General features: G+C 38.2%; 5 protein-coding genes across 5 annotated transcripts; 4 read left to right on the top strand and 1 right to left on the bottom strand.

The window, feature by feature from the left end:
• Positions 1–2,774: 2,774 nt before the first annotated feature.
• LOC141595319 (serpin-Z10-like) lies at positions 2,775–5,493 on the top strand. Its single transcript, XM_074415283.1, has 2 exons — positions 2,775–3,215; positions 4,705–5,493. The coding sequence occupies exons 1-2, from the start codon at positions 2,775–2,777 to the stop codon at positions 5,491–5,493; spliced, it is 1,230 nt and encodes a 409-aa protein (XP_074271384.1).
• A 24,267-nt stretch (positions 5,494–29,760) lies between these two features.
• Positions 29,761–31,577, top strand: LOC141594401 (serpin-ZX-like). The gene is made up of 2 exons (XM_074414455.1): positions 29,761–30,204; positions 30,646–31,577. Exons 1-2 carry the CDS (start codon positions 29,767–29,769, stop codon positions 31,432–31,434), a joined length of 1,227 nt encoding a protein of 408 aa, XP_074270556.1. The 5' UTR covers positions 29,761–29,766; the 3' UTR covers positions 31,435–31,577.
• Positions 31,578–57,997: 26,420 nt separating this feature from the next.
• Positions 57,998–60,212, top strand: LOC141595318 (serpin-Z10-like). The gene is made up of 3 exons (XM_074415282.1): positions 57,998–58,108; positions 58,630–58,983; positions 59,271–60,212. Exons 1-3 carry the CDS (start codon positions 57,998–58,000, stop codon positions 60,057–60,059), a joined length of 1,254 nt encoding a protein of 417 aa, XP_074271383.1. The 3' UTR covers positions 60,060–60,212.
• Positions 60,213–60,948: 736 nt separating this feature from the next.
• LOC141596926 (uncharacterized) lies at positions 60,949–64,568 on the top strand. The gene is made up of 2 exons (XM_074417202.1): positions 60,949–63,741; positions 64,107–64,568. Exons 1-2 carry the CDS (start codon positions 61,197–61,199, stop codon positions 64,412–64,414), a joined length of 2,853 nt encoding a protein of 950 aa, XP_074273303.1. The 5' UTR covers positions 60,949–61,196; the 3' UTR covers positions 64,415–64,568.
• A 330-nt stretch (positions 64,569–64,898) lies between these two features.
• LOC141596927 (uncharacterized) lies at positions 64,899–68,381 on the bottom strand. The gene is made up of 4 exons (XM_074417203.1): positions 68,023–68,381; positions 65,999–66,104; positions 65,435–65,583; positions 64,899–65,336 (listed from the first exon to the last, which is right to left on the bottom strand). The coding sequence occupies exons 1-4, from the start codon at positions 68,161–68,163 to the stop codon at positions 65,241–65,243; spliced, it is 492 nt and encodes a 163-aa protein (XP_074273304.1). The 5' UTR covers positions 68,164–68,381; the 3' UTR covers positions 64,899–65,240.
• Between the last annotated feature and the right edge of the window lie 3,708 nt (positions 68,382–72,089).

Genomic DNA, 72,089 nt, shown 5'->3' with positions numbered 1-72,089 from the left:
TCTTCTAGCGTATCGGTCGTTGTGTCCCCGTCGCTCTCGGCATTTAGCCGAGGTAATCGGGGTTACGAATCGATAGCATTTCTTCTCTTTGGGTGGCAATTATGGAGGGGACAAGCACTTTGATGGAAAACTTGGGTGATTCTTCATTTATGATCACGCGTTGGGGTGTCCACATTGGGTTTGGACACCTCCGCTGCTATACAAAGTACTTTCTTAAGTTGTCGGTGTTCCAATGGCTCATCAAAGGCACACCCTCCATGTCTGTCAGCCGGTATGTACCCGGCCTCATTTCTTCGACCACTTTGTAGGGACCCTCCCAGTTGGCCGTTAGTTTACCATGAATATTTCCTTTGTTGGTGGCGGCCGACTTTCTTAGGACTAGATCTCCTACTTTTAAGTCCCTTTTGTGGACTCTTCGGTTGTAGGCTCTTCTCATCCGGTTTTTGGTATACTTGCCAAGTTGAGGCGTCTTTGTATCTCGGCTTTCTTCGACCAGGTCCGGGAGGCTTTCGGGCCTTCCTCATTTTCGAGCTGGTTAAAGGTAGCCGTTCGAATGTTGGCACGAGCGATCTGCGAGTACCACGCCACACCGCCCACTTAACGAACGATCGGCAATCATCGAAAAATGCCATTGAGGAACTGATCCAGAAGGGGAGCCTAGGCAAATACGTTGCCGGAGGCCAAAAAACAGTATACCGAGCCGTCGGAAAGCCCCTTGTACCAATTTTGAGCCATCCCATGCAAAGTTGTTGGGTAGACTCGGCACCAGACCTCGTAGGGCTGCTCCCATACCGACATGTAAGACTCGAAAGCCTCGGCGTGGTCGGTTGGATCACTATCTCCTTTGTATGTGAACGCCGGCAACTTCAGCTTAGTTGGCACGGCGGTGTCTAGGACATAAGCACTGAGGGGCTGTCTGACCACATGTCGAATGACACGCGGCGATCGGCTCCTCGCATTCCTGGTCCGGCTCCTCTCCTCGTAGCGGGAAGGACTCCTTCTCCGACTCGGGCTTCTTCTCCGACTCTGCTGAGTCGGACTTCTCTGGCTTCTGCGAGGCGGGCCTCGTCGGTCTTTGCGGCGACGCTGTCCTCTCGTGAGTACGGGGAGGGCTCAGGTCCACCACTAGCACTCTGGGCTCCTTCGGCGTCTTGGCAGGGTCGGCTTCTCCTAGTGCTCCGTTCAAATTTCTCGGAGTCACGTTCTTGGCCCTGGTCTCCTGGACGGTTTCCGCCGCTCTTGTCGGCGTGACAGTGTGAGCTGATGTACTCCCAATTAGGTCCAGGAGCATCTTCAGTTTTGCTGTGTCAACCACATGTCCCATGATGGTGACCTGGTTGGCGGGCAGCGGCGTGTCTGGTATATTCGGCATCCCGAATTCCGGTTGGATTACTCCGCCGGTGGAGGGCTGCACAACTCCAGAATGGTGGAAGGTATCATCTTGGTGTAGCTCGGTTTCGTCATTTACGAATACCTCTTGTTGTTTTGACATCTTCTTAGCTCTTGGGGTGGGTTTTTGTGTTTATTTATTTTTGTTTGGGAATGAATGTGACTAGCTTCTAGTGTCTCTTCCCCACAGACGGCGCCAATTGTTCCGGGTGTAATTCCAGAGCAGATATTTGTTACCACTCGTAGCTTGTAGAATGACGTCCTTGCTTGAATCCTCCTTGCGGTCTCCTGAAACGATGAACAAACGAGGCTCGGCTTTGGCCGGCGTACTCACTCCGACGCTCAAGTCGATGGCTCGAGAGGGTAAGTTATTGTTACTTGGCTAAATGCGTATTGTAGAGAGATGAGGAAGATATTACCAGATGAATAGTGGTTATTAGGTTAAATTCTGGATCCTTTCCTCAATGAAGGTTGAGGAGTATTTATAGACTTTCACCTTTTGTCACGTAGTGGCCAAGTGGCCAAGTGGCTAGCAGGTGGAAAGACCGTTCTACCCTCGGCCGATGGACCTATGGCGGGGCGTAGGGTCCATGGATGTGAGTACGCGGATATGTGCCCCCATTTAGCCGGTTGCCATCACCGAGACCAGTGTAATGACAGCCGATGGGTCGCATCGGCTAGATCTTGTCTAACTCGTTGACTTTCTTTGTGGATATCTTTGACCTTGCTCAATATGTTGACTTGGTCGGTGATGTGCGAATATATATGCCCATCAATAATAATAATAATAATAATAATAATAATAATAATAATAATAATAATAATAATAATAATAATAATAATAATAATAATAATAATAATAATAATAATAATAATAATAATAATAATAATAATAATAATAATAATAATAATAATAATAATAATAATAATAATAATAATAATAATAATAATAATAATAATAATAATAATAATAATAATAATAATAATAATAATAATAATAATAATAATAATAATAATAATAATAATAATATTTAATTTAAGTTAAATTAAATTAATTTAAGTTTAATTTAAGTTAAGTTAAGTTAAGTTAAGTTAAGTTGAATTTGGATGCTCTAAGTTCAGTTCAGATCCTATAAGTTCAGTTTAGATCCAATAAATTCAGTTTAGTTCAGTTCAGTTCAATTCTTATAAGTTCAGAAAAGTTCAGATACTATAAGTTCGGTTCAATTCAGTTCAGATCCTATAAATTTAGTTCAGTTTAGATCAGACCCGTCTAAGTCCAAAAGAAAATGGCCTAATTAAAGCCTAAGTATCAAATTTATACGCTGTATCTACAATTCTACATATATAAATATCGTTTCCATCATCAAACCCTATTGTTGACAATGAAGAATCCCAACATTACTAAGGAATCGACGGACAAGAAAACCAACAGTAATGAAACCGTGCGTGAAAAATTAATCAACATGAAATTTTCAGTAGATGTTGTCAAACATGTTATTAAAGAAAACCTAGACAACAACAAGAGCTTGGTTTGTTCTCCAGCGTCAATCGATGCCGTTCTTAGAATCCTCGCAGTCGGAACGGAAAACTCGACGCAAAAGCAGTTGCTTAAGCTGCTAGGACACGGTGATGTGGGAGAGTTAAACGCGGCTGCTCGCAAATTACGTGACGTTTTAAAAGCGTCGTATAGTAAAGATGCGCCTGAAATATCTTATGTGAATGCGTTGTGGCTGGATCAACGGTTTTCGTTGAAGGATGAGTTCGACAAGGTTTTGAGAGAAGTTCATAATGCTTATCCTAGGGTTGTTGATTTCGTTAATCAGGTATACTCTTTTTATCCATTGTTAAATCACCCAAAAAAGTTCTGATTCATGTTAACGGAAAAATAATTACTCTCTCTCCCGGCCAATTATTATCTATTTTTTTTTCTCTATTTTTTTTGTCTTTTTTTTTGTCATTGTACTAAAATGAATAGATAAAAAATGATCGAAATGGAGGGAGTATCAATTATCAAACTAATTTGTTTGATTATGTATTAGGCGGCCGTATTATACAGTTGAGAAGAGTTTGAGTGTTTGACTAACTTAGCTAAATTTTGTACTCTTCATTTGTTTACTTTAATTTATCTTTGTACTTAAAGAACAAAATAAAAAGACCGAGTCTAAAAGTAAAGGTAAATAAATGAACGGGACGAAATAAGTATTAATTTAGTATGATCGCATTGTTCGAATTTTCCTCTCTTTGTAGCCATGTTGTGATTTGAAGTGATAAATTGCCGCGTTGTTGAGAATTTCCCTTTCGTAATCCATAATAATGACATGCGATCTATTGTCCACAATACCTAAATCTTAATCACTGGACTAAGACATCTTCGATTCAAATTGATTGAAAATTAAAGTCGTGATGTTTTTTTTCCTTTACTTTTATTGATCATATAAGGTTTTGTCTGACTTTAGTCATTTTTGTCCATTATTTATAGTCATATTTATACTTGTTTCAAAGTCTCAAAATTTAATTTATATTCCTTGTTGCATGTATACTCCTCCATGGCTCCCTATGCGTGCACATATTACCGCTGCTTTAGCACATTCTTCATGTGTTGTTATTTTTTAGGAAAATTAGTGTTATCTCTAAATTTTGCCATTTTGTATATGGTACACAATATTTTAAGTTTGTGTACATGTTATCTTTCACATTTGATTTTTATGAACAATATGTCCTTTTTGTCGCTCTAACAAACTTCAATTCAGCATAACTCATGCACCAGAATTCAGAATCGGCCAATTTTTTGTTCTACGCCCATTTTCTTTTCATAATCTACAATTTGAGGGGAAAAAAATTGTCCATTGAGATTTTCTAGGGTTTTTCTCACGAAAACGTAAAATCCACCATAAACTCGATTACCAGATTTTGTTTTATCAAGTTATAGATCTCTGGCCAATTTCGATTTCTGGTTTACAACTTATGCTCAATTAAAGATTTGTAGAACAATAAAAAGGGCATGTCGTACTTGAAAATCAAACCCCAAGGTTATCATGTGCACAAACTTAAAAAGTTGGGTACCACCTACAAAATGACATAGTAGGGGTACCATGTGAATTTTCTATATCTTTTTTGAAACGTTTTAGCATTACCCTTTCGATAAATATTAGGATCGAGTAAAGCTGTAAAGTAACTCAATAATTTTCATAATGATAACGGCAAGTGATGGCGCTTGTTTAGGCTTAAGGCCGAAAGGGATATAGCAAACTGATTAATGAATTACTTCCTGTTATAATGTATACTGACAAATTTTATTTGCCATGATTAAAGAGTGATAAAGTTGTGACGGAAGCAAACTCATGGGCCAAACAACAAACGAAGGGATTGATTAAACAACTTCTTACAAGAAATAGTATCACTCGCGACACTGCATTACTGTTGGCTAACGCTTTGTATTTCAAAGGAACTTGGCTACATTCATTTGAATCAATAAACACAAAAGATGATGGCTTTAATCTTCTGGACGGACACAAAGTTCGAGTTCCCTTCATGAACCAGTGGCACACGAACTTTGATTACGGAGCCTTTGAGAAGTGCAAGGTTATAAGGATGATGTACAAAACAGGGAAATCCACAAAGCACTTTTCAATGTATGTATTCCTTCCACATGAGAAGGATGGATTGCCAAATCTCATGGATGAAATCAAGATTGATGAAAATATGTTCAATGAACAATTCAAGCTTAACAATACTAAAGTGAAGAACCTCCGCATCCCGAAATTTAAATTTAAATCCCATGTTTCCTTTAAGGAATCTATGAAAGAATTGGGATTGATATCAGCCTTTGATAACGACTGTGAAGATTTTACAGGAGTGATCGATGACCCAAAACCACTCTACGTAACAGATATAATGCAGAAGTGTTGTGTCGAGACTAATGAACGAGGAACCGTGGCCACAGCTATCACTCCGAAGATTAAAAAGGCTAAACGTGCGCCAGCTAGCAGACAGCAGCCTCCTACGGTAGAATTCATAGCAGATCACCCATTTATGTTTATGATTAGAGAAGATAGTTGTGGTGCTATACTTTTTGTTGGTACAATGCTTAATCCAAAATAGAACTCTTGTATTTGAATTGGTATTTGTAGTAGATGTAGGTTCAAAGTATTTTGTGTCCTATTACAATTTACAATTCACCTTGATTCTGTCAAGAATATTTCCTAATCCTAGTCTTTTCATATCTTGTTAATTGTTTATTTGGTTAATTTCTTGTATTTCCATTTACTTGTAATTTCCTAATTTTCGTCTACCTCCGTTTAGACTATGACATCGTACCTACCTCACTTGCTTTGGGGTAATAGTCTATTCATTGGCTCATTGCCAAATGTTATTTGTTAGAACACATTGTGTTGATAATGTCAAGTCCCTTTGTTATTTGATTGTTTGCTCTTAGTTGAATGATTAGTGATTGAAGCAATCAAATGGACTTTCAACAATGATTCAAGATGATCAAGATAGTCAAGAAAGTCAAGACAATGATATTTTCCAAAGCCTTAGTCGAAAAATGTAAGAGTAAGTGTAACATTCTCATTTAAGTCAAGTAATGGCAAAACCATGCAACAGTACGCTGTACTGTGGTTTCTGGTAATACTATCATACGGAGGAGGAATTTCGACCAAAATGTTTTAAGAGTCAAAACTTTGCAAACTTTAAACCTTAAACATTTGAATTTTCAAACGCTTGAAAATAATCTGAAATTTTGGAGTCACAAGCCCACTTGACTAAGCCTCTAGATTTGTGCAAACACCTTTTACTAAAATGGCAAAGAAGACTTGTCAAACTTCTAAAGTAAGAAAAGTTTTTTGCCATTTTGGTAAAATGTCACATGTTGAGTGTAGAAGCTTAAGTTTTCTGATTTCTTAAGCCTCAAGCATATAGTCTAACACTTACCATCACTCAAAGCTATCATTTTAATATTGGATTTAATCTTTCTAAGTTGTACTTACCTAAGACTAAATCCACTATAAATAGAGTGTCTTAGTCACATTTATTTCTCAAGACTTCCAAAGCATTTATTGTAAAACTTTGCAAATCATTTGTGTATTTAAAGCTTTGTTCTTCAAGTGTTTGCAAAACGTTTTTCTGATTTTAAGTCTTCAAATTGTTTTTCGAAAAAGCTGTAAAACCTCCAAGTATCAGTTCGCTGTACTGTGACATAATGAGTTTGTTCCATAATTCCCGTGTTAGATCTTCATTGTGATCTCCATGTTCATTTAGTGAACTCTTGAGATTCAAGATTCTGTAACACCTTGAGATAGAACCCATAAACTCTTGAAGCGGAGTAGCTTTAAGTTTAAGTGCAACCGGAGTAGGTTGGCGAGTTATTTTCATTATAAGAGGTTTAGTAAGTTTGAGTAAATTTCTAAACAAGCAATAAAATAACGGTTGGACGTAGGCCTCGGAGTAGAGGCTGAACCAATTTTTAAAATGTCGTTTGTTTGTTCATTTACTTTTACGTTCTTCCACTTTGTCATTTCTCGCATGTACCTAATCAAGTTCTGTGTCACAGTCACCTATACTGTGACATAGAACTGTTGTACCTTATTGTGAACTTACATTCAATTAAGTTTCTCAAGTCGTGTATGATACGGTCGTTTCTGTACCAAAAATAAATACCTAAATATAACTAACAGAAGCTAGTGATAAGTAGGGTCGATCTCCACAGGGAGGCGGTCACTATTCACTTGTCTACTCGGTCTGTCTGATGTCACTATTGGGGGTTTTGAAATATTTTAACTAAACTAATAAGATTAAAAAGGAATAAGAGAAATTAAAATGAGAGGGAGAAAACTAGGATTTCGGGTCATCAATGAACGTAATCAATTGAAGCTAAGGTCACAGATTAGTCGATGTGTCGGTCTAAGGGGCAATGAATATCTCCTTTCGATCTCAATTCGCCCTAAAATGCTATTAGCCCGTCCCCAATGCTGGAACTCGTAGACCGCGTCATTTTCTGCCATGCAAAAGGCTGCATTGTGCTCAGCAGCACCACATCTCCCGCAGTAAATCACCTGCTGTGCCATATAATGGGACATAGGTGACGGGTCAAAGGTACTCAAGCCTTCCCTTTGACAATCTTTCACCTAGAACTGTCTAGGTAGGACCTGTAGGGCCTATCAAAACAACACTAAAGAGAAAATTTAGAACGGCCTCAAGGGAAAAATCCCCTGAGGCTAAAAACAGACAAAATTAAACAAGTAAATAAATAGTTGCCTCTCTCCGAAGAATCGGCGCCAAAATTTGATATCACGTTATGTATGTACAAAAATAAATACCTAAGTACTACTAACAGAAGTCAGCGGTAAGTAGGGTCGATCTCCACAGGGAGGCGGTTTACTATCTACTTGTCTATTCGGTCTGCCTAATGTCACTATTGGGGGTTTGAAATGTTTTGACTAAACTACAAGATTAAGGCAAGAGGAAAGGGAGTAAGAGAATTTAACAGGGAAAAGAGGGAACTAGGATTTCGGGTCATCAATGAACGTCAGTTAATTGCAGTCAAGGTCACAGATTAGTCGATATGTCGGTCTAAGGGGCAACGAATATCTCCTTTCGGTCTCAATTCGCCCTAAAATGCTATTAGCATAACTTTCGCCCTCACTAAAGCATCATATTGATCACTGCGGGTCTCACCCCTTCCAACCTTTCGGTCTAGGTCAAGGCTTACCTAAATTAAAAGGCTAATTGCTTCGAATCAACTACCAGGATACAGTTAAGGGCAGTGATTAACAACTTAGACATAGCTACAACGACAGATCTATAAACCTAGTCAGCAATTAACAACAGTCCATTGAATCACCTAATCCTAGCAAAGAAATTTAGCTAGACATAATTAAATAAAGAACAAGAATAAAGAGAGAAAGAACAATAAACATTAAATTAAAGAGAGAAAAGGGAAAGAAAGAATTACTGAAATAAATCCGGAAATAAAGTTGAACAAGTAACAGAGGAAGAGTAGCATCGAACAAGAGAGTAACGTCCGATCCCTCCGAGAGAGTTACAAATGACGTCCTACCTTCCTATTTATAAGAAAATAGGATTTATTTGACCTAAAGACGGAATAAAACTAAAAAGTCCAAGCCCATAAGCGAATCTACTCGATCGAGTGGTTTAAAACTACTCGATCGAGCAAATCAGAGCTCAAACCGTTCGATCGAGTGAAATAACCACTCGATCGACTAAACACTAAATATGCACTGTTCGATCGACCATATAATCTACTCGATCGAACCCTTATTTGATCTAAAACCACTCGATCGACCAGTAAATTACTCGATCGAGTGAAAACTAACTTCAGCAGCTACTTATTCTCGTTAGTTCAGCTTTGACTTGTCCTTTAGCTCTCGAAATAGCATCACGCATCCCAAGACAGCTATATGTCCGCTCCAAATTCACTCTTCCTCCAAATGCATGCAAAACGGACTGTAAATGGCTTGATTTCACTACTTTTTTATCCATTCCTGCAATTAAGACAAAATAAACCAAAGTAGCATATTCGGGGCATTTCGTAGCAATAAACTACGATATTAGCATAGAAATACGTGCAAAAATTGGCTAAAAAGACTATATAAAAAGCACGTATCAGTGTACTTCAATATTCTTAGCTTAAGTTAATTAATTAACCAAGTTAAGGATAAAATTTTTAAAAGGTACACCTAATTCACCCCCTCTCCCTCTTAGGTGTTAATCGTTCTTAACTCTTCAATTGGTATCAGAGCCTCGTGCTCTTGATATTGGTTAAATCCAAAGAGTTGATCCTATAGTTATGGACGATTCAAAACACACTAAGTATCCCATTTTCAAGGGAGAAAACTATGCCTGGTGGAAACATCGCATGGAGCACTATGTCAAAAGTGCGGACTATGAATGTTGGTTAATCATTCAAAAGGGTCCTCTCAAAATCGAAGTGACTAATGCTGATGGCACTAGCTCCTTGAAAAGTGAGGATAAGTATGTTGAGGCCGACTATAAGAAAATCGAGAAAAACTCTAAGGCCATGTCCATTCTTCAATATGGGATCGGTGACCAAGAGATTAATCGTATATCCGGATGTGCTTCGGCCAAAGAGATTTGGGACACCCTAAGCCTTGCTTATGAGGGAACGTCACAAGTCAAGAAATACCGTATTGATCTTCTCATGCAACAATATGAGATGTTCAATATGGAACGAGATGAGTCAATCAATAATTTGTCTTCACGTTTTTCTAGTATTGTCAATGACCTTAAGAGTTTAGGTAGGAGTTTTCAATCCGAGGATTTAGTCCGTAAAATCCTTCGTAGCCTAACTGAAAAGTGGCAACCGAAGGTTACAGCTATTGAGGAAGTTAAGGATCTTTCTTTGCTCACCCTTGATGAACTTATGGGCTCACTTATGGCTCATGAGTTAACTCTCATGAAGCGTTCTAGTGAAAGCTCTAAAGGGAAAGGACTCGCTGTTAATGCTCTCTCAAGTGATGAGGAGGATGAAGATGATGAGTTTGCAATGTTCACTAAAAACATTGTTGGCATGATAAATGGTCGAAACTCTCAAAGGTATAGCAACAACTCTAGTAAACGACGTTTTCCTAAGAGAAGATCTAACTCCACTGTTGGTTGCTTTAAATGTGGTGACAAAGGTCACCAAATCAAAGAATGCCCAAAGTGGAACGATATCAAATCTAAGGAAAAACGTGACTTTGCAAAACGTGATTACAAAAACAAAGTAATGACTTCTATTTGGGGCATGTCTTATTCTGAAGAGGACGATGTCCTTGAGGATGAATTAGACGCCAAACTTAGCATCTCGTCTAGTTCCTCAAAAAGTGCTTCCAAATCATCAAAGAAAGAAGACATCAAGTGTCTTATGGCTCACTCCGCGGACTCATCAGAATCTGATTCAGACCATGAGGTAATTAAGCTCAAGAAAAAGGTTCGATCTTTCTCTAAAGACAAAGTTTGTCTCCTCCTAGATCAATTTATTGATAAATGTCATGTCCAAACTAACAAGTTGGAAGCTATGCAAATCGAAATTGAGGACATAGCTGAGGAAAATGTAGTCTTAAAAGAAAGTCTAAATGAGAATGATCAACCTAGTTCCATATTGAGTCTTGAGAAAGAAATCAAAAAACTTCGAAAGCAAAATCTGTTTTTAGCCAACAAAGTCGATGAAACCGGTGCAACAGATCCCTGCACTGTTGCATCCAGTTCTAACAAAGGAAATGTGTCGTCACTAACTCAAGAACGTGACCAACTTTTGATTGACTTAGCAACTCGTAACAACGAAAAGGAGGATCTTGTTAAGATCGCTGAAATGTTAAATGACGAGTCTAGTCATGTCAAAAGTGTCTTAGAACGAGCTCAAAAATCAAATGATGACCTTCTTGCTCAAATTGAGATGTTAAAAAGGGCTGAACAGACTCTTGCCACAGAGGTCTCTACTGTGGCATCTGAGTCGAAAAAAGAAATAGATACTCTCACGAAATTAGTGTCTTCTTTGACTAAGGAACGTGACACTCTTCTAGCTGACCTCAAATTGTGTCAAAGGGATAATAAACAATTGGAACAAATTGGGATGTTACTTAGTGATGAAGCAAGACTTGGAAAACAAGCTTTCGACAATTTAGGTAAACTGAATATTAATCATCTTGCTAAAATCGAAATATTGACTAAAGAGCTAGATGAGGCTAAGATGTTCTACTTAAAATGGGAAGGAAGTCGGAATGTTTTAGAGTTTCTCTTGAAACAATCACAAGATTATGAAAAATTTGCAAAGAAAGCTGGACTTGGTTTCAATCGCAACAGTGACACACCTTGTTTGCACTCGAAACCAGGATCCAAGTCAAACTGACTTCCGAAGAAGAAAGTATGCTGGTCTTCCTGAGTACATCATTTGTAACTATTGTGGCAAAACAGGTCATGAGTTTAATGGTTGTGAAAAAAGGGTCCGTGACTTAGAAAGAAACATTAAAAATGCTAAACAAGTGTGGATCAAGAAAGAGGAAGTCAAAAAGGTCGTTGTCAAGAAGGAGCCCAAACTTGTTTGGGTTCCTAAACTAAATGTTTGATTTCTTATAGGCATTAGTGAGGGGCAGCAGCAATTGGTACTTAGACAGTGGATGCTCTCGTCACATGCTGGGAGATGAAAACCAATTTCTCTCGCTAGAAGCCTACGATGGTGGCATGGTGACTTTTGGCGACAACAAGAAAGGTGAAATCATTGGTATTGGAAAAGTTGGTAAGTCAAAATCATTATGCGTGGACAAAGTGTTGCTTGTCAAAGGTTTGAAACACAATCTCTTGAGCATTTCACAACTATGTGATCGAGGTAATATTGTTGAATTTCTTGCTAGTGAATGTAGAATCATCAATGGAAAAACTAGAGAACTTATACTTGAAGGTAAACGTGTCAAAGATGTTTATATGACTAACTTATATTCATTATCGGGTCAATCACTATCATGTATGAGTGTTCAAAAGAACGACCCTTGGCTTTGGCACAAACGACTTGGTCATGTAAATGCTAAGACACTTAACACCCTCAAGAGACTTGATCTAGTTGACGGCATTCCTAACATTAAGTTTGAATTTAAGTCACTTTGTGATGATTGTGTGAAAGGAAAACAAGTTAAATGCTCGTTTAAATCCAAAAAGGTTGTTAGCACTTCCTTACCTCTTGAACTCATTCATATTGATTTATGTGGTCCCATTCGCATTGTGAGTAGAGGTGGAAGTCGCTATATTTGTGTCATTGTAGATGACTTCACAAGATTTGTTTGGCTTCTCTTCTTAAGTTCTAAGGATCAAACATTTGATGAGTTCTTAATTTGGGTCAAAAAAGTTCAAAACAAATTTGGTTATAAACTTGTCTCATTGAGATCCGACCATGGAACCGAGTTTGAGAATTTATCATTTGAGTCCTATTGTAATGAGTATGGTGTTAGTCATAACTTTTCGGCCGCAAGAACCCCACAACAAAATGGGGTTGTAGAACGAATGAATCGAACTCTTGAAAATATGGCTAGGACCATGCTCATTAGCTCTAAAGTTCCTAAGAATTTTTGGGCCGAAGTCGTAAACACTTCTTGTTACATTTACAACCGTGTTATGATTAGAAAAATAATTGAGAAAACTCCTTATGAACTACTACGAGGAAGAAAACCTAATCTTTCACATTTAAAATGCTTTGGTAGTAAATCCTTCGTGCACAATAATGGAAAATACAACCTTGGCAAATTTGATGCTCGTAGTGATGAAGGAGTCTTTGTTGGTTATTCCGATCATAGTAAAGCTTATAAAGTTTATAACAAAAGGACTATGAAAATGGAAGAAAGCGTTCATGTAATATTTGACGAATCTAGTCTTTTTGCCTCAAACACACAGGTTGATGATGAGGATGATGAATATGATGACGACTTTGAGATTGGTATGACACGACATGATATGGATCAAGTGGTGGAAGAGGCTGAGCAACAGTTGGAGCCACTGTTGCATGAGGAGGATGTCCAAAATTCAGGGGGAACTAATCGTCCTCCTACACAAGATGATGCTACCTCATCCAGGGGAAACAAGGATGGTGAAGAACAGCCCAATCTAAACATAAACGAACCACAACCACCTCCTTCAAACAATCCTCATGTAACAGTCCCCTCTACTGTTACAGATGAACAAACCGAATCCTCTAACCCACTTGTTCCCAAAAAATGGAAACATCAAAGCTCACATCCTTTATCAAATCTAACCAGTGACCTAACCTCTGGAATAAAAACCAGATCATCGCTCCAAAATTTCTGTGCACAAAATGCTTTCATCTCACAAATTGAACCAAACCATGTCACAGTAGCCTTGACTGATGAATGCTGGATGATAGCAATGCAAGAGGAATTGGAGCAATTCGAAAGGAACAAGGTATGGCATCTTGTCCCTAGGCCCTCCCAACGTACTGTAATTGGTACACGGTGGGTCTTTCGTAATAAGCTAGATGATGTTGGAGAAATCGTAAGGAATAAAGCTAGACTAGTGGTGCAAGGTTTTAACCAACAAGAAGGAATTGATTATGATGAAACCTTTGCACCGGTAGCTAGGCATGAAGCCATACGAATGCTTGTAGCTTTTGCATCTTTTCAAGGTATAAAGCTTTTTCAAATGGATGTCAAAACCGCATTTTTAAATGGATACCTTGATGAAGAAGTGTTTGTTGAACAACCTCCGGGCTTTTTAAACAACGAGTTTCCCAACCACGTTTTTAAACTTGATAAAGCACTCTATGGATTAAAACAGGCTCCTAGGGCTTGGTATGATAGGCTTTCAAAGTTTCTATTGGAAAATGGTTTCTTACGTGGATCCGTGGATAAAACGTTGTTTATCAAGTCACAAGGAGATGAACTGTTGCTTGTGCAAGTATACGTCGATGACATTATTTTTGGAGCAACTAACAATGTTCTTTATAAGTACTTTTCTGATTTAATGACTTCCGAATTTGAAATGAGTATGATGGGAGAACTTGGATTTTTTCTTGGTCTTCAAATCAAACAATGTGAAAATGGAACAATGATTCATCAACAAAAGTACTTAAAAGAAATGCTAAGTAAGTTTGGGTTGACTAATTCTAATCCTATGCCTACACCAATGGTGCCTAAAATCAAGCTTGACAAGGACGAAAATGGTAAGAGCATTAGTGAAAAGGTGTATCGAGGTATGATCGGTTCCTACTCTACTTAACCGCTAGTCGACCCGACATACAATTTAGTGTGTGTGTTTGTGCCCGTTTCCAAGCAAATCCTAAGGAATCACATTTCAAAGCCGTCAAACGGATTTTTAGGTATTTGATTGGAACACAAGGGCTATATCTTTGGTACCCAACTCACTACGAACTTGATCTTGTAGGTTTTTCGGATGCGGACTATGCCGGTGATACATTGGATAGGAAAAGCATTTCGGGCATTGCTACTTTCCTAGGACCGTGTCTCATTTCATGGGCTTCTAAGAAGCAAAACACCGTTGCATTGTCCACGGCCGAAACTGAATATGTGAGTGCCGCTCTATGTTGTGCACAAATTCTTTGGGTACGTCAACAATTGCATGATTATGGCCTTATTTTCGAGACTACCCCTATATTTTGTGACAATACTAGTGCGATTAATATATCAAAGAATCCTATACAACACTCACGAACTAAACACATCGACATACGACATCATTTTTTACGTGATCAAGTTGAAAAAGGTAATATATGTCTAAACTATTGTAAAACGGAAAATCAAATTGCGGACATTTTTACAAAACCGTTAGAAAGAGAACAATTCGAAAGACTTCGGTCGGAAATTGGTTTACTAGGTGACATATTGCTAAATTAAATCACTTTTTCAATGATTGATTAGAGGAAGGATTTACATGTTAATAATGTTAGCTAATATGGTTGAATGCATGCAAATGTCGAACGACATAAAATCAATAAATGTCCTTGTGCACTTAAGCTATCTTTTGCATTAAGCCTACAAAAATCACTTTATGTCCCATCATACCCAAAGTCTACACCCTAGCCTCACTCTCTCAACACTCAACCGTCCACTCACCTTGTTAACTACACCAACCCCTCATTTATTTCCATGTTCCCACACTAAAACTCTCTATTACCCACTAAACAATAACCAACTCTCACCTTTTTCGAATTCCCAAACCGTCAACACCCTTTCCCTTTCTACTCTCTTAAAATGCCCCCAAAACAAAGATTCTCAAAAGAGGTACACCAACTCAGAAATACCTTTAACCCAAAATACATTGCCAAAAAGACAATGCCTCGCAAAGCCGCTGCCAAAACAGATGAGGCCATCCCTGCCACTACCAAACCAACCGTTGCACGAAAAAAGACAACCGCCAAAAGAGGCGGTGGTCGTGGCAGAGGAGGTCGAAGTAGGAATCCTCCTATTTCTCTACAGTTAGATGCTGAGGTGGACTTTGACACCGATAAAGAAGACTCTGGTTCTAAGGGAACCAAAAAGGATGAAGACATTCAAAATTAAGTGATGTTGCCGAAACAAATGAAAAAGAAAATCAACCAAGTGAGATGAAAAAGGGGGAACTTGAAGGTGAGAAATCAAAAGAGGGTAAAGAAAGTGAAGAAAAATCAGAGGGAGATGAAGAAAAATCAAAAGAAAGTGAGGAAAAATTAAATAAAGAAAAAGAAAATGAGGGAGATTCAAAAGAAAAGGAAAAGAAGAGTGGTGATGAAAATGATGCAGTTGATAAGGAAAAGAATGATGATAATGATGTGCTCTTAAAAGATTTAGTGAGTGAAAGTTTGAAGAAGGATGAGATGAGTAAGATAGATGCAACTGTGGCTTCCACTGTTGAAAGAGAAATCGGTCCTAATGCTGAAAAAATTGATGAAGATCCAAAAACTGATTCAACAAAGACGGCGCATGTTGAAGAAGTAGTTGATGTTGAGGATCATGGTTATGCCAAGGAGGTGTTTGAGGATGGGCTTGACCCATTATTTTCAAAACCCGCATCAAGAACCTGGTCCAGGCGAAGGATGATTGAGATCTTCGGTGATGATGATGATGATGTGACACCGGAGGCATCCCCTCCAAAACCCAAAATCACTCAAAGGAAAAGGGGATCCAGTTCAAAGACCAAAGCACCCAAACGGCCTCGTTATCATCAGGATTTGCCAAGTATAGATGAGAATGAGATTATTGAGGAGAAGGTTCCACTCAACACATGCATTGACCTTGTCATTGCTCCTTTTGGCGAATCATTCAAAAATGACGTTGATGGGGCATATTCTGCACCCGCTGACCAAGTCAACATATTGACCAAGGTCAAAACTAAAAGACAACAAGTCAAAAGAAAAACGGCCTAACCGACAAAGCCTGTCGGCCTGTCACTTGGGTCTCGGCTCGGCAACTAGCCGGCCGAGAGGCATATCCGTATACTCGCATCCAGTCCCTTCGGCATGGAGTCAACCAGGCCTGTCGGCCTGTCATGGGTCCCTCGGCCGAGGGTAAGACAGTCTTTCCACCTGCTACGCCACTTGGCCACTACGTGACAAAAGGTGAAAGTCTATAAATACTCTGCATCTCTCATTGAGAAATACACTGGAAAATCTGGTATAAAACTCCTTTATCTCTCTACAATATACTTTGCCAAGTTAAACATACAACTTATCTCTCTAAGTTTACTGACTTGAGCGTCGGAGTGAGTACGCTCGGCCCCAAGCCGAGCCCTCAGTTTGTTCATCTTTACAGGAAAGAGTGAAAAGAAGAGACGAGCAACGACATCATTCTACAAGCTCAAGTGGTCACAATCCTGCTCCGGAATTACACCCGGAACCAGTGCCGTGTGCTTTTGATTGCCCCCGGCCGGTGCTGCCAAGCTTGGTTGATCAGCTGGCCGTTGGCAAGATTTTGACAAACTTCTGGATGAGAAGGCGGCTGCTGAGGAGGCCAAGGCCGCGGCTGAGGCGAAGGCGGCGAAGGCTGCTCAGGAAGCTGCGGCCAAGGCGGCCCATGATGCTAAGGTGAAGGAGGCTAGAGAGGAGGCTGAGAAGGCAAAGGCACGTGAAGCTGCCAAGTCGTCCTCTGGGCCGTCCACCGACGGTGATGCTGCTGCTGCTGCCGGTGCCGAGCGGCGACAAGCATAGGAAGACGGGCGGTCGTCACCAGACTCACCTGGCCCTTTGGACAGCTTCAGCTGTTCGGGGGCCAACTTTTGAGCCTTTCCTCCCTGCCATCCTTTTGGCGCTTCATGTCTTAATGTTGTAATTTTTGTTGTTCCGGGTGTAATTCCGGAGCAGGATTGTGACCACTTGAGTTTGTAGAATGATGTCGTTGCTCGTCTCTTCCTTTCACTCTTTCCTATAAAGATGAACAAACTGAGGGCTCGGCTTGGGGCCGAGCGTACTCACTCCGACGCTCAAGTCAGTAAACTTAGAGAGATAAGTTGTATGTTTAATTTGGCAAAGTATATTGTAGAGAGATAAGGGAGTTTTATGCCAGATTTTCCAGTGGTTTTCTCAATGAGAGATGCAGAGTATTTATAGACTTTCACCTTTTGTCACGTAGTGGCCAAGTGGCGTAGCAGGTGGAAAGACTGTCTTACCCTCGGCCGAGGGACCCATGACAGGCCGGCAGGCCTGGTTGACTCCATGCCGAGGGGACTGGATGCGAGTATACGGATATGCCTCTCGGCCGCTAGTTCCGAGCCGAGACCCAAGTGACAGCCGACAAAGCTTTGTCGGTTAGGGCCGTTTTTCTTTTGACTTGTTGTCTTTTAGCTTTGACCTTGGTCAATATGTTGACTTGGTCAGTGCGAATATGCCCCATCAATTTGCCCCCAGCGTAGTCTATGCCGTGGTATGGACCTTCGATGCGTGTTGAGCGTATTCTGCGCATGTCGAACTTCTTCCTCGGCTTGGTCCTGTTCAGGCCGTACCATATCCCCCCTCCACATTGTTGTGTAATGGACATCGAATGTGGAAAAGAAAATGGCGCTGGCCGAGACCAAGGTTAAGAGTGCCGTGTGCTTTTGATTGCCCCCGGCCGGTGCTGCCAAGCTTGGTTGATCAGCTGGTCGTTGGCAAGTAGATACCAAGGAGCGTGTCGAAGAAGATGGGTCACTGTATGTCGATTGACAATCTGCGGCTGCATGCTTGACACGTGGCCTGGTATTGGTTGGTGGACGCTTCATGGGCTTTGCTCTGATTGGTCCACTGAATGGGCTTTGCTCTATAAATAGAGCAGTATGCCCCTCATTCTGCTGCGCAAACTTCTTTTTCAAGAAAAATTTCCTCTTTCTAGTTTTCGAAGAGTTTTCTCTCTCTAATTTCCGAAGCGTTACTCGGCGTAACACTTTCTTTCAAGGTAAAAAAAACAAATTCTTCCCCAACTTTTATTTGTTAAGTATTCGTTGCCACCATGTCTGCTGATGACGCTCCGCCTAGTATATCAAAACCGAATGAGAAGAGCCTACAACCGTAGGGTCCACAAAAGGGACTTGAGAGTAGGAGATCTAGTCCTGAGAAAGTCGGCCGCAACCAACAAAGGAAACATCCATGGTAAGATGACGGCCAACTGGGAGGGACCCTACAGGGTGGTTGAAGAAATGGGGCCGGGGACATACCGGCTGACAGACATGGAGGGTGTGCCTCTAATGAGCCATTGGAACAAAGACAACCTTAGAAAATATTTCGTATAGCGGCGGAGGTGTCCGAGACTGTTTTGGGCACCCCAACGCGTGATTATATCTTATGAAGAGTGATCCAAGTTTTCCATCGAAATGCTTGTCCCCTCCGTAGTCGTACCAAAGTAGACGCCACGCCAAAGCCGGCGATCACTACAAATGCAATTGATACTCGCGAAAGCGACCAACATGCTTAAGAACGTATAAGTACAGTTGAGAAACGCAAATCTGACTGCCTCGGCCAATCCGGGAGTGGCAGAGGAAGCGATCAATATGTCTATAGATACGAATGCAGTCGAGCCGTAACCTCGATTGCCTCGGCCAAAGCCGGGAGTGACGGGGGAAACGACCGATATGCTAACATGTTTACAACAGCAGTTGGGAAGCGCAAATCTGACCGCCTCGGCTAGACCAAGAGCGGAGGAGGAAGCGACCGACATGCCAACATGTTGCTGAGCAAATTGGGAAACGTGAATCTTGCTACCTCGGCCTGTTCAGGTGCAGCAGAGGGCACGACCAATATGCTAAAAACGTTTAAGTACAGTTGGGATACGCAATCTAATTGCCTCGGCCAAGCCGAAGGTAAAACAAAAAAAGCGCCCAATATGTTTAAAAACGTAAGAAGACAACTGAATGGAGGATGAGATCAAAGCCTCGGCCAAGCCGAAGGCAAATAAACAAACTTCATTGAAAATGTTTACAAGTGAGACAAAATAAAGTCGACGGCCGTCCCCATAGGGATAGCCTAAGCTCAACCTACCAAAGTTTAACAAAAAAGAAGGAACAACAAAAATTACAACATTAAGACATGAAGCGCCAAAAGGATGGCAGGGAGGAAAGGCTCAAAATTTGGCCCCCGAACAGCTGAAGCTGTCCGAAGGGCCAGGTGAGTCTGGTGACAAACCGCCCGTCTCCCTATGCTTGTCGCCGCTCGCCACCGGCAGCAGCAGCAGCATCACCGTCGGTGGACGGCCCAGAGGACGACTTGGCAGCTTCACGTGCCTTTGCCTTCTCAGCCTATTCTCTAGCCTCCTTCACCTTAGCATCACGGGCCGCCTTGGCCGCAGCTTCCTGATCAGCCTTCACCGCCTTCGCCTCGGCCGCGGCCTTGGCCTCCTCAGCAACCGCCTTCGCATCAAGAAGTTTGTCAAAATCTTGCCAACGGCCAGCTGATCAACCAAGCTTGGCAGCATCGGCCGAGGGCAATCAAAAGCACACGGCACTCCCAACCTTGGTCTCGGCCAGTGCCATTTTCTTTTCCACATTCGATGTCCATTACACAACAATGTGGAGGGGGGATATGGTACGGCCTGAACAGGACCAAGCCGAGGAAGAAGTTCGACATGCGCAGAATACGCTCAACACGCATCGAAGGTCCATACCACGGCATAGACTACGCTGGGGGCAAATTGATGGGGCATATTCTGCACCCGCTGACCAAGTCAACATATTGACCAAGGTCAAAACTAAAAGACAACAAGTCAAAGGAAAAACGGCATAACCGACAAAGCTTGTCGGCCTGTCACTTGGGTCTCGGCTCGGCAACTAGCCGGCCGAGAGGCATATCCGTATACTCGCATCCAGTCCCCTCGGCATGGAGTCAACCAGGCCTGCCGGCCTGTCATGAGTCCCTCGGCCGAGGGTAAGACAGTCTTTCCACCTGCTATGCCACTTGGCCACTACGTGACAAAAGGTGAAAGTCTATAAATATTCCGCATCTTTCATTGAGAAATACACTGGAAAATCTGGTATAAAACTCCTTTATCTCTCTACAATATACTTTGCCAAGTTAAACATACAACTTATCTCTCTAAGTTTACTGACTTGAGCGTCGGAGTGAGTACGCTCGGCCCCAAGCCGAGCCCTCAGTTTGTTCATCTTTACAGGAAAGAGTGAAAGGAAGAGACGAGCAACGACATCATTCTACAAGCTCAAGTGGTCACAATCCTGCTCCGGAATTACACCCGGAACAGATGTCCTCAACCATCTTAGTTCTCTCGATCTTCCGGATGAGATTCTCAAGCTATGCCACGGTATGCTGATCTGTTGCTTCCACAGTGGAAGGCGTTATAAGAAATCTTGGTATGACACCTCTCTTGCTTTCAAATTCTTCAAAGACGCTATGTATGCACAGAGTTGGGTGAATTTGTTGGACAAATATAGTCCCATGTACTTGTCTGAAGTCATCCAATTCTATGCAACAGTTAAGGTAGATGTAGCCTCTGGAACTCTTTCTGCCTACATAAATCAGAAACCCTTTGTCCTTACAATCGACCAACTTGCTGCCCATCTGGATATATGTGATGTCGGGATTACCTCCTTTCCCAAACGTGATTGGGGTGAAGTTGACGAGGTCACCTCTACCCAAGTCATGAAGGTTCTTCGACCTCATGATGACAATGGCCCAACCAACATCTATGCCCTCGAACTAACCGCACCCATTAGGTTCATCTTCAACCTTATTTTCCGCAACCTAGTCCCTAGCAACAATAGCCGTGGGAGATGCTCTCTTCTTGATATGCTCCTTATTCATCACATTGTCAAACACAAACCCATAAACCTTCCTCGCCTTATGTTTCACCGAATTCTTGAGATATCCACTGAATTTCAAAGCGGCAACTTTGACAAAAATGTCGTAGTCCCTTATGGTATGTGGCTCTCTATTATCTTTATGAGGGAGGGGTTAGTGTTGAAGGGAAGCCCCGCAATTGAAAAATTGAGTGATGAAATGAAACCGGGCCTTCTTTCTCGGATGAACTTGGAGATTAAGAATGGGAAATTGGAAAGGAAAAATCATTCGGGTTCTACAGTGGGGTCTACTGTTGAATTGGGTGTGGCGCTAGCAAAGTTGGATGAACTTCTTGGAATTGTCAATCGGTTGGTCAAGGAACATGGCAAGTTACGGGATGAGGTGGGTGATCTTCGCACTATGATTGAAGATCTACTTGAACGTCTTGAGGCTAACAAGCCGAATTCCTCCTCCTAAGCTCATGCCTTCCTAACCCGTCTATCTCTTATTAAACTTCGGCTCTTTGTTGTTTTCAAGACTCTTTTGCACTTTCGGATGTTTGTTTTTTATCTTGCCTGAACTATTTGCGTGTGTTTAAATCGTGTTTCTCAACTTTTGGACATGTTTTATCCTCCCTTGATGATGTCAAGAGGGGGAAGTAATTAACCATGCTTATGTGTTATCTTCTAACTCTTAGGCTAACGTCCACCTTAATTATGTCTTAGCTACCATGATTAGATGTTTTACCTTAGCCAAGCATGTTGCACCTTTCGACTACCTTGATCATGTTTATAAATTATGTTTATGTTGAAATGACCAAAGACCGACAAACCATGGGCTAAGGGGGAATATCACACATGTTTGAACTTGTCATCATCAAAGGGGGAATTTGTTAGAACACATTGTGTTGATGATGCCAAGTCCCTTTGTTATTTGATTGTTTGCTCTTAGTTCAATGATTAGTGATTGAAGCAATCAAATGGACTTTCAACAATGATTCAAGATGATCAAGATAGTCAAGAAAGTCAAGACAATGATATTTTCCAAAGCCTTAGTTGAAAAATGTAAGAGTAAGTGTAACATTCTCATTTAAGTCAAGTAATGGCAAAACCATGCAACAGTACGCTGTACTGTGGTTTCTGGTAATACTATCATACGGAGGAGGAATTTCGACCAAAATGTTTTAAGTGTCAAAACTTTGCAAACTTTAAACCTTAAACATTTGAATTTTCAAAAGCTTGAAAATAATTTGAAATTTTGGAGTCACAAGCCCACTTGACTAAGCCTCTAGATTTGTGCAAACACCTTTTACTAAAATGGCAAAGAAAACTTGTCAAACTTCTAAAGTAAGAAAAGTTTTTTGCCATTTTGGTAAAATGTCACATGTTGAGTGTAGAAGCTTAAGTTTTCTGATTTCTTAAGCCCCGAGCCTATAGTCTAACACTTACCATCACTCAAAGCTATCATTTTAATATTGGATTTAATCTTTCTAAGTTGTACTTACCTAAGACTAAATCCACTATAAATAGAGTGTCTTAGTCACATTTATTTCTCAAGACTTCCAAAGCATTTATTGTAAAACTTTGCAAATCATTTGTGCATTTAAAGCTTTGTTCTCCAAGTGTTTGCAAAACGTTTTTCTGATTTTAAGTCTTCAAATTGTTTTTCGAAAAAGCTGTAAAACCTCCAAGTATCAGTTCGCTGTACTGTGACATAATGAGTTTGTTCCATGATTCTCGTGTTAGATCTTCATTGTGATCTCCATGTTCATTTAGTGAACTCTTGAGATTCAAGATTATGTAACACCTTGAGATAGAACCCATAAACTCTTGAAGCGGAGTAGCTTTAAGTTTAAGTGCAACCGGAGTAGGTTGGCGAGTTATTTTAATTGTAAGGGGTTTAGTAAGTTTGAGTAAATTTCTAAACAAGCAATAAAATAACGGTTGGACGTAGGCCTCAGAGTAGAGGCTGAACCAATTTTTAAAATGTCGTTTGTTTGTTCATTTACTTTTACGTTCTTCCACTTTGCCATTTCTCGCATGTACCTAATCAAGTTCTGTGTCACAGTCACTTATACTGTGACATAGAACTGTTGTACCTTATTGTGAACTTACATTCAATTAAGTTTCTCAAGTCGTGTACTTCAATATTCTTAGCTTAAGTTAATTAATTAACCAACTTAAGGATAAAAATTTTAAAAGGTACACCTAATTCACCCCCTCCCCCTCTTAGGTGTTAATCGTTCTTAACTCTTCATTATTCTACTACCTTAGTTGTTTTGACCTCTCCTTAATAATATTTATGCAAAAAGTAAACGTAAATAAATCAATGGAACAGAGAAAGTATCACGTATTCACGTGTATGTGTTATTTATTTCTCCAAGAGAGGACTTGGCTTAGAGAGTTAGAGGTTGAGGTAGCGGAGATACATAGACCTCATTGTATCTAATGATACCATGAATGGGGCGGGTACCGGTGGATACCACATCACACCCGTTCAAATGAAGTGAGAATTAGATTAAATTATGTCTAAAATTATACTTCCTCATCTATATATATTTATAAAAGAGGCTTTTTTCGAGCGATTCTAAAGCGTCCACATCATAAAAAATCAATTTAGGAAAGTATCATAAATAATAATTTTTGATGTAAAACATAAAGTGCAGAATCTTTTAATTATTATAAATTATATATTTCCTAAATTATATTCAAGTGATATTTCCAATTTTTATATAAAAACTTTTCCATTTCATTTGACAACAAAGTATTGTTAAAAAAATTATGAAAATAATATAATTAGATTCGTGATAAAAAATGTTATCATTAGAGTATAAATTTTATATCATTTGCACATACTAAAGATAGTGTACCACTTAGTTCTTAATACATTATATGTCCCACATTGAAAAATAATATAGGTGTGGAGAATATACTACGTATAAATAATAGAATTGTCCTACATCGAAAACTTAACAAAGTGGGTTAATCCTATGATTATAAATAGGAGACATCCTTGAAACTTAGGTATTAACCAAAAAATTTTGAGTCTCTTAAAGTCTTAAGTATTGTCTTACAGAGCTCTTAAAAGTTTGTATCATAACTCCACAATATGATATAAAAAATAAAGTGGATATTTTTTAATTATTATAATATATATTTCCTGTATTATATATCCAAGTCATGTTTATAATTTTTATATAAAAACATTTTACATTTCATTTGATAAAAAACTATCGTAAAAAAATTATATAATTAGATTTGAGATAAAAAAAAATGAAATTATTAGAGTATGAATTTCATATCATTTGCACAAAAAAAAAAAGAAAAAAAAGTACGATTATTAATAGACAATATATGATGTCGAACTAGGCAAGAAAAAGAAGACGTGCTTCTTATTATGTTATATGTCACGCATTGAAAAATAATATAAGTGTGATGAACATACTACGCATAAATAGTAGAATCGTCCCACATCGGAAAATTATCATAAGGTGGGGTCATCCAATTATAAATAATAGAATTGTCCCACATCGAAAGATTAACATAAGGTGTGATGATCCTATGATTATATATATGAGTCATCCTTTGAACTTTAATATCAACCCAAAATCTTTTCAGTCTCTTAAGTATTGTCTTAAAGAGCTCTTATATGTTACAGTTGTCTTATATGTTACATTTGTTGTGCTCTAACAGTTAAATTGATACAAGTGACCTTGATTTTCTTGATTCAATTATTTAATTATATTATACTTTAATCTAACAATCGAACACCGATAAGATTAACTAACAAATGTAACAATAAGTATGCATGATCTCCATAATTAATAAGTCTTAAAAGCAATTAATATTGATTAATTCAATTTAATGAGAATGAGAATATAAAAATGAGTTAGGTATGATTTCATTACAATGGGACCAACTCACTGAATATTAGTCAAACAATTAAGCGGACAACAGTTGAAGAAATCCAAGTATAGCAAAAAGCTTAAGGTTCAGCTACCATATTAGCTATGGGAACTGCCAACACACTCATAATAAAATGCTACAAAAACATTTTCCTAAAAAATCCATAGGCCATAACAGCCTATATAGTCTTAATACCAAATTTATTTGTATTTTATTATCCACGAATTTTTATTTAAGACGGAATTATCCGTCTTCAACCTTTTTTTTTAAATATGTACTTAAATTAAAAGACTTACAAAAAGAGTTCATACATCAGTTAAGGGGGAAAAATCCAAAGAACAAAACGTTATTAAATCGAGTTGGATGTCGAACAAGGTGCGAAAAAGATGATGTAATTCTTAGTATATTATAATTCACACATTCTACAATAATAAGATATGGTGAACATACTACGTATAAATAGTAAAATTGTTCCCACATCGGAAAGTTACCATAAGGTGTGGTCATCCTATTATAAATAGTAGAATTGTCCCACATCGAAAGATAAACATAAGGTGTGTTGATCTTATTATTATAAATAGTAGAATTGTCTCACATCGAAAGATTAACATAATGTTAGGTGATCCTATATTATAAATATGAGTCATCTTTGGAACTTAAATATCAACCCAAAATCTTTTGAGTCTCTTAAATATTGTCTTAGATAGCTCTTATAAGAGTTTGTATTATTACCTCCACAATAGTAAAATTTATTTGTATTATACTTTTGAATTTGGTGGTTTCACAATTATATAATTATATATTGTTATATCATCTCCTTTTCTACTCAAATTTAGTAGTTTAGCAATAAGTTATTTATTTTTTAATTTTTAAATACCGAACATATATCAGTAGTATTCGTATTATATAAGAGACTTCAAAAGTAACGTTACATAATGTTAATTTTTCAAGTTTTAACATTTTTTCCATCTAGACAGTCCAACCCTTAAAAACTACTCCCTCCTATTCACTATATTCTTCCCCTTTCCTTTTTGCACAAGAAATAAGAAACCAATTTTGGACCACACAAAACACACTACCCCACATGTAATTTAATTTGGACCACACAAATCAACCCATAAAAGGAAATAGGGAAGAAAACCCGAATAATCCGAATAAGGAAATAAGGAAGAAAATGGTGAATAGGAGGGAGTACTTAATATTTATAAGAAAAAAACGTTAATTTTATATGTAAGAAAAACTTTGGACTTTAGATAAGATTAGTTTGTTAGCAATAAGATAAAATTGCACAAATGTTACCTCTATATGTGCGAAAAACTTTAGACTCTAGATAAGATTAGTTTGTTATTATTTGCTCATTATTAAATATTAAATATAACTACTCACTACTACAAATCCAGGCAACTACAACGCCCCATTAACAACGAGTATTCACGAAAATCACAATAGACGTTGTAGAATGTATGGCGCGAATTTTACTAAAATGAATTACAACGGGTATGGTTATAAAAACCGTTGTTATTAGTTTTAACAACGGGTTACACATACACAACCGTTGTTACTAATGTGGCGCAAAATTGACGCAAAGTTAGTGAAAAGTAATCACAGCGGTTGCTTTTGGAACCCGTTGTTAAAACTTCTTTGACAACGGTTGTTAATTTACAACCGTTGTTAAAACGTATTTGACAACGGTTGTTGTTTAATAACCGTTGTCAATACCTTCCATACTATCAACCACACAAACACAAGTCTGCTGCAGCCACAAAACACAAACCTTAATACACAAACACAAACCCAACAGCAGCCAAACACAAACACAAAACACAAACCTTAACCGTCGTCTCTTTCTCTCTTTCTCATCGTCGCTTTATCTTCTCGCCGTCACTGTTGATTTCATCGTCTCTTTACGTACGTTCTGTAATTATCAGGTTTGTTTCATCGTCATTATTTTATTTTTCTAATTATTTCATTTCCATGTATGTGTTTTTATCGACCATTAGGTTCCGTTCAAAGATCTGCTATATCGTCATATATATAGTCTGCAAATGCTTTCTTTGCTCCGTCAAGCCATCTTCTTTGGCGTCCTTGATGGGATCGAGCATAGTAAGAGTCTTAAGGATGATATCATTCATTTTGTTGGAGTTTGGAGTTTGTTTTGAAAGATTAAGGAGAGGGTTAATTTATTTGGAGTTTGTTTTAGCAGTTAGGGTTTGGAGAATATATTGAGATAATGGAAATGCATCTTATTACTAACCCTTCTCATTCCATATTGTCCATTCATATGCACAGTGATGGCAGTAATAATCTGGATCTTGATGATGACTGATCTATGGAGTTCAAAAAATGGAAGCAAATCAAACAAGCATAACTCAACACTTTCAAAATGATCATTTCATTTAATTTTAAACCAAATACATTACAACAATTATCAGAAATCAAAAGATGTATAATAAGCCGGAACAACCCCGGTTAAGCGTAAAAAGCGCTTCTCAACCTGCCACCAATCACGCCACTCTGGTATACCGCTAACTTCCGGGTCATTGGCTTCATATTTTGCAATAACAGATTGAATATATGCAAGGACACGACTTGCATGTGGAGATAAGGTTGGAAGAGTACAACTCAACATATCTCTGGTCGACCAAGTTGCGAGTAACAGACCGACGAGGGTATGAAGATGATGATGATGATGAGGCTTTGTTGACAAGCGGACGCTTCACGCCTCTTAATCCAATAATTCCGTTGATGTTCAAGGGATGCTTTGATTAATGGGTGTTGATCGGCGAAGCTTGGCGAGAACCTTCCCATCATCTTCAATCGTTTGTGTAAGCCATTCTTCGTTGTTGATAAAATTAGGGTTCATTGCCATGTTGTTTCAATTAATGAATGTTAGTAAAGGATGCTTTAATATTTATAGTCACATTTATAAGTTTTTTCAAAACCGTTGGTAATTATTTATTCTGCATATGCATCGGAATTATAACGGGCCGTAATTATGCATGCATCTAGTAATATTTAATTTAATTTTTTTTTATTTTTTAGGAACAAACAACAACGGTTATTTATTAAAAAACCGTTGTCTTTAGTTATAACAACGGTTTTGTATATTACAACCGTTGTTATAACTTTCCCTCCAAAATTGAGTCACACTTTCCACAACGGGTTTTTATACTTAAAACCGTTGTTAATAGTTTTAACAACGGTTTCCTTAAGAAAACCAACCGTTGTTAAAACCTTTTACAACGGACGCTTTAATAACGTCCGCTTTTTTATATAACAACGGTTTTTGACCGTTGTTATAGCCTGTATCTGTAGTAGTGACTATTAGATATAATGAGTAGCAATTGTCCGTATTTCGGGATTCGCGTTGGATCTCGAGCTAGGTGTGAAAAAGATGGTGTATTTATTAGTATGTTATTTGTCCCACATTGAAAAATAATTGAGGTGTTGTGAATATACTACGTATAAATAGTAGATTTGTACCACATTGAAAGATTAGCATGCATAAAGTAGGGTGATCTTATAATTATAAATAGAAGTCATCCTTGAAACTTAGAAATCAACCCAATATTTTTTGAGTCACTTAACTATTGTGAAAGAGAACTCTTAGCTTAAGAGTTTCTATTATTAACGGTTAAAATTAAATTTTAACAAACTATAATTTTGTTGTCACTAAATTATATGTTTGCTTATACTGGCCAAAAACATAGACGGATTTATCTTTTACGCCTTTACGGTGGAATGATAGCAATAAGATGATCATAGGAGTATACATTACAAGTGCATTGTGAAAGAAAGAACATAAAAGTGAACTCTATGTATCAGTAATTAAAAGATTAATTATTATTATGTAAGACGGTCTTATTAATTGAACAAAAAAATTTGAAATGACTAACTTATAAGAATGACATGTATAAGTAAATTGTCCATATTTGAAGGGTAGGTATATGGTTCAAACAAAATATATACTCCCTCCGTCCCAGTCAATAGTTTACATTTGCGTTATTATATTCTCCCCACCAAAATATAGAAAATGTAAACTATTCATTAATTTCACACATGTCTTTGTATTAATCATAAGGGTTATCAAAGTGCTCCAATTGGCTTACACTTATTATGATTAATACTTAATAAATTTTGCTAGAATTCGAGATAACAAAGCTTTAGAGGCTACTTAATGCTTAGAATCAAGTACGTATCAAGATACCATAAGCGATTATGATATTTCATTTTTTATAGAATTATGTGACACCCGGATTTGAACTTCGAAACACCTATTCGATAAAGTTCTAAAACTTAGTTTTAAAATAATCAAGGTCATTAACCCGTACGAAGTACGGGCTTTCAAACTAGTATTCACTATAATCTTCTTTTTGTTTATGGGAATGAGTTCCTATTCAATATAATCTTCTGTTTAGAGTTGGGTGGGCTTTGGTGATAGGACTTAAATAAGGAATTTTAACGCCAAAACATTAAGGTAAGGAAAGTAATAAAATAGGAGTGAAATAGTTGGATGGGGTTTGGTGATAGGGGGAGAGGGATGAATAAAATAAGGATAAAAATTTCCAAAAATAGAAAGAGGAAGAAAATTTGAATAATTCGTTTTAGGAAATAGAGAAAATTATAGGAGTAGGGAATAGTAGGAAGTATTAGATACGGAGAAATTTTTTAAGGAAATACATTAGATTAAATTCGAATTTACTCTGTATCTCGTATATAAATATTGTTTCCATCATCCCCCAAACCCTAAACTAGTTGACAATGAATCCTAATATTAGTAAAGAGTCGACCGGCAATAAAACCAACAATAATCAAACCGTACATGAAAAATCAATCACCATGAAATTTTCACTAGATGTTGTCAAACATGTTATTAAAAAAAATCTATACAAAAACAAGAGCGTCGTTTGCTCTCCGGCATCGATCGATGCCGTTCTTAGAATCCTCGCAGTTGGAACGGAAAACTCTACGCAAGATCAGTTGCTTAAGCTTCTAGGACACGGTGATGTGGGAGAGTTAAATGCAGCTGCTCTCAAATTACGTGACGTTTTAAAAGCGTCGTATAGTAAAGATGCGCCTGAAATATCTTATGTGAATGCGTTGTGGCTGGATCAACGGTTTTCGTTGAAGGATGAGTTCGACAAGGTTTTGAGAGAAGTTCATAATGCTTATCCTAGGGTTGTTGATTTCGTTAATCAGGTACGTATAATCGTATTACCCCTGCTTTCACAGATTCTTTAATTTGTATATTTTCTTTTTGAAACGTTTTAGCATTCAGACTGTCTCGCTCCTCCCACCTGCTCTCCCACTTGTTCCTTGTGATGAAATAATACCGTCACAAATGAGAATTTGTGTTTAGCATTACCCTTTTGATATTCGGATCGAGTAGAACTGTAAAATAACTCGATAATTTTCTTAATGATATACAGTAATTTATCGCCCTTGTTTAGGCTTAAGGAAATATTTTAAGAAATTTTATGTCCTATTTCTCGTATAGCAAACTGATTAATGAATTTATGCCATAATAATCTCATGAAAAAGTTGTTAACTACTGAATTAATTACGAGTAGTACATGAAATTTCTTAACTGAATTACTCATAATAATGTTTACTTACAAATTTGATTTGCCTTGCTTATAGGCTGATCAAGTGGTGAAAGAAGCAAACTCCTGGGCCAAACAAGAAACAAAAGGATTGATCCAACAATTTCTTACAAGAAATAGCATCACTCGCGACACTGTGTTACTGTTGGCTAATGCTTTGTATTTCAAAGGAAGTTGGCAACATTCATTTGAATCAAAAGACACACAATATGATGGCTTTAATCTTCTGGACGGACACAAAGTTCGAGTTCCCTTTATGAACCAATGGCAAAGGAGCTTTGATTACGGAACGTTCGAGAAGTGCAAGGTTATAAGGATGATGTACAAAACAGGGAAATCCACAAAGCGCTTTTCAATGCATATATTCCTTCCACATGAAAAGGATGGATTACCAAACCTCGTCAACGAAATCAAGATTCATGAAAATATGTTCAACCAACAATTCAAGCTTAACAATACTAAAGTGTATAGACTCCAGATCCCCAAATTTAAATTTGAATACGATGTTTCTCTAAAGGAAACTATGAAGCAATTGGGATTGATATCACTCTTTGATAAGGACTGTGAAGATTTTACAGGAATAATCCACGAACTAAAACCACTAGTATACGTAACTGATATAGTGCAGAAGTGTTGTATCGAGACTAATGAACAAGGGACCGTAGCCGTAGCTATCACTGGGGCTGGATGTTATGGATGTGCTCCACCTGTTGGACGGCAGCCTCCTAGGATAGAATTTATAGCAGATCACCCATTTATGTTTATGATCAGTGAAGATATTTCAGGTGCTATACTTTTTGTTGGTACAATGCTCAATCCAAAATAGGTTGTGCTTCATAATTAATTCATAGGATGCACTTTGGAGTTTAGATTTTGTTTTATTTGTTGGAATGTTTATTTCCTTATTATTCTAGTTAGCTATATTCATTAATTCACGAGTTGAAGTAATAATAGAACTTTTGAGTTTGGAATTTCTAGTTGTAGGTTAAAGTATGTTTGTCATACCATGTGTGGGTTAAGAAATTATATATCAAACCTCCAACCTTAGTTGTATGTATTGTTTCGGTGTTTGTGTCAAGAAACCATCTCAACCAAAAGCTCGAGCTGATGGTTGAAGTTCCTTGATTCATTCCCTGGCCTGTTCTGATTATCCACTTTAGAATAGAGGGGTGAGATTCGAACCCGTGACCTTTTGGTCACCAGGCTCTGATACCATGTCAAGAAACCATCTCAACCAAAAGCTCAAGCTGATGGTTGAAGTTCCTTGATTCATTTTATATTCTAACAGTTTGGCATACAAGAAAAGTATTCGGCCACGTATTTGTCTCTCTATTGATTTTTATTTTCGACAATAGGTTCTTAATGTAAGCTTATCTCATCTCACATTATATACAATGGAGTATTTGAGAGAAATAATCCAACAAATAAATTATTACAACTTGATGAATTAAGGTGGACTCAATCTTGGCAAATTAAGTGTAAATTATTCATCGGGACATAGGTAATAGTTTGTGTCTATGTATGTATGTATTGTATTTGCTTGTCTGATTGTTCGTTAATTTACCGCTCCTTGTAATATTTGTACACCTTTTCCTATGAAGTTGGATCTTTTGCTTGCTTTGCTATGTTACATGGAACTATGAATGTGAGTAATCTTTATCGTTTTCTCTAATTTCAATATTGATTACCATGGCCGGAATGTTCTACACGTTGCAAAACCTGACTTGACGTGTGACAAAAACGATCCGATTTGCCCGATACTAAACACACCCGACTCCTGAAAATATAAGAAAATCATCGTATCTGAACTCAACTTGTTCTCATTCAACATAACTCGACACTCAACTATAACTGACATAACTTAAACCCGATGACAACCGACTAGATAAAAATCAGACCTGAAAGACACCTGAGTAACGATATACACCCGACAGGAGTAATCGATATAAACCCCAGGAGCGGCATGTAGCACCCCGTACACCAAGGTGCCTTACCAAGACCACCTAATGCATGGAAATGCTACTATCTCGGTTACCCGAGGCAAAGTATACCAAATTGAACTTAAAAGAACATACTTTAATAGATAAGTTTAAAGCGATACATAACAAAATCCAAAACTGTCAAAAGAGATACAATTGTTCCAAATCCAAAAACCAACTAAAGCAAATGTAAAGTTTGATAACACGGCGGAAGACTCTAAACGACTCGTGGTGGCTCACGCCCAGCTATCCCTCGCGCGTCCATTCGTACCTGCTCAAATACTGCTCACCATACCCGAATGGATCACCACAGTTTTTAAAACAATTAACGGGGTCAGTTATTGATTACACAATATAAGATAAGACAATAACAACAATACATACAATCCTCCAACACCGTCACATCACCAATCACCTTACTAGCCTGGAGATCTAGTCCTACCAGATTACAGCCGCAACCAGTAATCCACACCGCTAGTGGGTGACCGCAGCCTATACTAGGGTCGGCTACCATTAGGGTTGACCATATTAGGGTCAGGGAATTTTGTTACGATCCGATAGCTCCCTTGCAATTTCGGGATGGATTATGCGGGTTGCCCTTTGACGAGGCGGTCAATTTCAAGATGGATTGTATTGCCTCTACTTCGCTAACTGGGCATTGTTGATCTACATGCTCAGTTTGAGGAGGGTGTTAGGCCGAGTAGGTCTTCCGTATTCCGTTTATTGTATTTACCAATTCATCATATTCCGTTGATAATATTTACCAATTCATTATATTAGCAAATCCATCGTATTTGACTGAGTGGATTCTTTGTATAAGCCTTCTTCCTTGATGTATAAATAGGCAGATGATTGTTCTCAATACAACACACAATCACATATTTTTCCAAAAACTTAGTTTATCACACTATGAACAAACCAAAAAATGTTGCGTACAAAAAAATAGAAAGAAGTCTGATGGTTTATGATGCAAGAGCATTGAGTATATATATATACAATTGGTCTCCCTTGTGACGGGTCACCATTTGTGGCGGATATTTTGTGAGTTAAAATGGTAACATAATGGGTTAGTGGAGAAAGGGGACCACATGAATAGTGTTGCAGAGAGAGAAAAAGTGGATACTTTGTGAGGTAAAATGGTATCCGTCACTCCCTTGTGACAGATATGTCATGTCTTCAATGAGAATTTGTGATATATATATAATACTGTAGCCGGTGTTATAGAAGTATTTGAGTCATATTAGACTTTTTATTTGTTTGGTACAAATATGAGAGTTATTTAGGCATATATTACAAACTTTATCTTTTAGTTGGATTTGAGTTTGTTTAGATTTAAATTATTTATTTACTGTTGTATATCATTTGTTAACTGTTATACGTATTTTGTAAATATTGGACTCTCTGTAATCGCTCAATAAAAAGTTCCTTTAATAATATAGATAGATATTGATTGATTGATTGATATTGATATTGATATTGATATAAATGATTGATTGATTGATACTATACTAGGTTTAAACTCGTGAAAATTCCCAGGCCTACTTTAAAATATTTTGTATAAAAGATTGCAATTTCATTATTAATATTTATAAAAATTATTCCCTTTGTTCTTTTTTAATTGTCATTCTCACTCTTCGAGATACTCTATTCTTTCTTCAATATCTCTCGAAATAAACATATTGAAATGTATACTCGTATTAAAGCTCTATTCGTAAAGAATTTTATGTTGTAATTTTTATAATTTTCCAATCAATATATTTTTGTAGAAGTTGAATTCAAAAGCTCACCCCATAAACTGAAAACGTCATTTATTTAAGAACGGAGGGTAATACTTTGTGGTCAAAATTATATTTTCAAAGCGTGTTCATAACCCTCACAAAATGTTAAGTTTTAAATATTTTTCATTGTTTTAATGTACTCATCACCCTCTAAAAATTTATTGTGGTTTCTTATTAGTTTTTATTGAAATTGAAATATAAAGAAAAAAAATTATCTCGTATAAGCGAAGTCATGGCATCAGTATAGGTATACTATGTTTTTGTACACCCTAAATAATGAGATTGCTTTTAATATTTTAAATAAATTTAGTTAATCATAGTGAAGATATAATGATTTAATAATACTGAAGATATAAGGATTTAACTTATTTTGAATTATTTATAGATGAGCTATCATATATGTGCTCATTAACATGAGTAAGACTTAGGCCCTGTTTGGTAAACAGCGAATTAATTTCAGCATAAGCAGATTGCAACGGCAGTTTATAAATGGCAGATTGTAACAGAAGGTTTGACTAGCATATTATAATTAGCAGAATTAATTTGAGTGTTTGGTAACTGGCAGATTACGATTAGTAGATTGTTAGTTTTATTTGTAAAATGTAGTAAACTTTCCTGGTTTAGAATATGCTGACCAATATGCTGGGGTAAGCAGCATATTCTAAAACAGCATATTGACCCAAAATATGTTATTTCAATATGATGTTTACCAAACACTAAAATTAGCATATTGATTGGTCAAACATGCTAAAACCCTTGAATATGCTAAAAATTGGCCAATATGTCGTTTATCATATATGTGCTCATTATCATGAGTAAGACTTAATCAATTGGTTAATAATAGTCTCATTCAACTTGTCTATCAGTGCAAAGAATTAACTCACGACCGGGATGGAAGGTTAAGTTCCAACACGTTTTTAGAGAAACTAACAGAGCAAGCGATTGGTTAGCGAAACTATCAGAGCAAGCGATTGGTTAGCGAAACAAACAGAGGAAGCAACTGTGACGCATGTTCATTGCTCAATTAATCGATCCCGATGAGTATGGCAAAGAGAGTGCAAAGGAAGGCTGTTAGAAAAACCGATTCTAAATTAATAGCTGGATAGATTATTAATGTGTGCTCCAAGGGTACACGTTAGAAAAAAATCGATTCTAAACTTGGTGTTTAGTATTTTGTGAAATGTGACTGATGGAGGGTGATTGCGGTTGTTGTGGCGTTGCATATTTATATTGAAAAAATAATTTCGAAAGATAAACTAAATTTTCCGTTGTATTGGATTAACGTGTGGTGTGGTCGTACATTACAAAGAAAAGGTTCCATAGCGACGACGGAATCCGTCGCAAATACCGATATACCGTCACAAATATAGAATTTGCAACGGACCTGCGACGTAATTAGACCGTCGCAGATAATCGTCGCAAAATAAAATCTTGCGACGGAAATTCCGTAACAAATAATATCCTGCGACGGACAGAGGCGTCGCGGAATTCCGTCACAAAATCTTAACCTGCGACGGAAATTCCATCGCAAGGCACTGTACATGGGGTCCACACTACTGTCAGGGTCAAACCTATAGTCAACAATTGCGAGGGAATTTCCGTCGCAAGTTACTGTTCATACAGGCCACGTGACTGCTAAAGTCAAACCTATAGTCAACAACTGCGACGGAAATTCCGTCGCAAGTTACTGTTCATAGAGGCCACGTGGTTGCTAAAGTCAAAGCTATAGTCAACGAATTTCCGTCGCAAGATTAAAATAATATTTTACCCAGTGAGCTGTAAAGCCAGGCATTAAAAAAAGTCTGCGACGGAAATTCCGTCGCAGAAAAAATAATATTTTATTGTAGCGACAGAATTTCCATCGCAAACTTTAGTATTATTTTATTATTGCGACGGAATTTCCGTCGCAGGCGTTCCTGCCATGTCAGAAAAATTGGCGGTCTGGGAGATTTGGCAGCTACGGAATTTCCGTCGCAAGTCCGTCGCGGAATTAGGGAACCGTCGCAAGGTCCGTCGCAGGATTTTATTTGCTACGGACTATGTGTCCGTCGCAATGGAACTTTTTTTTTGTAGTGGTAACGGGCTTGTTCTTATTCATATAATCAAGAAAGTAATTAAATGTAATTACTGATTTATTATAGCTAATCACTACTGATTTATACGGAGTAATAAATAGTTAATTTCGGAAAATCATGTTGTGTAATCAAGTCAAATTTGGAAGGAATCCCATGATTTTAGGCTTTCAGCATAATATCAAGGAAAACCTAAGATTTTCCTTTGTTCGTTTTCATAATATTAAATTGTGCTATATTCCATTAAATATAAAATTGGAATATTCTATTCTTGATGTCATGTTATGCGCTTTCTTTAGTTTACTCTGTTTTGATTTTTTTTATCCAATCACTTTATTAATCTCTTTATGGCTCTAAATACCTGCCACATCAGATGGAGATGAAATTTTGAGATTCCACGTCAGCTAATTTGGCTATTGCTTTAGAGAAATATATGATGATATGATACTCCCTCTTATTCTCAATAACTTTCTACTTTTTCTTTTTTGGATTATTGGAATTATCTTTCCTATTTTCCTTTTTTGGAGAGTTTAGTGTGGTCCAAATTGTTTCAAAACAAAAGGGGAAAGTTATTGAGAGAATAATGGAAGTATTATTACTATTTATTGCATTATCTAGAATATTATGAGTTTCTATAAAATTAAAATTATATAATACGAATAATATATACTTCAAAAAAGTATTATACAGCGATTTCCCCTCTTTTTCTCTCTCTCTCTTAAAAAAACCCTAATATCCCGAACATGAAGCTACTGCAACCCCATTCTGCCCACCGCCCCTCTTGAACCTCACGCGTTCGCCGGAGATGGGGCCGTTTTCAAGGCTCTATCTCCGGCGACCTCCACTCCTATCTTTTTTAACTTCAATAACCCGGTTCCATTCACTCATTTCTTTCCATTGTTCCCTTCATTTTTCGACCGGTTTTCTTTCATGACTGTGGTTTGTCGTTACGGTTCACCATCGTCTTGTTCGTTCATCCGTTTAGCAATTATGGTTGTGGTGGATGTTTTCTTAATCAATCCAAAGACGATAATAATTAAATGAAATCTATTGATCGATGGTTTTAGCAATCTGGATTAGAAATTTGGGGATTTGGGGGAAGTTTTTTGATTGACTTCCTAGGCTTTTGCGGAATGATTGCGTGTTGCAGGTGATGTGAGGTGGAGGTTTGTGCGCAGGGGCGTCCCCAGTGTTCTGGTGTTGATGTCTATGTTTGATGCTTCTTTTTTGGCTTCGTAGTTTTTAATCGTTTTGTTTGTGTCCTGGTGGGTGTCCCCCTTTCCTAGGTTTTGTGGGTTAATATCCGTATACTACCCTTTAATTGTAGGACTATAACGTAAATTTAAACATGTGATTATAGTCATAAAACATAAAAACAATAGAGAAACGATAAGGAACAAGAATTAACCTCGGGTCCTTTATAGTGCGGCGTAAAGAACAGAAATCAAATGAGATTCCCTCCTAATTGTTGCACCCAAGACTTGTCCGAGATATGCCCTTGGCTAGATGGTGTTCTCCGATTGCCTTGCAATATTGGGAGAACTGATGTGAGGTTTTCGAGATGTGAGATCTAGGTTTCAGAGAGAAACTGTCTCCAAAACCCCTAGTTTTCTGTAAAATGAATTGTCTAGGTCACAAAAGGAGAGGAGCTCTCCTTTTGTGTGTTTCGGCCAAACCGAGTATGAGGAGAGCCCGTGGGCTTTTTGATTTCCTCTTCACTCGAACTCGTGGTCCGAATCCCAATGGCTAAATGCATATGACACGGTCTGATTATAAATCGTTATCGGTTATCGGAAATTTAGGCATCGCTAATAATACGGGTTAGTGAATTATTAATACGTGTCCGACAAAAAAGATTGTATAATTATATTCAATATACATTTAATTAAATATAAATCGTTTATATTTAATTTTACGAATTAATCTTAGTTAATTCGCCTTAGCCCATGATATTTAATCCGTATTAAATATAATATCTCAACATCATATTTTTTTGACTAATTACTAGTCAAATAACTCGGACTAACTCGGTTAGTCGATTTGCATCTACATGATCAGTATTTTCATACCGTCACATCTCTCGAACGTATCCTATAGGTGTGACTTTTAGGGACCAGTTGATCACCGCCATCAGTATGACAATAACGTCAAACTTATCTAGCAAGCCAACCGTTATTGATAAACGTGGATCAACGGATAATAATACCAAAGTATGCCCTTTGATCCTTTTAGAGGTTTATAAGTCCTTGCACTAATTGTTAAGGACACCAACCCCAACAAGCTCCCACTTGTCCGTACAAGTGCATGTGCAATGACGTTATCCGCACTAACTGGAGGACACAAGCTCCAACAAACTCCCACTTGTCCGTACAAGTGTATGTGCGATAACCGATTCTCATATTCATTTAAAATTTCTCCCACTCAATGTAAAACAATTTGCAGATCCGGATCCACAAAGGTCGTATTTTACAATCGATCTGTATCTAGAGTGGTTTCCCCGACTAGAGAGTAACTTAACCGATAAAACGAATCCGTATCCGAGCATGGCCATGCATTTCGATTCTGACTCCTCGAGTGGCCCTGAGAAATATCGAGTACCTGATAAAGGCTGAATATTTCCTTCAACTCGACTCCTTCCGATCTAAGCACAGCATGAAATGACCCAGAAAAAATCTACTTGGCCCCCTGTTACGGATGACCGTGAGAAAGAAACCAAAGTCACCCAAAATCTGCCGTAGTCTCAAGAGACAGTCGATAGTCAAAAGAATCGACTCTTAGGATCACCATGGAAGTCCTATCCACGACCGGGCAACGAATGTTATAAAACATTTAGGACTCCACGTCGATGTCACAATAGTGTCCTACGAAATATCCGTATAAATCGCCTCTGTGATTGGTCAGTCAACCGGTTGACTTATGGCTCGTTGAACCCACCATCAACCAACGTCACAAAATAATTGCCAGAGTTATCAGCTCATGTGGGCAATTAAGGACTGAAAATATATAATGTTCGTTCAGTTCACTTTGTGGTGTTCAAAAATTGTCGTACAATTCCACATGAAAAACAAAATATATATATAAAATATCAAAACGATGATGTCGTATAGAGTACAAGAGAGAATGAATCTGATCCATAAAAGAGTACTACAACTCAGGAACACGTTCGATTCCCATGGAATTTACGTGCCCTTCATGCTTATCTTGTCGTAATGCTTTAGTGAGAGGATCTGCTATGTTATCATCTGTAGCAATCTTTTCTATCACTACTTCCTTTTGCTCCACGTAATCCCGGATTAGATGAGCTTTCCGTTGTACATGTCTAGACGCAACATAGTACTCGGACTCAGTCGTAGAATCTGCTGTAACACTTTGCTTGGAACTCTTCCAGCTGACTGTAGCGCCATTAAGAGTAAAAACGAATCCAGACTGAGATTTCAAGTCATTTCGATCCATGAGTCAATGCCCAATCTTTAGTCCTCCGTAGGTACTTAAGATTGTTCTTGACAGCCATCCAATGTGATTCACCTGGATGCTGTTGGAATCGACTTGTCATACTCAATGCATATGCCACGTCCGGACGTGTGCATATCATGGCATACATGATTGATCCTATTGCCGAAGCATAAGGAATCCGTGTCATGCGCTCTTTCTCTTCCGGTGTCTTTGGTGCCTGAGACTGGCTCAAATGCACCCCTGGAGCCATGGGAAGAAACCCCTTCTTGGAGTTAGTCATGCTGAATCTCTCTAGGACTTTGTCTATGTAAGACTCCTGACTGAGAGATAACATCCGTCGTGATCTCTCTCGATAGATACGGATGCCTAGAATTCTTTTTGCCTCTCCCAGATCTTTCATCTGGAAATGGTTTTTCAACCATACTTTCACCGAAGTTAAGAGAGGTATGTCATTCCCAATCAGGAGTATGTCGTCAACATACAATATTAGGAAGACAATCTTGCTCCCACTCGACTTGATATATAGACATGGTTCCTCGACTGATCGAGTAAATCCATTGTCTTTTATCACTTGGTCGAAGCGATGATTCCAACTCCTTGATGCTTGCTTAAGTCCATAAATGGAACGCTTAAGTTTGCACACTTTCTTAGGATGTACTGGATCGATGAAACCTTCAGGTTGTACCATGTACAACTCTTCCTCCAAAAAGCCGTTTAAGAAGGCGGTTTTCACGTCCATTTGCCAAATTTCATAGTCATGAAAAGCGGCAATCGCTAAGATAATCCGAATGGAACGCAGCATGACTACGGGTGCAAAAATCTCATCGTAGTGCAAACCTGGCACTTGGGTGAAACCTTTAGCAACTAGTCGTGCTTTGTAGATATCTTGTTGACCTTCCACAGAATGCTTTATCTTGTAAAGCCATTTGCATTGAAGGGGACGAACCTTAGCAGGTAAGTCAACAAGATCCCACACGTTGTTCTCATACATGGAGTCCATCTCGGATTGCATGGCCTCAAGCCATAGCTTTGAGTCAGAACTGGTCATGGCACCTTTATAGGTTGCGGGTTCACTACTCGTTAAGAGTAGAACGTCATCTATGTCATGTTCCTCGACCATACCGATGTATCTGTCCGGAGGTATAGAGACTCTTCCCGACCTCCTAGGTTCCTCAGGAATGTTAACCGCAGCCGGGATTGAAGGAATAGGTTCCTCCAATAGTTGCTCGGTATTTGGTTCTGGAATCTCCGACAGGTCGAAGGTTCTATCACTCTTTGCATTCTCGAGAAATTCTTTCTCTAAGAATGTCGCACTAGCCGCAACAAAAACACGTTGTTCGGTTGGCGAATAAAAGTAATGACCAAGCGTTCCTTTAGGATAACCTATAAAGTATGTTTTGACCGATCGCGGGCCGAGCTTATCCTCGTGTCTCCACTTGACATAAGCCTCGCAGCCCCAAACCCGTATAAAGGACAAGTTAGGGACCGTTCCCTTCCATAGTTCATATGGAGTCTTGTCAACACTTTAGACGGACTTCGGTTAAGTATTAGAGCGTCTGACAAAAGAGCATAACCCCATAATGAATCAGGTAAAACCGTGTGACTCATCATGGATCGAACCATATCAAGTAGTGTTCGATTTCTCCGTTCGGACACACCATTCAACTGAGGTGTTCCAGGTGGAGTTAACTGTAGGGCAATCCCACAGTCCTTTAGGTGTTGATCAAACTCGTGAGAAAGATACTCGCCACCCCGATCCGAACGCAGTGTTTTTATCTTTCTACCCAATAGGTTCTGTACCCTATTTTGGTATTCCTTGAATTTCTCAAAGGATTCACTTTTGTGCTTCATTAAGTAGACATAGCCATATCTACTCAAATCGTCCGTGAAAGTGATGAAATACCTATAGCCTTCTCGTGCGGTGATTGACATAGGGCCACATACATCCGTGTGTATGAGCCCTAATAGGTCAGCAGCGCGCATTCCAACACCTTTGAAGGAAATCCGAGTCATCTTACCGATGAGACATGATTCACACGTGCCAAATGATTGAAAATCAAAGGCCGAGATAGCTCCATGTTTGATGAGCTGTTTTACGCGTTTCTCATTAATGTGTCCCATACGGCAGTGCCATAGATATGTTTGATCTTTGTCACCAACCTTTAACTTTTTATTCATTACGTGTAATATTTCATTGGTCTGATCTAAAACATAAATTCCGTTCATGGAGACTGCCTTGCCGTAAATCATATCGTGTAATGAGAAAATGCAAGCATTATTTTCTATTACAAATGAAAAACCAAGTTTATCAAGCGCAGAAACTGAAATAATGTTTTTGGAAAGACTAGGAACATAATAGCAATCATATAATGATAACTCAAATCCGCTAGGAAGCTGGATCACATATGTCCCCTTTGAGATGGCAGCCACTCTTGCTCCATTCCCAACACGCAGGTCCACCTCACCCTTTACGAGGGGTTCGATGTTTCGGAGCCCCTGCACATGATTACACAGATGAGAACCACAACCAGTATCAAGTACCCAAGTTCCGTAACTTGCGTGGTTAATCTCAATCATATGAATAAAAGTAGAAGAGGAAGACATACCAACAGGTTTAACACGACCTGCTTTTAAGTCCTCATGATAAACAGGACATGTGCGTCTCCAGTGCCCAGTCATGTGGCAGTGATGGCATTCCATGTTATCTTTCTTGCTCTTTGTCGCGCCTGATGAGTTACTCGACTCACCAGGACCACTCTTACCTGAGCCCGACTTCTTGAACTTCGCCTTACCTCTCTGCTAGGTTTGCCCGAGCTTTGCCCTTACCCTTTCCTTTATTTGACACAACGAGAACATCCTGTTTCATGCTCCCACCGACTTTCATGTCCTTCTCGGTCTGTACGAGGAGGAGTGCGTTCATGGGGAGTCTTCTTCAAATCATTCATATAGTAATTCGCTCTAAATTGCGAATAACCATCGTGGAGTGAGTGAAGAATACGGTCGATAACAATATTCTCGCTGATGTTGCAGTTAAAGGTCTCCAGTTTCTCGACATTCTCAATCATGCTGAGAATGTGTGGGCTAACCGGTTGGCCCTTCTGGAGTCTCGCATCAAAGAAGCGAGTGGTATGCTCATAGGTCACGATTCTCGGTGCTTTCGAGAATTCCTTAGTGAGCGTGGTGAAAATCTTGTTTGCACCATGGGCTATGAAGCGTTTCTGCAAATTGGGTTCCATTGCAAAAATGAGTACGTTTTTAATCGCACCCGCTTCCATACAGAAATCGTTAAACTTGGCGATTTCAGCAGCTCTAGCCGTGGGACCTGGGTTTGCCGGGATGGGCTCTAAGAGATATTTGAGCTTCCCGTCAGCAGCGGCAGCATTCCGTAATGCCGCCTCCCAGTCCGCGAAGTTGGATCCATCATTCTTCGATCGAGTAGACGATTCATCTCGATTCATGAAGATCCTGAGCCGGGACTCACGGTCCAATGTGGCACTTGGCATTGGGTTATCGGAGAACCAGCCATTTGTTGTTTAGCGGTTTAAAAACGTGATCTACACCGAAAAAGAAAGAAAAACAAAACGAAATAAGCAACTCATCGAGGTGATTTAAGTCTATTTTAAAATTCATTTTAAACATGTAGACTCTCGCACTTGCATAATTGATCTCCCTCTAGAATGATACAAGTGATCCCAAGACTCAATTTCTGTAAATTGATAAGCCAACTGTTTAGCTAATTCTTCCGGAAGAACTCTTGGTCGATAGATTTCCGTAAATCCTATCTATAGTCCACCATAGTCACAGGATCGTACGAGTGACCATAGTGTTGAGATAAAATAGGTCAATCAGTTCCAACTTACCCGACGTAGAAGGGGTCATAGTATGCCTACCGACGAAGAAGGGACTCATTGGAGTTTGACCTATAAAGACCGTTCTCAATTTTTGTTTATACGAGGAAGATCCCATCAACTCAATTATAATTCATTTTAAGTGAACGAATAACTAGCGTCTGCGTGAATGAATCAATTTAGATGATGGCTTAGCATGATCGTGTGACATACGAATGTCAATGAAAACTAACTCGTGACCTCTATATGTGTCAGTTTTCATGCAATAATTAGGTGGTTTGGTTTTTAGGCGGAAAATGATGCATATTATCGTTACGAAAAATAAATAAAGGAATGCAATACGTAAATAAAAAGGTCCTAGTGTGGCCTATCCTAGTAAAAGAACATAATACAACTTTGGAATCCATCGTTGGACCCGAAAAGCTTGTCTTGATGTTCCATCTTGATCCAAGTAGCGGGAGTGAGCATCTGGTCTCCATCTTTGGTCTTCTCAAAAATTACAATTAAAATTACAAAATATAAACCTATTTACATTCTAATTAAAAACTGTAATTACAAGTGAAAAATCCAAAACGGAGATACGAGATCTCAAAATACAACCAAGACCGTGTTCCATCATTACGGTAACACGTTCTACTAAGGCCACACTAAGTTACAACCGTTTGCAAAAATTAAATACGTAATAAAAAGGCATTCACGGCATTCAAGATAAACGATAAATAAAAATGCATCAACTAAAAACAAATTCATTCGTGACATAATTCCGTAATTATGTTAAATTTATCCAAACCACCTTTTAATGATTAAAATTCATGTGATAAAACCGCTTCTATCATTTAATTTTAATCCATTACAATCCGTTACTTTAAAAACGCTTTAAAATAACTTAATGGTACGTGTGTGAACCGTTTCACAATCATAGCGAGTGTACTATATCCGTATAAAGTACATATTGAAGCCAAAAGAAAATTTAAATCAAAAGAAACAAATTTTCAAAGTCATCAAAGACGAAATCCTTCGATCCAGGGACATAAGTGCTCGATCGAGGGACAAAGGGCTCGATCGATCAATTGCAAGTCGATCGAGGGTGTGCTAAACAGAGGTGCTCGATCGACTAAACCGGTGGTCGATCGAGTACCTTTATCAAGAAATCTGCTCGATCGAGTACGAGGACAACTCGATCGAGCAGAGGGGTTTCGAAAGGGGTCGATCGAGTACAACAGGGACTCGATCGAGCAAAAAGTTTTGGAACAGGGTCGATCGAGTACAACAGGGACTCGATCGAGCAAAAACAAGACAGAAAAAACACTCGATCGATTAAAATCTTGTTCGATCGAGTACAAAACATTCTGAAAAACTCCAAACCCTCGTGAAAACAGTTTTGTTGAAACAAAACAAATGCAATTTTGATCAAAACCGATTAAAATCAATTCTACAAATTTGCAAAACATGACATATTGTTATAATCTCCGTATAAAACAACAATATGCAAAAATCAATGAAAAACAAGATGATAAAACCGTGTAAAACATGTCACAGTTTCATCAAGAACAAAACTCGAATCAGCCGTGTATACATGGCACGGAATTCGATGCAGAAAATCATCGTTTCAAAAACGTTTTATGAAAAACACATAGAAAATTTACGTGGCCTCGCTCTGATACCACTTGTGGGTTAATATCCGTATACTACCCTTTAATTGTAGGACTATAACGTAAATTTAAACATGTGATTATAGTCATAAAACATAAAAACAATAGAGAAACGATAAGGAACAAGAATTAACCTCGGGTCCTTTATAGTGCGGCGTAAAGAACAGAAATCAAATGAGATTCCCTCCTAATTGTTGCACCCAAGACTTGTCCGAGATATGCCCTTGGCTAGATGGTGTTCTCCGATTGCCTTGCAATATTGGGAGAACTGATGTGAGGTTTTCGAGATGTGAGATCTAGGTTTCAGAGAGAAACTGTCTCCAAAACCCCTAGTTTTCTGTAAAATGAATTGTCTAGGTCACAAAAGGAGAGGAGCTCTCCTTTTGTGTGTTTCGGCCAAACCGAGTATGAGGAGAGCCCGTGGGCTTTTTGATTTCCTCTTCACTCGAACTCGTGGTCCGAATCCCAATGGCTAAATGCATATGACACGGTCTGATTATAAACTGTTATCGGTTATCGGAAATTTAGGCATCAGCTAATAATACGGGTTAGCTGAATTATTAATACGTGTCCGACAAAAACAGTATTGTATAATTATATTCAATATACATTTAATTAAATATAAATCGTTTATATTTAATTTTACGAATTAACTGGTTAATTCGCCTTAGCCCATGATATTTAATCCGTATTAAATATAATATCTCAACATCATATTTTTTGACTAATTACTAGTCAAATAACTCGGACTAACTGGTTAGTCAGATTTGGCATCTACATGACTGTATTTTCATACCGTCACATCTCTCGAACGTATCCTATAGGTGTGACTTTTAGGGACCAGTTGATCACCGCCATCTGTATGACAATAACGTCAAACTTATCTAGCAAGCCAACCGTTATTGATAAACGTGGATCAACTGATAATAATACCAAAGTATGCCCTTTGATCCTTTTAGAGGTTTATAAGTCCTTGCACTAACTGTTAAGGACACCAACCCCAACAGGTTTGGCTTCCCTTTCATTTTTGTCATGTTGGTGTGTTGTTGTCCGAGTTCGGCTATGTCGCGGGGGTGGTTGTTTGGCTTTCGTTGGTGGTCTTTGTTTGTGTTGACGGTTTTTGTCCGAGGTTGGTGTTGAAGGGAACATGGTGTTTCTGGGTGTTTGGGTGTGAATTTGTGTCATCGTAGTTGGTTTTCTTAGAGGAGTGGGAGTTGGGTAGGCTTGGGGTTGGATTAAACGGTGTTGCTGGGTTGAGTAGGGTGCAGTGGCTTTTCCGAAATTACTTGTCTGCGAGCTCTTGTTTTATACGCTTTTTCTTTGGCTTTCTTTTTTCAAAATAATCTACTCTTAGAAGAGTATTTGTATTAGTAATCACCTCTTAAAGTTTTTCTATCTTAGCTTTCCGAGTTGGGGTTGTTTTGTGAAAAGTTATGGCTGCCATTTCTATAAATGCAATTTTCCTAAAACACTTTGTTATTGCACATGAAAATGGTGAGTTCAAGGAGGATGATTGGTCACTTTTTAGTTCTTTCTTACCAATGGAAGGAACCCATTTGATTAAGGTTAAATTTCTTAAGGAGAGGGTAACGATTTTTTTAAGCAAAATATGTTTGACTCTGCTGGCGGCTGCTATGAAATGGCATGACGACTTTTATGTTTGGTTTTAGAATCGATGAAGGATTACGACGCTGAATCTGTATTGCAATTAGCAATATCTTTAAATTTGAATATATTGGCTTCCGCTAATAAGCTCCATGAGTATGAGACAGCCATAAATTTCTGATCTTTGGTTTTGTCGTCCTTCCCTAAAAATGCTAAGGCTCTATTTCGTCTAGCTATAGCTTGTATGAAGACTAATATGCTCATGGAAGCGCAAATTGATCTTGAAACCGGGTCAATGCTTGAACCTAAGAATAAAGACATCCTTAGAGAACTGAATGTTGTCAAGAATCTACAGGCTATTAATCATAACAGTAAGAGAAGTATTGAGGACCAGTTGTGATGTGAGGTGGCTAGGGAAAGTAAAAGACCTATCCCTGATGAAAATACCGGGGACACCTTAGTTAACGATAATGGGGGTCTTCTTGTGGCTCTTGCGTTACTCCACTTTCTGACTCCACTGTCATGGTTACCTGCATTTCGGATGATGGTATTCCTATAAATCTTGAAGGAAATTCTTCTCCTAATTTTGAGTTGGATCACAATCACAAAGACTCTCAAATGGGTGATAACGAGTATATTCCTAAAAACTCGGTTCATGAGTTCTCAAGAAAGGGTGGAGGAAATTCAAGGCTAAAGATCTCCGGACAAGCTTATCAAAAAATGCTTCAAGGTAGTAAGGTGAGCTTTTACAATAAAAGAGACTTGTCTACTATGACAATTCGGATCATTAATACCAAGGTCACAAAGGAGGGTGGAATTGCAAGAGATCATTATAAGAGAAAGAAGAGGAGGAGGCGCTCTAAAAAGCGGAAACTGGAGGCGGTAAATGAAGACACGGTAAATGAAGACACGGTTTCTTATTCAGGAGCCATCAATGGGATTCATGTTTCTAATTCGAGGGAGTCCTCTATTCGTGGTGTTAACTCGAGCTCCTTCTCTATTTGTGACGACGACTTATCTTCTTCTGGTTCTCAAATCCTCCAAGGAGACCATACAGTTGTCGCCTCTAATTCCTGCTTACCAGTCTCTTTGGTGAATGACACGACCAACACCTCTATTTGCTTCCAAGCCCATAAAGATCCAAGTGAACATGAGTCATTCCTTTTTTCAGCTGGACGTAAGAGGTGCAAGATTCCTTTGTTTGGTAAATGGTCACGTGCCTCGCCTAAACGTAGGCTTTGCAGAAACCCCTCAGATAGATTTTGCAGGTATCCTTCTAATCATCAAATGAGTGAGACGAAGAGAATTTTGAACTTCAAGAAGAATCATAGCCAAGGGGATGAATCTTCGAGACATAATGTATCTACTTGCTCTACAAGTAGGTCTTTCTCCCGTAAATCTCTACGTCCTCGAGGCGTAAGTGTGTCTTGTTGCAGGTACTCCTCTGAAGCCCAACTGACAAAGAAGAGGAAAGAAGAATTCGCTCATTTGGCAAACTCAGATCGTCCCTCTCAAGAAGCCTTTTCTTTTTGCTAACCCCATTCTTAGTTTAATTTCTGTTTCAGATAATGTAATAATAAAGTCTGGCTTCGAGAGTCGGCTAAGCACTATGTAAGGAACCTTTCTTTATCGTTGCCAAAAAAAAAAAATTATATATGAATTCTTATATATTTATATCATTCATTAAATTTCGTAATTTACTATTTATAATAATAAATACTCGTTCCTAATCTGCCTAAAGTTCCCCTTTATTTTTGGTACAAAAATAAGGAAATAAATTTGGAGCACAAAAAATACCTTATCTCGCATGGAATTGAATTCGGAGGTTTTTAAATAAGGAAATAAGGAACAAAAGACGACTAGCATGAATAAGGAAAGATGAAAGAGATTAGGAGGGAGTATATATAATACATACAATCCAATATTACAATTGGTCTTATCATTCATTGCCTTTAAACTTTATTAGTATACCGTTTCTTAAAAAGACAAACAATTCCTCTCTGAAAAACACTAATTAGTAAATTAAATCCTACACTTTAAATATTGTTCCCATCATCACGCTAAAACTCTAAACTTGTTTAGGATGAAGAACCCCAATCTTAACAAAAAATCCACAAAAGAAGAAACTAGCAATAATCAAACCGCGAATGAAAAATTAATCAACATGAACTTTTCAGTAGATGTTGTCAAACATGTTATTAAAGAAAATCTGGACAACGACAAGAGCGTGGTTTGTTCTCCCGCCTCAATCGACGCCGTTCTTAGAATCCTCGCAATTGGAACGGAAAACTCGACGCAAGAGCAGTTGCTTGAGCTGCTTGGAAACAATGATGTGAGAGAGCTAAACACGGCCGCTCGAAAATTATCTGAGGTTTTAAAAACGTCGTATAGTAAAGATGCGCCTGAAATCTCTTATGTTAATGCATTGTGGCTCGATCGACGGTTTTCATTGAAGAATGAGTTTGAAAAGGTTTTGAGGGAAGTTCACGATGCTTATCCTAGGGTTGTTGACTTCTTCAATAAGGTATGACGCTTTTTCCCGACAATTGTAAATTTGTAATTGTCTTAGTATCGGACTTCTCACAACCTCTAATTTAATCAGTGTGAGAGGTTTTAAGACGGTCTTGAATAAGAATTGGGGTTTTTCCCATTAGCTAGTCTTTGGTAAGGTTGTTCACACAACTAATTGGTGAATTTAATTTAATCAACTAGAATCATATTTGGTGTTATTAGGGGAAAATTAGTAATCAAACTAATCACTGCATCTACATTACCATTAATTGTGTAGGGTGGTTTTCCACAAGTATTGAACCACAAACTTAGCATCGAATTATTTGCGTGTTTTCTATTTATTTATTTTTTCTATATTGTGCTATGTTCATCATATGATGAGTTTTTGTGTTTAACTTGTATTTGCTTTGGGGGAATATATGTTTTGAACTGTATTCATATGTTTTAGACAATTGATAAATTGTATTTGCATTGATTAAAGGCTGATCAAGTCGTGGCGGAAGCAAACTCATGGCCCGTACAAGAATCGAAAGGATTGATCAAACAACTTCTTACAAGAAATAGCATCACTCACGACACTGCATTACTGTTGGCTAACGCTTTGTATTTCAAAGGAACTTGGCTACATTCATTTGAATCGAACGACACAAAATTTGATGGCTTTAATCTTCTAGACGGACACAAAGTTCGAGTTCCCTTTATGAACCAATGGCAAAGGAGCTTTGATTACGGAACGTTCGAGAAGTGCAAGGTTATAAGGATGATGTACAAAACAGGGAAATCCACAAAGCGCTTTTCAATGCATATATTCCTTCCACATGAAAAGGATGGATTACCAAACCTCGTCAACCAAATCAAGATTCATGAAAATATGTTCAACCAACAATTCAAGCTTAACAATACTAAAGTGTATAGACTCCAGATCCCCAAATTTAAATTTGAATCCGATGTTTCTCTAAAGGAAACTATGAAGCAATTGGGATTGATATCAGTCTTTGATAAGGACTGTGAAGATTTTACAGGAATAATCCGGTGATCAAACACACCTCCTTTTCGTTGCGATCTCTTTTGGCCTGACCTCGCTCCGCTCCTTCTTTGGATCGCTTTTCCGTCTTGATCGTCCGGTGGGAATGGATTGCGGTTCGTGTGGTTGTTCCGAGGTCGTTCCGTTCCGCGTTCCCCTGTCCTGTCATCGAAGCAGCGCATGTGTCCCAGGGGTTTTCCCTTCTCCCTCGCCCCTTTCCCCACCCCTGGTATGTTCCGGTGTCTTTATGGTTGTTGGTTGTCGTTTTTGATGTGTCTGGTCGATGAGCATAGCTCATCTGGGTGGCGATGTTCTGGTATTGGTGGTGGTTTTGGGACGATCTGGTGTTTCCCCTCCCCCCCGCCCCCTCCCCCACCAGATCTGTCCCATTACCGGGTTTTTAATGTCAGTCCATTAAGTTGTTTTTGTAAGTTGTGTTGCATGGCTGCCGATGGTCCTGGGGGGTTCGTTTGGAATTTGGAGTCTCGGTGGTCTAGTGTTTGTTGGTTGTACCGTGACGGTTGTGGATGTTTTGTTGAGTCCTGTTGCTGCTTGGTTGGAGTGAGGTCGTGTTTTCTAGGTCCTATCCTCTCTGTTTGAGGTGTGTGGGGTAGGGGGTTTTTGGGTTTTGGACGGTGACTTTGGTTGGGATCGGAGGCGGTGGTCTTCTCAACTTTTGAATGGTGGTTATTCCTTTTTTCCTGTCTTGTTTTTATTTACTAATAACCCCCTTCTTTAAAAGGCTTAGTCGTCTCTTTAGTGGTAAGCTAAGTCCCTTAAACGATGTTGGTGTTGAGGTGCTTGTGTCTCTGGAGGTTCGTGTTACACATTGCATGTTGATTTTCTTGGTCTGTTTGTCCTATGAACAATGGGTGCGGTCTCTAAGGTGTAGGAGTTTTATCTCCGTTGAGGGCAGGCTTTGTCTTGCTTTTCATCTTTTCTTTCTACGTTCTTTTCGCAAGAGCGTAAGTACACCTGGTTATTGTTATTCCGGAGTTCGTATGTATCGACGGTATTTGGTGATCTTCCATGTTAATGAAGATGATATCAACGTTCGTGATCAAGCTGCCGCCTTTTGCCATTCTACCATCGTTTATACTGCTTATCTTGTCGTAGTGTTAATTTTAAATAAATGTTATGTAATTTCAATGCATGGCTTTGTAGTGCTAGACTTAGTTGTCAAGTGTCTGGTGCTACCTAGTCGAGTAGCTTACTATGTACTGATTACAATAATGTAAGTTATTCACCTTCTGTCAAAAAAAAAAAAAAAAAAAAAGTTTTAACTTAGACCTGTTTGTCACCACCCGTAAACCCGACTCAATCCATTAATTTTTGTGTGACTGACTCAATACTTATTGTTGAGTAATTTCATAAGACTGACAGGTTGAAGATCTACTATTTGTTTAGGGTGCAATGCGAGTGAGCTAGGAAGCCTTATATTTTATAACGAACTCATTTAATAATATCATTTTATACTCTTACTATTTTAGTTTAGATTATTTGGGGTATTTATTCCCCCGGACTTGTAAACATTTATGTATATTTACCTTCTAGATTATTTGAACTTTAACATCGCTGTTTTCAAGGTGATTCTGCCATCTTGCCATCTTGAACACTGATAGTTATAATTCCCTTTATTTTAGTCTATTTTACCACAGTTCTCCTCAACTTCACATATTTCTAGAATTCTAGCCAAGATTGAGAGATTTGACTTTCCGAATCGCCGGTCAAACTTGCAGGACATGATAAGAATATTACTCCCTCCAATTTCCTATAAGTTGAAAAAAATGAATAGAATTTACAAAAAAAAAAAGGAAATTGCTCATAATCAAACAAGCGTAAAAAAGAAAAGAGAGAAGATAATAGGAAATTAGAGGGGTAGACCGTAATATTTTCTAAACATTTTCTTATACTTCATCCGTTCCGCTCATTTGTTGTCCTTTTCCATTTCAAGTGTCTCAGTCAATGGTTGTAGATTCTATTTTACGATTATGAGCAATTTGATCATTCACACTCAATATGGTTCACTTGTCATCTTATAATTGGTCCCTTCCTCTTTCCTTGATTTTTGGGCCAAAAACAAATAATAATAATTGACCGGGACGGAGGAATATTTTTAGTAATTTTATACTCCCTCCAATTTCCTAATATCTTCCTCCTCTTTCTTTTTGGCACAAAAAATAAGAAAATAAAGAAAGAAGGAATAAAGTATTGATAAATATTGTAAATTATAAAATTTATAGGGGAGAGAAAATAATAAAGAAATGAATAAAAGAATGAATAATGAATAAAAGAATGAATAAAGTGGGGTGAGTTGTTGATTTTTATGAGAGAGAAAATAATAAAAATTGAATGAAATTTACCCAAAAAAAAAAGGAAAGAGGAAAGATAATCAAACTCGTGTGAAAAAGGAAAGAGGAAGATAATATGAAATTGGAGAGAGTATATGAATCTAGGGCTTTTGTATTCTATTTACACTACATTATCCACTATAAATATTGCCATTGCCATTGTTATTAATGAAAAGTTAAGCTTTCCCTTCCTCAAAATAAAAGTTAAGCTTTCCCCTATACAACTTTTCACAAACAATCAAACCGTGTGTGAAAAATTAGTCAATATGAACTTTTCTGTAGATGTTGTTATGGACCATATGGGTTAAGTATATACCATATGGGTTAGTTAGTTGTTAGTTATCAAGTGACTACTTTGTATATATACTCATAATGTAATCATTTGATTAAGTTAATACAACACAACATTTTATTTACTCTCTCTCTCCTACTACCTTACTATATCTCTCTATAACAGAATTACCATTTCTGGTATTTCCATGGAGTTCAATAGCAAGGTTTCATATGGTATCAATCGCCGGAGAGTTTCCTGAGCTATAATCGCTTCCGCATTTCTTCTACTTCTTCATCTTGTGATCTTCGTTCTTATCTTCGAAAGTTCGGTTAAATTTATCTCTTAGATTGAGGTAAAATCTCGAATTTTTCGTCTCTTTTGCGAGGATCATCATCAATTGTCTTTCAATTTGTCAATTGATCTTTTCGTCTCATCGATTGCTTTCGTTTGCATATCGTTTGATCGCTTTTCACATCTGGTTAATTTTTGTGAAAATTCTGTGGTTTTCACCTGATTTTTCTTAATATCTTTACTTCTGATCATCGTCTGCTTATTTTCTCTCGTGATCATCATGCCTGAGTCTACTGAAAATAATCTGTCGATGACTTCTGCTTCTGGTGATTTTTATGATGATCCTCTCTATTTGAGTACATCGGATCAACCTAATATGAAGCTCGTTACTCCTGCTTTTAATGGAACTAATTTCCTTAACTGGAAGCGTGAGGTTTATTTTGCCTTAGCTGCCAAAAATAAGGAGATGTTCATTGACGGCTCTCTTAAAAAGCCTGCTAAGACTGATAAGACATATCATAGATGGATTCGTTGTGATATCATGGTAATGTCCTGGATTAAATACTCTCTAAGTGAGGAAATTCGTGATCATATGATTTATGCTAGAAGTGCTAAGGATCTGTGGGATGAACTTCTAGAGAGATATGGCCAGGCCAATGCCTTAGAAATCTATCAGATTAGAAAGGATCTTAGTGCCATTAAACAGAGTAATGCGTCTTTGGTTGAATACTACAGTAACCTGAAAAGGAATTGGGAGGATTTAGACAGCCTGGACCCTATTCCCCAATGTTCCTGTGGTGCTATCAACTCTTGTTCATGCAATTTGCTCAAAAGAATGTTTGACAGGGATAATCATGCCAAACTTATTCAGTTTCTCATGGGCTTGAATGCTGGGTATGATGGGATGTGCACTAACATTCTGTCAATGGAACCCTTACCTCATATTAATAAGGTTTTGGGTCAGTTGCAAACCATTGAGAGACAGAAACAGATCTCTGAAGCTGTTGAAGTCTTAGCAGAAGCAAATGCTTATGCCAGTGCTAGGACAGCACAGCCTGATCACAAGAAGCCAAAGATTGCAGGGTCCTCTGATGCTTCTACTTCTAAGTTCTGCATTCATTGCAACAAGGGAGGGCATGACACTGCAGACTGCAATAGTCTTAAAACTTGTGCTCATTGCAAGAAGCCTGGTCATGTCATTGAAAGGTGTTTTATCTTGCTCAAGGCAAAGGCAAAGCAGAATAAGGGGAAAGCATCTGGTCTGACATTCACTGGGGGCAACAATGTGTATAGAAGAGGGGCACACAATGTTGATGTGGTACTTCCTGATTCTTCTTTCCAGGCCACGTCTCCTCTGGATGAGATTTCTGTATCACCACAGACAGCTAGCCAGTTCACCTTTGATTCTAGCATGGTGGATGGTATCATCAATTCTGTTACTCAGCAAGTTCTTCAGGCTTTCTCTGCTAATCAGTCTGCTTCATCCACATCTAACTTTGCAGGTATACTTACTGATTCTCAAGCCTATTCAGTTAGTAATGCCTGTCTCAATGGGGATTGGATTATAGACACAGGGGCTAGTGATCATATGACTGCCAATAAGGCACTCTTACATGACATAAGACACTTGCCTAAACCTATTCTTGTGGGATTGCCTGATGGAACACTTAAATCTGTTCATTTAACTGGGACTGTCCATCTCTCACCTGACATTATTTTGTTGAATGTCTTTTATGTTCCAGATTTTAAGCAAAACCTACTATCTGTAGGAAAGCTTATTGCGCATACTAACATGTGTGTCTTGTTTTATCCCACTCACTGCATCTTTCAGGACCTTTCAAGTAAGGTCACTATTGGTCAAGGGCTTAAGAGTGGTGATCTTTACAAGTACAAGACTTCAGTTCCTTCCTTATTACAGACTACTATAATAAACACTGTGTATGCTGTCTTAAGAAGAGTTAGTAACACTCATAGTGATGTTCATAAGCATCAGCATTGTAATGTTGTAGGTGCTTTACATAAAGGCAGTAAGTCTAGTAATGATCTAGAACTCAGTTTACTTCATGCTAGGCTTGGTCATGCTTCATGTGATAAGATACAGCATGTAATACCCAAATGTGGACTATCAATAAAGAATTTTTTTTGTGAATCCTGTTTGTTAGCTAAGCATCACAAACTCCCCTTTCCAAGAAGTCAGTCTAGGGCATCTAAGTGTTTTGAACTCCTTCACATGGATATTTGGGGCCAATATAAATTGCCTAGTCTTTCAGGGGCCAAGTATTTTCTTACTATTCTTGATGATTACAGTAGAGCCACTTGGACCATTTTATTTCAGAATAAGGGTCAGGTTGGCCAGTTGGTCAAAAATTTTCTTTCTTATATTGATACTCAGTTTAAGGCCACTGTTAAGCTAATAAGAAGTGACAATGGTACTGAGTTTCTTCAAGAGCAATGTACTGCTTTGTTTAATGAGAAAGGCATAGTTCATCAAAGGAGCATAGTGGGGAGACCTCAGCAGAATGGTAAGGTTGAAAGGAAGCATAGGCACCTTCTTGATACTGCTAGGGCATTGAAGATTCATGCTAACTTGCCAGTTAAATTCTGGGGTGAGTGCCTAATGACTGCCACCTATCTTATTAACAAGATGCCATCTGTTGTTCTTGCCTGGAAGACCCCACATGAATTATTGTTTGGGGAGCCACCTTCTTATGATGAATTACGAGTGTTTGGAGCAGCTTGTTATGCTAGCCAACCTGTTACCTACAAGGACAAGTTTGGTGCCAGGGCAAGACGATGTATCATGATTGGATATCCTTTTGCTCAAAAGGGGTACCATTTATATGATTTAGATAATCACAAGACTTTTGTGAGCAGGGATGTTGTGTTTAAGGAACACATTCTTCCATTTAAAAAAGATGGGTTTCATGAAGTGTCTTATACTGATGACACTCCTCTGGTTAACCCTGTGAACATAATTCCTGAATCAGTCACTACTATTCCTGAATCAGTCACTACTACACCTTCAGAGCCTCTTCATGAAAATAATGACAGCACTGTTCTTGTTGATAAAGATGCTACTGTGCAGAATGAAACTCAACCAGTTGCTGGCATATCTGAAGGTAGTACAACTATACTTGATGATAATACTTCTCAAAATATTGACATACATAATAATATTTCTTCCAATAATAATATTTCCAATAATACTCATATAGAAAAACACACAAGAAAATCTAGTAGATCAAAACAAACTTCTTCTAGACTTAAAAATTTCCAACTTCAAATCAAACTGCCTCATCAAGGATCCTCAGCTAGTTCTTCTGAGACCACATCCTCAACATTCCATGCTGCTGTTCTTAAGGATTTGAATGATTTTGATCCTAATTTTGTTGCCTCTTTGGCACATGTTATGGCTGAACATGAGCCTATTTCTTACAAGCAAGCTGCTGCAGACCCAAGGTGGGTACTTGCCATGACCAAAGAGCTTGAAGCCTTGGAGTCTAACAACACTTGGGAGCTTACTCATCTGCCAGAGGGAAAGAAAGCTATAGGGTCAAAGTGGATCTACAAAATTAAGCACAGAGCAGATGGAAGTGTGGAGAGATTTAAAGCTAGACTTGTAGCCAAGGGTTACAATCAAGTTAAAGACAAGGACTATAAGCATACCTTCTCCCCAGTGGCTAAATTTTCCACTGTGAGATCTGTCCTCGCTATAGCAGCTGCCAAAGGTTGGTCCTTGCACCAACTCGACATTAATAATGCTTTTCTTCATGGTTTCTTGGATGAAGAAGTCTATATGAAGATTCCTGAAGGGTATGCCAAAGCCAAATCTAAAGAGGTTTGCAAGTTAAAGAGGTCCCTGTATGGTTTGAAACAGGCCTCTCGACAATGGAATCAGGAGCTCACCAGATTTCTCCTGAGCCAAGGGTTTGAGAGATCCAAAAGGTACTACTCTCTATTCACTTATGTGCATCCCCTGACAAACAGTTTTATTGTGGCTGTTGTCTATGTGGATGACATTTTATTGACTGGTAATGATGAGAAACATATCATTACAGTTAAGAGCAGTCTTGACACTGCATACTCTATTAAGGATCTAGGACCCATGAGATACTTCTTAGGCATTGAAGTTGCCAGGAATGACACTGGTATGTTACTTAATCAGAGGAAGTATATTCTTGATATACTCTATGATGTGGGAATGGAACAATGTCAAGACACCTTTTTTCCTTTACCAAGAGGTTTGAAATTGACTGTTGATGATGGAGAACTTCTGGAAAATGCAGAGCAGTACAGAAGACTCATTGGCAGGTTTTTATACCTTAACCTGACTAGACCAGATATTTCTTATGCAGTTCAACACCTAAGTCAATTTCTGAATACACCAAGGGTACCACATCTACAGGCAGCTGTTCATGTGCTGAGATATTTGAAGACAACTGTTAATGTTGGGTTGTTCTACCCAAAGACAGAATGACTTACACCTAATCGCTTATACTCGATGCGATTGGGGCCAATGTGGTTTTTCCCGCAAATCACTCGGGCTATTGCATGATGCTTGGTTCTTCTCTTATTTCTGGAAGACTAAAAAGCAACGTACGATTAGCAAGAGCGAAAGCAGTCGTCGAGTATAGAAGCATGTCATATGCATCGTCTGAATCGGTTTGGTTAATTGGTTTACTTAAGGATTTAATCATATCGTACCCCTACTACCAAAGTGACTATGCTCTGTGACAAGATCTTCTGCTTTGCACATATAGTGCGAATTCTTTTCATGAAAGGACTAAACACATCAACATTGATCATCATTATGTTCGTGACAAATATGAAGAGAGAGTGTTAATGCCCAAGTACATACGGACAGATCGGCAAGACTAGGCCGATCTTATGACTAAGCCCTTAGGGGCAGCTCAGCATAAATTTCTCTCTGTCAAGCTTGGCCTGCAATTCCCAAGGGACATTCCAGCTTGAGGGGGGTGTATGGACCATATGGGTTAAGTATATACCATATGGGTTAGTTAGTTGTTAGTTATCAAGTGACTACTTTGTATATATACTCATAATGTAATCATTTGATTAAGTTAATACAACACAACATTTTATTTACTCTCTCTCTCCTACTACCTTACTATATCTCTCTATAACAGAATTACCATTTCTGGTATTTCCATGGAGTTCAATAGCAAGGTTTCATAGTTGTCAAACATGTTATTAAAGATAATCTAGACAACAACAAGAGCGTTGTTTGTTCTCCGGCATCAATTGATGCTGTTCTTAGAATCCTCGCAGTTGGAGCGGAAAACTTGACCCAAAAGCAGTTGCTTGAACTGCTTGGAAACGGTGATGTGGCTGAGTTAAATACGGCTGCTACCAAATTATCTGACGTTTTAAAAGCGTCGGACGATGTAGATGCACCTGAAATCTCTTATGTTAATGCGCTGTGGTTGGATCAACAATTTTCGTTAAAGGATGAGTTTGAAAAGGTTTTGAGGGAAGTTCACGATGCTTATCCTAGGGTTGTTGATTTTGTCAATCAGGTTCGATTCGTTTTCCAATTAGTTAGTCTCTTGTAAAGTTGTTTACGTGAATAGAATTTGATTATCTGGAAATCATATTCCTTGTTAGTAGAAAATTAAGAATGAAGTAATAAAACTAATGATTTTACAATTATTCGTGTAATTTGGTGACTACGGAATTATTGAACCGTAAAGATTTGCGTTGAATTATGTCCGTCTTAAATTATTTGCTTGCTTTTTAGTGATCATACTAGTTTTTGCCTAACCTCTAGACAACTGATAAATTCTAGTATTTGCTTTGATTAAAGGCTGATCAAGTGGTCACAGAAGCAAACTCATGGGCCGAACAAGAATCGAAAGGATTGATCAAACAACTTCTTACCAGAAATAGCATCACTCGCGACGCTGCATTACTGTTGGCTAACGCTTTGTATTTCAAAGGAAGTTGGCTACATTCATTTGAATCGAACGACACAAAAGATGATGGCTTTAATCTTCTGGACGGACACAAAGTTCGAGTTCCCTTTATGAACCAATGGCAAAGGAGCTTTGATTACGGAACGTTCGAGAAGTGCAAGGTTATAAGGATGATGTACAAAACAGGGAAATCCACAAAGCGCTTTTCAATGTATGTATTCCTTCCACATGAGAAGGACGGATTGCCAAATCTAGTTGACGAAATCAAGATTGATGAAAATATGTTCAATGAACAATTCAAGCTTAACAATACTAAAGTGAATGAACTCCGCATCCCAAAATTTAAATTTGAATCCGATGTTCCTCTAAAGGAAACTATGAAGCAATTGGGATTGGTCTCACCCTTTGATGAGGACTGTGAAGATTTTACAGGAATAATCGACGACCCAAAACCGTTGTACGTAACAGATATAATGCACAAGTGTTGCGTCGAGACTAATGAACGAGGGACGGTGGCCACAGCTATCACTTGGGCCTATTCAACTCCTGGATATTCACCACCTGTCGGACCGCCGCCTCCTCGGATAGAATTTATAGCAGATCACCCATTTATGTTTATGATCAGACAAGATACTTCTGGTGTTATACTGTTTGTTGGTACAATGCTTAATCCAAAATAGGTTGTGCTTCCCATGCACTTGGGAGTTTAGATTTTGTTTTATTTTCTGGAACACGGTTATTAGTTAAGTTAGCTATTTTAATGCGTGAGTAGGAGAAATTGGATTTTTGTGTTTGGAGTTGTAGGTAAAAGTATTTTGACAGTATGATTTTTATTTTCTCTACAGTACTATTTATTTATTTAATCGTAGTATCCTATTACAATTACATAGGAGTTGTTTACTTGTTTCAGTGATGGTACGGAATTTAATTATTGTTAATGTTATACTCTCGATTCCTTGTAGAATAAGTCTCGCTTGTGACCGTGGCAACTGACAACCTTGTTACAACACCCCTCCCACTTATAGTTTGTGAGAGGTTACAAGCTTGTGACGAAAAGTATTCATCACAAATCAGAATTTTTTTTCCTAGCACTATTGTCAGTGTTGCTCATAATGATGCACACTTGAAGAAAAACCATTAATTTAATCACAATAATACCGTAGCAGTTAGATAAAAAGAATAGTACTCTCTCTGTCCCGGTCATTTGTTGTCCTTTTCTATTTTGGGGTGTTTCGGTCATTTGTTGTCCTTTCTATTTTAAGAGTGAACTTGATGAACAATTTAATCATTCACACTCAATTTCTTGTCATTTGATAATTGGTCTCCTCCTCTTTCCTTGATCTTTGTGCCAAAACCAAAGGACAACAATTAACCGGGACGAAGGGAGTAATAATTTAACTCGTTTTAATGTTAAAACGGATACAAACTGTACATACTAATCTAGCATCAACTCGGTAATCAATTTCTCAAATGAAAAACATCCACGTCGTCGAAGAAAACAATTTAGCCACGATGGCATACCATTATTTGTTATTTCCTTTTGGAAAAATCGTGTGAATACTGAATTCGGTCAATGCATTGTTCAAAGAAAAACAACATCCAAGTCTCCTCTACACATTTTTTCCAAGTCTACGCCCCAACAACACGCCATATCCTTCCTACATTCCTTGTTTTTCCTATATGTCTTTCATCTATTCTCTCTATTCCTGTAACCACAATTCTTTAACCTCCATATGAATCAGTCTACTAATTCATAACAATAACAATAAATTAATGATCAAATACTAAATACTCCTACATCCTAAACAGAAGTTAACATGAAACTTGGCAACATGGTTTTCTTCTTCATCTTACTGAATTCAGTGTCTTCTCAGCTATCTCCGGCTCAAAAATCCACCATGATCAAACTGTCCAACAGCCTGAAAAATCAAACATCCTCAATATCGTGGAACGTTGTCGAAAACCCTTGTTTATGGGCTGGTGTAACATGCAACAATATCAATACCACTAGTTATATTACTCAACTTTCTTTGTCCAACAAAGGACTCACTAATTCCAGTTTCTTATCTCTTGCATGCCAAATTCCCAGTTTAGAGGCTCTTCATCTATCAAATAACTCTTTATCTTCAATCCCGGACGAATTCTTTACTGTCTGTGGGGGAATTCAGGTGCTCAAACTGGTAAACTTCAGCAGCAACAGGATTTCTGGTTTCGTGCCATCTTTTGGCAGTCGTTTTCTGGCATTAGAGTCCCTGGATTTCGCTCGAAACTTGCTTTCAGGAAGCATAGATGGTCAATTCAGTGAATTGGTAAGTCTAAAAAGCTTGAATCTTAGCTTTAATAATCTTTCTGGATCAATTCCTGTCAATCTTGGGAAACACACAAGGTTAGAGCAACTTCAACTATCAACAAACAAGTTTCAGGGCTCTATACCTGAAAAACTTGCCAACTACAAGAACCTAACAGTTCTTGATCTCAGCTCAAACCAGATATCTGGCTATCTCCCTACCTCATTTGGTGAGCTTCTTAAGCTGGAGATACTAGTACTATCTGTAAATAATCTTCAAGGTGAAATCCCGATCACAATTGCAAAAATCAGAACATTACAGAGGTTTGCTGCTTATTTGAACAGTTTCACAGGTGTAATTCCACCAGGGATTTCGAAGTACATCAACACTCTTGACCTAAGTTACAATAGCTTAAGTGGGTCAATACCTGATGATCTTCTCTCCCATCCAAATTTGAAATCAGTTGATGTTTCTAATAATAAGTTGGTAGGAAGTATACCTGTTAATGTCTCTTCAAGTTTGTTTCGACTGAGAGCAGGGGGAAATTCACTAAACGGGACGATTTTATCGATACAATTTAGTGAACTTCAAAACCTGCAGTATTTGGAGCTTGAAAACAACAGTTTAAGCGGAACAATCCCTTCAGAACTGGGTTCATGCCAAAAACTGAGTTTGTTAAATTTGGCTGGAAATAGATTCTCGGGTGAATTACCTTCTAAACTGGGTGATTTGAAACAACTCGTGGTTTTAAGCCTTCAACACAACGAATTTATTGGTCGAATTCCTTATGAAATCACCAAGTTGACCAGTTTGTTGACCTTGAATATCAGTTGGAATTCAGTAAGTGGTTCAATTCCTCCTTCAATCTCGGCCTTGTCGAACCTTAATTACCTGCATTTGCAAGGCAATAAATTAACTGGTTCAATACCAAGCACTGTTGGTAGCATGGATAACCTAATTGAACTTCAACTAGGGCAAAATCAACTTAGTGGCAACATTGTTTCAGTGCCCACAAATTTACAGTTTTCTCTGAATCTCAGTCACAACCTATTTACAGGACCAATCCCAAAATCACTTGACCAACTAACTTCTCTTGAGATTTTGGATCTATCATACAACAGATTTTCGGGGACGATTCCAGATTTCTTATCTCGTTTCGGATTAAGCCTAACATTGGTTTTACTCAACAACAACAACCTCTCAGGAGTGTGCCCGGTCTTTCCTCCCCATATGGTGGTAGACACTGATGGAAATCCTTCTCTCATTAGACGGATTATACCGATTCCAACTTCTAGCCCTGTTTCGACTCACAGGAGAAGAATGGTAGCAATTAAAATTGCAGTGGGGATTGGGGCTTTACTCTTTGGGGGGCTAGTTGCCTTTCTTGCAGTATCCATCTCACAGAGACTCCTTTGCAGGGCTCACGACCGTGAAGTGCAACCAAACAATGACGACATTCCTCTCCCAAAGGCCATAGAAAGTCACATGTTGACCACAAGCAGTATCCATAAAGCAAACATTAACTTTACTACAGCCATGGAAGCAGTAACGAATCCATTGAACCTCATCTTAAGTACCAAGTTTTCCTCCTACTACAAAGTGATAATGCCTTCTGAAAGAAGTTATTTTGTCAAGAAAATCAACTGCAGTGACAGGATAATTGAACCAAGTAGTCATGAAAGTTTTGGCAAGGAGTTGGAGGCTTTAGGGAAGCTGAATAGTTCAAACATCATGATACCTTTGGCCTATATGTTGGCTTCAGATGGTGCTTACCTCTTCTATGAGATTACATTTAAGGGTACTTTGTTTGATGTTCTCCATAGAAGTTCAGGCATGCCTTTAGATTGGGTTAGTAGGTGCAGTATAGCAGTTGGGTTGGCGCAAGGCCTAGCATCTCTCCACGGGTGCTCTACTGGCCCTATTCTTCTGTTTGATCTTGGAAGTAAAACCGTTATGCTGAAGTCACTCAGGGAACCCCAGATAGGGGACATAGAACTCTGCAAGGTGATCGACCCCTCGAAGACCACAAGCAGCCTCTCAGCTGTGGCTGGTTCTGTTGGCTACATTCCACCAGGTAAGCAAACATACAATCTCCTATATTTTGTACTCCTTCCGTCTAAGTCAATTGTTTACGCATTCCTTTTTCCGGGTTCCTAGCCAATTGTTTACTTTTCAGTTTAGGGTAAGTTTTTGTGATGTGATATGATCTACATGCCTCCATACTTTCCTGATCAACAACTCATATGACTGGCGAATGCGCTGTATGTTTGCATGTGTAACTTGAGATGTTTTTTCAATTAATATTCAGCCAAAACAATCCCCTGTCCCATAATCTCCTATGCAATCTTATAATATGAAACAATATTGTACAAGACAACCACATACATACGGTTTTTTTTTTTTTTTGAATATTCATGTTCGGAATTTTTTTAATTGCAGAATATGCTTACACGATGAGGGTGACCTTAGCAGGAAATGTTTACAGTTTCGGTGTGATTCTTCTAGAGCTAATAACAGGAAAGCAAGCAGTAAGTGAAGGGACAGAACTAGCTAAGTGGGTTTGGAGTAACTCATCACAGCCACAAAAGTGGGATCGGATTCTTGATTACAGTGTCAGTCGAACTTCACCGGCAGTTAAAAGTCAGATGCTAGCAGTGCTCAAAATTGCTTTGGCTTGCATTAATGCCTCATCAGAGGCACGACCAAAGATGAAAAGTGTACTAAGGATGCTCTTGAATGCAAGATAAATCAAATAGTTCTCATGTCAAAAGCCCGACTTTCTCAGCTGGGTTTATACCTTGTAATATAAATTATAGCCATGTTTTGAGGCAGGCAAGCACAGATCTTGCCATGTCCAAATTTCTAGTTCGTTAAAATAATATACCGACATTTTGTTTCATGACACTCGGTTGTTATTTGAGTAAGAAAAAAACTCTATTGGTTAGCTTGTAATAAACAATAGCTTCATCTTAACTTCTAAGCTAAGAAGATTTGGGGGGTTTAAGACAACTAATAAAAATACCTTAGAAAAATAATGAAAAAATGGTGCGCAAGTTAACTATAGCAACCGTGAACAAAAAAGTCAACAAAAAGAAGGTGCAGAAGTGCCCGTGGTCCAATTTATATATATCGATAAAATTAGGAGAATAGGGTCATATATAACAACTAAACGGCGGGCCTACAAGAAAACAAAGGTAAGTGTAAATCAGAGACAGTATACAAGAGTTCAGAATACTCCCCAACATAGTCAGACATCTCATTAACTGGTATAAAAGTTGGGAAAAACAAGCGAGTTATTCTACGTTGTATATAAATCACGGAAGAAAATAATCTTGTTTGGAACATAAACTACAAAACTATGACACTAATGAGCAGTCTAAATGTACAATGTAGACATCAGTAATGTCTTCGCAGTTGGCTATGACAAGTACTAAGTAGAAGCAAAAATATAAGAGATGAATGCCGACCTCAGCTGCTGATCAAATACAAAACACAAGAACGAGGGGCTGGAAGACCATAAGAACTGAGACTTCAAATTGGACCTGAAACATCAAAAGGGTAACTAGTAAAGACTCACTCAGCCTTCTTCTCAGCTATCCGTGCACGATGCCTGAGCTCCGCCCTTTTCCAGCGAACAATTAATTGGCACAAGGAGAAGAGGGTGTTGATCTGTAGTAGAAAAGGAAAGCAGAATGTAACAAGGCTTTATCACCAGAATTTGAATGCTTGGCCAAGTAAGGAGCTAGAGATAATTCAACAATACTAACCAAGATTAACATTGCAAGAATGAGAAGTGGACCAGACCACAACACAGAGAAAAAAAGTCCCAGCGGATCAAAATAATTCTGAGTGGCAAAGCTTTGCCAGTGGTTACTCAGAAACCGGTTGAGCCTTTCAGCAAGATATACACCGCATACTGCAACATAACCGAGAATGTAGTTTCATAATTATATCAGTATGGTCACTGAAAAATAATACTGCATAAGATAATAATGCATAAATCTGTAATTCTCCACTTCTCACTCTTTAAGAGTGAGAAGGGAATATCTTTTTTCTGCTCCTCTTATTGTTGGAGAGCTTAGGAGGTTTCTGGCTATACACAATTTCAGATTAATTTTTTTTCAGTACACAAAAATGGCAACATCACCAAAATGAGTAATTAATTTTCGAGTGTCCGAGAACCCCAAATGTTAAACCGTATATCCGCCAATAACTATGAGTAGAAATTGCTGGCAAAATCCTTAATATTGTTCCAATGTTCCAATAGAGAAGTGGATTATGACTTTACGAGAGACAAAGAAATCACAATAAATGAACTATAGGGAACTTACAAGCCAACAGAAACAACCCCATCTGGAAGTTAACATGTTTCCTAGTGAGGATAAATGTCAGTAACAGAAGGAAATGGAATCCCAACAAGCCCATCAGCCAAGGCTCCTGCATGTCATTCCAGTAATCCAGCATTAGCGGAATGCCATAAGCAACAACACAAAAAGTAATCATCACTAGGCTTTATAATACAAAAATGCTGGATCATATCATACATCATTGACAACTATCACAACATGATTTCTTGCCTTCTATTACCGCAAAATTAGCTTATATTTTGAATACCAATTTAACAAAAATAAATAAACTTAATTTTCAGTACAATGACATTCTTCCAATGCCTTTATTCGTACTGAGACTGGAATAACTTGTTCATCTTCTGTACCATAGGTCAAACCTATATGTCCAGAAGAACAAGGGTTTGCAAAGTTAAATGACGTGCAGACTGTCCATACTATCACATTTCATAGTGATCCGCTATTTTGAAACAAAAGCGACAATAACCTAGTCCTGAGAACATAAAAAGCAAGGTCTTCACAGGTATTCCTTGCTTGTTTAAGACTTATGACAAGTTGATAAGAAAAAGTCACACAATGTCATAACGTGGAAGTAAAAGATGCCCCACTTATGATACTTATGATGTAGTAACAATCTATTAGTCGATGACACAAATGAACAAGGAACGTCCATCAAACTATCAGTCTATCACCTCTTCTCACCTTGACTTATTTCCAATATGTAGTTGATACTCCCACCATCTCATTTATGTTGTTAGTACATTATTGACGATTTTTTCTGAGAATATATAGTTACATTTTGGTAAAAAAAGATGGAGAAAATAGTCAGTAAATCAAATGTGACAAACTTCACATTGTACATTTACTCATGTTTGGAGATTGAAATGGATTGAGAGCAATTTGTACAAGGAAACCTAATGAACTGCATGCAAACAATACACTTGTCATCTCACAAACAACCATTACTCTGAATCTTAGGTACCCTGCTCCATTTTTGCACTCTTTTGCTTTACATAAAACACAAAGCAATGCTTCACCCTAAACCTAAAACCTCAATTCCCAAGTAGACTAATAACTTATAAAACAGTCTCACTTCTCGCATTCATTCAATCTGAGATACCACAAAAAAACTTCAATTTCACTCGTTAGCTGTCACAGCCAAGCAACAATTCCATCCTAATCAGACGTAAGATACACAGCTCAATTCCTAGATGCCTATAAGCAGCATAATCGAAATCAAAATTCATCTAAACAAATAAGCATTCTAATTCTTGAGTTATCAACATTAGAATCACAGTCCGCCTACAAATCAAAATTTTCAATTTTACGCATTCAAAATTCACAATGAAGCTCGTCTAAACAAACAAACCATTCTAATTCTCGACTACATAATATATCAAGCTTAGAATCACATTCCACAAACAAGTCAAACATTTCAATTTTGACCTTCATATCCACAATCAAGCAGCAACTCAATAAATATAAAATTCAAAGGTCAATGTATAAACAACTAGATAAAAATCAAAGGTCATCTAAACACATATAACATTCTAATTTGCATGTACATATATATCGACATCAGAATCAAATTCCGCCTAAAAATCAAAATTTTCAATTTTAAGCCTTCAAATTCACAACCAAGGAGCAAGACCATACTAATTAGATGATGTAAGATTCAAAGCTCAATGTATAAACAACTTGATGAAATCAAAGTTCATCGAAAGAGACATAACATTCTAATACGCGACATTCCATGAACAAATCTAACATTTCAAGTTCACTCCTTCAAATTCACAACCAAGCAGCAACTCCATACTAATTAAATGTAAGATTCATAGCTCAAACAATGGCAATAAACCCTTCGATAAAAATCAAGTTTCGTATAAGCAAGCGCAATTATCTATGTCTCCAATACAAATGGCTTCAACAGTAGGATCATATTCTACAAACAAATCAACGAACTAGCATCAAATGATAATTCTGAAACCAATAATAAAATGAAGAACAACCTTCCAATCAATGGCGTGGAAGAAACCGATGAAATGATCGTAAGCAGGTCCGAAACCGGAGCGAAGTTCACCGGAAAATTTCTGGATGAGATCCGCCACTTGATTCATGTGTTCCTCCATTACCGATCTAATCTCCTCCATATCTCTTTAGATTAAGCTAATAATGGCTTCAAAATGCAGAAAGCTTTGAATTTTTATGGAGATTTGGGAGATAATAATTTGGTAACAATGTTTGTTAATTTTCAAGGTTTTAAAGAGGGGTTTTCAAGATTTTACGAGAGCAAAATGAGTAGTGAGACTTTGAGTTTGATCATGGAACAAACGCTAACAAACCCGTTTCCTCGACAAAAATATCATCTTCCACGGCAAATGCGGGTTATAAATTTAAAGCGGCCAAAAGTTTATATGACCCGACCCACATTTGCCAATAGACCCAAACTACCGCCTGAGGTTAGCGCCTCTTCCCGGGCTCCTCTTCTCAGCTGTTTCCAAATGTTTCTAGTTCTCCTCGTGACTAGTATAAATAGAGGCATTTATCTTTATTATTTTTCATGCGAGTGTCTAGAGCAGGCAAGTCTTACTTGACCCGAACCCGAGCAAACCCCACCCAACAGAACCCGACAGTATTGCAACCCGAAACCGGCCCAACGACCTATAACCCGACATGACTCGATGATCAATGACCCGAACCCGACCTAGACCCGACTCGATATTGACTCGGCCCGATACTGATCCGATTAAATTAATGACCCGACGATTATTAAGCTTAATATTAATCAAATGAAAGTGATTTTTTATTTAGATTGATACGTTTCTCTTAATAATGAAATCATTAAACCAAATAATGTGATAATGTGATAAAATAATCGGACCCGATAATTACCCGACCCGACCCGATATATTATTTGACCCGAAATGATCCAACCCAATAGCGACCCGAAAGGGTTGGCTGGCCCGATATGGCCCGACCCGACTGACCCGATTGTCATCTCTAGGAGTGTCTGTTTTTCTCTTTACATTCTAAGTCTGCGCTATTGCTACCGACAACTACATGCTTGAGTCTTTTCTCTTGTCCTTTTTTTTTTTTTTAAATCCGTCTTGGCATTCATATGACGTATTTTCGATTTATCCGTTTTGTATGTCGTTTATCCTCTTGTACATTCACATGTAACCTAGACCTGGCAAAATCAACCCGACCCGATTGACCCGACCCGAAAAGGATGACCCGAGACCCGAAATCGACCCGAATTGCTGAACCCGAATGACACCCGAAGCCCGAAGTGACCCGACCCGACCCGAAAATGACCCGAGCTTTCATGGACCCGTAACAGACCCGACCCGAAATGACCAATTCGAAACCACTCAACCCGAAAATGACCCGACAAAATATAACTTTAATTGACCCTAATAGACTTGAAATGTCTCTCTTCTCTTAATCTTTGACCCGAAAATGGCCTGACCCGAATTAACCCGACCCGCTTGACCCGAAACACACCCGACCAAGAAACCCGAATTAGACCCGTAACCCGAAATGAACTGACCCGATCCGAACTAACCCGAAAATTTGAGAAACCCGAAATGACCCGACCCAAACTGGCCCGACCCAAACCCGACCCGGTTGACCCGTTTGCCAGGTCTAATGTAACCTATCTAAACTCCCACTCCGACTTTTACGTCTAATTGTTAATTCACCAACTTAGGCCCTGTTCTTTCTGGCTTTTTAGAATCGAATCAATGGAATCAACTAAATCGAGCTGAATAATCAATGAAGCCGAATGAAATAATCGAATCGAGCCGAATCGAATCGAATGGAGCCGAGCCGAATGAATCGAATCGAATGGGTGAGCCGAATCGAATAATAGAGTGAATCAACTAAACGATTGAGTCAATTGAATCAAATAATAATAATAATAATAATAATAATAATAATAATAATAATAATAATAATTATAATAATAATAATAATAATAATAATAATAATAATATTATTATTATTATTATTATTATTATTATTATTATTAGAAGAAGAAGAAGAACATTGATAATAATACTAATAATATTAATAATAGTAATTATAATAATTTGAATGATTAACTTGGTAGCCACCATGAACCACGGTTCACCATCAATCTAATTAGGTGAAATAATGAAGCGCCGATTTGCTAGATTGATGTTCAAAGTTTAGCCGTTTATCATCCTAATTTGACTGATTAGGTAGCCATCACGAAGCACCAACAATCCTAATTTAATTAATTAGATAAATAAAAATTGATAGACCCTAATTTCATCTTTAACAAATAAATAAAATTTGGTTGATTAATTAAAACTCAAAAATAATATTAATAATTGATAACAAGCTAAGTAAATTAATTTATTATTTGATAAATTAGATTCCATCTTACTCCCTCCGTCCCGGTCAATTGTTGTCCTTTGGTTTTGGAACAAAGACCAAGGAAAGAAAAAGGGGTCAATGATTAAATGACAAGTGGAACAAATTGAGTATGAATGATCAAATTACTCATCAAGTTTATTCTTAAAATAGAAAGGACAACAAATGACGGAGACACCCCAATATGGAAAAGGACAACAAATGACCGGGACAGAGGGAGTATAAGTTTTAAGTCATTTGAGCAATTAAATTAAGTTTTAGGGAAAAATATTGATTTAAGAGTTCACTTGGTTAAGTTTTAGGTGAAAAGGATACAAAATAGAACCTTATGAAAAAATGTATGTGAAACAGTAAAGTTCGTAAATGAAAAAATAATTAGGTATTAATAATAGTAATATTAAAATTAACAATGTTATTAATAATATTATTATAAATTAATAGTAATATTAATATTAATAATAGTAATATTATTAATGATATTAATATGAATATTATTGATTTTAATAACCATAATATTCATAATAATAACAATAATGAGGATGATTATTAAGAATAATTTAATGATGATGATGATAATAATAATAGTAATAATAATAAATAATAATAATAATAATAATTAATAATAATAATAATAATAATAATAATAATAATAATAATAATAACAATAATAATAATAATAATAATAATAATAATACAGGGAGAGGCGACTTCAGGCGATCCTTGCTTTTCGTCAGGTTGAACGGCCACCTCACGTCGCCGTCGGCCACCCATCACCGTCGGCCTCCTCATGACGCCGACGTCATTGGTTTTGCCCTTCTTTTCGTGCTGTTCTTCGTCCTTTTTCCATTAGGGCATCTTTTTCGTTTCGTTTACTGTTTTTAGGGTTCGTGGCTTTTTCTTTCTCGTCGTCCGTTCCCGTCGGTCTGGGTCGTCTATTCCGTCATCAACAACTTGGCTCCGGCGTCTACCATCGGATTTTTGTGTTGTTGTTATTCTTTCAAGGAATGCGATTTCAGAGTTGCGGGTTTTCGGGTTTTCGACTTTTTTTCGGGTTATGGGTGGTTATGGTCCTCTGATCACGTCGGAGTGATCCTCTGCTGACTATATTCTACCCCTGTCGTCGCCGGTTGCTGCTGCACTTGCCCTGCGGTCTAGTTTCTTTATCTTCTTTGTTTTTCTTGGATTTTTTTTCTTCTGATTTTTCAGCCGGTGTTCTGCTTCTTGCCGCCTTGCTGCTGGTTTTGTCGGTGTTAGCTGCTGCCCGTGGCTGTCCGTGGTGGTTCAGTGGCAGTACATTGCCAACGCTTGTGTTGTGGCTTGGGTGTTTAGGGCTTGTCATGTGTGTGTGTGTGGTTGGGGTTTTCGTGGGTGTCTTCGCCGGAGCTCCGGTCATCTACATGCGCTTGCTACCTGTACCTTCTTGTCACTGCTGTTGCTAGCTGATCGGTTACCGTGCAGGTGGAGGAGGGGTTCATTCTTCCTTCATGCCTAAACTTGTACGGTTTCATTGTCCTTTTTCGAGTCTTCATGCGTGTCCGGATGGTTTTGGTAAAGGCCTTACTAAGGCTGCATGGCAGAAACATTTGTAGGACCGGCATTGTCATGATGGTGCTTTGGAACTTACGCGTCAAACTCTTGCTGATAGTTTGACTGTTTTCTCTAATGCCGAGATTACTTT

The sequence above is a fragment of the Silene latifolia genome, chromosome 8, assembly GCF_048544455.1.
Source record: "Silene latifolia isolate original U9 population chromosome 8, ASM4854445v1, whole genome shotgun sequence".
NCBI lineage: Eukaryota > Viridiplantae > Streptophyta > Magnoliopsida > Caryophyllales > Caryophyllaceae > Silene > Silene latifolia.
This window is presented reverse-complemented; position numbering and strand designations above follow the sequence as displayed.

Bases quoted from the DNA above. Each gene is read 5' to 3' on its own strand.
- LOC141595318 (XM_074415282.1), top strand. From the start codon at position 57,998: ATGATGCTTGGTTCTTCTCTTATTTCTGGAAGACTAAAAAGCAACGTA. The intron at 58,109-58,629 runs GTTTGGTTAATT...GGAGTTCAATAG, and splicing joins CATATGCATCGTCTGAATCG to CAAGGTTTCATAGTTGTCAA. The intron at 58,984-59,270 runs GTTCGATTCGTT...CTTTGATTAAAG, and splicing joins TTGTTGATTTTGTCAATCAG to GCTGATCAAGTGGTCACAGA.
- LOC141596926 (XM_074417202.1), top strand. From the start codon at position 61,197: ATGAAACTTGGCAACATGGTTTTCTTCTTCATCTTACTGAATTCAGTG. The intron at 63,742-64,106 runs GTAAGCAAACAT...TTTTAATTGCAG, and splicing joins TGTTGGCTACATTCCACCAG to AATATGCTTACACGATGAGG.
- LOC141594401 (XM_074414455.1), top strand. From the start codon at position 29,767: ATGAATCCTAATATTAGTAAAGAGTCGACCGGCAATAAAACCAACAAT. The intron at 30,205-30,645 runs GTACGTATAATC...CCTTGCTTATAG, and splicing joins TTGTTGATTTCGTTAATCAG to GCTGATCAAGTGGTGAAAGA.
- LOC141595319 (XM_074415283.1), top strand. From the start codon at position 2,775: ATGAAGAATCCCAACATTACTAAGGAATCGACGGACAAGAAAACCAAC. The intron at 3,216-4,704 runs GTATACTCTTTT...CCATGATTAAAG, and splicing joins TTGTTGATTTCGTTAATCAG to AGTGATAAAGTTGTGACGGA.
- LOC141596927 (XM_074417203.1), bottom strand. From the start codon at position 68,163: ATGGAGGAGATTAGATCGGTAATGGAGGAACACATGAATCAAGTGGCG. The intron at 66,105-68,022 runs GTTGTTCTTCAT...AATGACATGCAG, and splicing joins TCCACGCCATTGATTGGAAG to GAGCCTTGGCTGATGGGCTT. The intron at 65,337-65,434 runs GTTAGTATTGTT...TTTCTACTACAG, and splicing joins TTCTTGCAATGTTAATCTTG to ATCAACACCCTCTTCTCCTT.